This window comes from Leucopleurus acutus (genome assembly GCF_964270905.1).
Source record: "Leucopleurus acutus genome assembly, chromosome: 10".
Classification (NCBI taxonomy): domain Eukaryota; kingdom Metazoa; phylum Chordata; class Mammalia; order Artiodactyla; family Delphinidae; genus Leucopleurus; species Leucopleurus acutus.
The window spans coordinates 2,431,452-2,502,116 of record NC_139153.1 but is presented as its reverse complement, the minus strand read 5'-3'; the positions used below and the strand labels follow the sequence as shown (position 1 = coordinate 2,502,116).

General features: G+C 49.1%; 2 protein-coding genes across 2 annotated transcripts; both read left to right on the top strand.

Annotated features, from left to right (window-relative positions):
• The first annotated feature begins 28,493 nt into the window (after window positions 1-28,493).
• Window positions 28,494-53,052, top strand: COPG1 (COPI coat complex subunit gamma 1). Its single transcript, XM_082847515.1, has 24 exons — window positions 28,494-28,581; window positions 29,475-29,527; window positions 30,199-30,279; window positions 30,519-30,590; window positions 30,719-30,798; window positions 32,190-32,265; window positions 32,476-32,568; window positions 32,991-33,077; window positions 34,217-34,374; window positions 34,469-34,602; window positions 36,224-36,291; window positions 36,477-36,665; window positions 38,578-38,673; window positions 40,873-41,116; window positions 41,910-41,985; window positions 43,277-43,380; window positions 43,764-43,889; window positions 44,214-44,282; window positions 46,831-46,973; window positions 47,259-47,430; window positions 48,038-48,135; window positions 50,241-50,379; window positions 50,611-50,709; window positions 52,590-53,052. The coding sequence occupies exons 1-24, from the start codon at window positions 28,545-28,547 to the stop codon at window positions 52,718-52,720; spliced, it is 2,625 nt and encodes an 874-aa protein (XP_082703641.1). The 5' UTR covers window positions 28,494-28,544; the 3' UTR covers window positions 52,721-53,052.
• Window positions 53,053-54,043: 991 nt separating this feature from the next.
• HMCES (5-hydroxymethylcytosine binding, ES cell specific) lies at window positions 54,044-69,926 on the top strand (the record flags this gene model as incomplete). The annotated part of the gene is made up of 7 exons (XM_082848936.1): window positions 54,044-54,089; window positions 54,514-54,721; window positions 61,328-61,471; window positions 62,258-62,383; window positions 64,918-65,099; window positions 68,023-68,215; window positions 69,693-69,926. Exons 2-7 carry the CDS (start codon window positions 54,539-54,541, stop codon window positions 69,924-69,926), a joined length of 1,062 nt encoding a protein of 353 aa, XP_082705062.1. The 5' UTR covers window positions 54,044-54,089; window positions 54,514-54,538.
• Between the last annotated feature and the right edge of the window lie 739 nt (window positions 69,927-70,665).

The following is a 70,665-nucleotide window of genomic DNA, read 5'->3' as shown; positions in this document are numbered from 1 at the left end:
AATCTAAAAATAAACATGAAGTAAATAAGAGCAGAGGAAGTACACAAATGTGAAGAGTCAAAAGGATAGGTGGATGTGACAAAAGGGAGTCACGGCTGTGCCAGTGGAGCCAGTGTGGAAACCTAGTGAGATCCAAAGGACCCGTCTATCGGCGGAGGAGGAGAGGAAAGTACCCAGGGCAGCATCTTCAGAGCCTGTCGCCTGGCCTGGGGTCTGCTTTTGGGCTCTGATGGGCCTTCAGGGCCCGCTGTCAGAGTAATCTGTGTGATAATCAGGGTGGAAGAAAAGAGCCTCAAGAAATACACTACTGCCATTAAACGTAAAACCCAAGATTTTCTTGAATATGGCAAGAAAGCTGTTGAAGAATCAACACAATGGTCAGCTATCCTGGAGGATTGACAATGTTTTAAATTGAGGGGAAAATAAGAGGACAGAACCAAGTTCCTGCCGCTTCCATCTTCTGTGTGCAGAGTCTTCAGACAGAAGAAGCTGGAGCAGGGCTGGCGCTGGGGCACTCGAATGTCTGCAGACGCACAGGTCCACCAGCTTTTCCTGCTGCCTTGCTCTTAGGGGCAGCTGTCTGCAGGGCTGTTGGGTGGGGGTGGGGAGGGGGTGAAGTGTTAGCAGAAGGGACTTTGGATGTCGTGTATGTCTAAAAATCCAGTGTGGGTGGTAGGTGGAAGGTCTTTTTAGCCATAGGCGGCATCTCAAGTGCGCCTATGGAGAAATACACTCTGTGTGTGTCTGTCTGCGTGCTCACACACACACTCCTGCATGCAGCACCTTACACACCCTTCATGATTGGAAGATTGGAAGAAAAACACAGACGGTAAAACCCCCTCTCAAGATAAACAACCCCAAATGTGTTGACTGGGCCTCAGGGGGATCTAAGACCCCACTGGAGGTGAAAGTTGTCTTTGATTTCTGGTTTTTATTTCCTCATCACTCCCTTTCCCCTTCCTTACTATTATCTTTCCAGTGCCCTTAGGTAGTGGCCCCAGCTGAATAGAGCCAATAAATCACTTTCTCCAGAGAGGTTAGGGGACATTAGCCAACAGTCTTAGCTTTTCCAGGGTTTCATCCATGGGTCCTTCTTGGAGACCCCATTAAAGCCTTTGTGGTAGATTTCACGGAGAGGCTAGCAAATACAATCTCCTCAAGGCTGTTCACATCATAACCACAGACCCTTACCTACTTTCTTCTCCTACCATCTTTTAAGACCTTTATACATTCTTCTATAAATGACAGAACTTTGGGTTATTATATAGGGACATAAACAATAAAACTGTAGTTTAAGATCTGCAATAGGGAAAAGAAGAGAATTCCGAAAAGTCAAATCATAGGAAATTTTGGAAAACACACGGCTTAGTTTCATTACATGATTCTAAACTGTAGACCCTCCAAGGTCAAGGGGAGGCAAGACGTGACTAAGGTTTACAGTAGCAGCTCCTAGCAGAGGCCTACAGGGGATCGTTACGGAGTGCACGAGGACTGTCCTCGCCCACACCACTCCTGAGACTGCCCAAACCGCCCGTGATCCTCAGAGCCAGCATTTCTCAGATCTCACTAGAAAGTTGCTAAGACAAGGCATCTTCCACAGGCTTTTCTTGTTTCCTAAGTACCTCCCAATACCATTCCGGTGACAACGTCACTGGCATGGGTTTTATGCTGCCTTTGCAATGATACAGCAGACAATGTGGAATCTCCAGAATCGATATTAATACAAATAGTTTTTAAATGGAACCACCACACAAAGGGAAGGCTGACACTTACCTCACCAGAGAGGGTTGTGAGTTTAGAATAATTTATGTCAGAAGCGCTTTTTACACTGTAAAGTGCTATCCATTTATTAGTTATTACTGGAATATCAGAAAACAACCCACAGGACCTTACAAAGAGTCATTATTCCAGGTCATTTTTACTCTCTATAACAAAGCACTGATTCTCCAACATTTGTGGTCAGTTTATCATTTTGGCAAAAATACCTCAAGACTTGCCATCTCGTTCACTCTCACCATCCAATCCAAGACTTCTATGAGAATAAGTGGGAAGAATAGAGCTATTTTTAATATCCAGATATGCTATAAAAGTCACCCTTTTAGGTCTTCCCTGGTGGTGCAGTGGTTAAGAATCTGCCTGCCAATGCAGGGGACACAGGTTCAATCCCTGGCCTGGGAAGATCCCACATGCCGTGGAGCAACTAAGCCCGTGCACCACAACTACTGAGCCCGCACGCCTATAGCCCATGCTCCACAACAAGAGAAGCCCCACCGCAGTGAGAAGCCCATGCACCTCAATGAAGAGTAGGCCCCGCTCGCCACAACTAGAGAAAGCCTGTGCACAGCAACGAAGAGCCAATGCAGCCAAATATAAATAAATAAAATAAAATTTTTTAAAAAGTCACCCTTTTATAGTGTACAGTTCACTGGGTTTCAGTACTTTCACAAAGCCATGCAACCATTACCTAATTCCAGACATTTTTTTTTAGGGTAGCTTTAGGTTCAGAGCAAAATTGAGTGGAGAGTACAGAGCTCCCACATCCCTGCTCCAGAAATACTGGCAGCCACCACTCATCTCACCATCTCCCTGGTTCTGCCTTTTCCGGCATGTCCGAGAGTTGGAATCATACAGTTTGTAGCCTTTTCAGATGGGCTTCTTTCACTTAGTCATATGCATTTCCATTTTCTCCACAGATTTTCATGGTTTGATAGCTCCTTCCTTTTTACTGCCAAATAATATTCCGTTGTCTGAATGTACCACAGTTTATGTATCCATTCATTTACTGAAGGATGTCTTGGTTGCTTCCAAGTTTTGGCAATTATAAAGAAATCTGCTATAAACGCCTGTGTGCAGGTTTTTCTGTTGACATAAATTTTCACCTCCTTTGGGTAAATACCAAGGAGTATGATTGCTGGATCATACAGTAAGGGTATGTTTAGTTTTCTACGAGTCTGCCAAACTGTCTTACAAAGTGACTGTACCATTTTGCCTTCCCACCAGCAATGAGTGAGAATTCATGCTCCAGGTCCTCGCCAGTGTTGTCAGTCTTTGGTTTTTGGCCCTCTGACAGGCGTGTAGTGATATCTCATCACCGTTTTTAATCTGCAGTTCCCTGATGACGTATGACGGTAAGCATCTCTTCACATGTATACTTGCCATCTCTACATCTTCTTTGGTGAGGTGCTTGTTCAGCTGCTTTGCTCTTTTTTTTTTCGGTACGCGGGCCTCTCACTGTTGTGGCCTCTCCCATTGCGGATCACAGGCTCCGGACACGCAGGCTCAGCGGCCATGGCTCACGGGCCCAGCCGCTCCGCGGCATGTGGGATCTTCCCGGACCGGGGCACAAACCCATGTCCCCTGCAACGGCAGGTGGACTCTCAACCACTGCACCACCAGGGAAGCCCTCATTTTTAAATTGAGTTGTTCCTTTTCTTATCGTTGAGTTTTAAGAGTTCTTTGTATATTCACAATATTTAAAAGTTTCTCTGAGATTTCTTCTTTAACCCACATGTTATTTCGAAGTGTGTTGTTTAATCTCCAAGTATCTGGGGGGGGGGCTTTCCAGATCTCTCTTTGTTACTCATCCCTATTCTAATCCCACATGGTCTGGGAGTAGGCTGGCATCACGTGGCCACCCCGTGTTACAGGGCAGAGTCATGGCCCTGAGTACTGACATCACTAAATCTGCAGCATCTGAGCTGAGTCTGACTATAACCTTAATCTGGAAGGATTAATCATCTAAAAAAAAAAAGTCCAAATCTCCACCTCTCTATGTTTTAAACTGATTTATACAATTGAAAATAAAAGGCTCAGTGTTCAGTAAAGGAAAACTAAGCAGATTTCTGTTTAACAAACCATGGCCTAAATGTACCAAGCCACGCGGATTGGCGGTAGACTCTCCTTCTGAATTTTTTTATTGTGGTGAAATAGACTTAACATACAATTTACCTTCTCAACCATTTTTAAGCGTACAGTTCAGTGGCATTAAGTACACTCACGCTGTTGTGCATCCATCGCCACCATCCAGCTCCACAACTTGCTCATTTTCCCAAACTGACACTCTGTCCCCACTGAACACTAACCCCCCCTCCCCCTCCCCCAGCCCGTGACACACACACACCCCCATCCTCCTTTCTGTCTCTATGGATTTGACTGCTCTAGGGACCTCATGCAAGTGAATCATACAGCATTTGTCTTTTTGTGACTGGCAGACTTTCCTTTCTTTTTAAGTCTCCATCTGAATTTTTATTTCTCCATTTTGTTTCAAATTAAAACTACAACAGTACAAATCAGTCCTGATTTGGCAAATGAACGTGCTGTGTGCAGCTGACCTAAAGACAGGGTAACCACCGTCTCCAGAGGCTGCTGCCTTTGCAAGGATGGTCATTTGCACAAGGAGCTCAAACCTCTCTATTGACCGTGGCTGAGAAGCAGCAGAGCATTATTTAGTTTTCTTTGCCAAAAGAGAATCTAAATTGCGCTGAATCAGGGCAACTATAAACATTGCTTGCTTTTAGATATTTCACTTTATCAGGCAGGCTTGGAGATAATCAGCCTGTGTCCTGGAACTGTGCTTCTGAGAAACAGATACAAATGAGTTGGCAGAGTCCATAAGCAAAATATTTCAGGCCCTCCTAATCTAGGACAAGCCAACTAACATAAACTGTGGTTTGTATTATACAAATCTTTATAAAAGGCGAGCATTAACTGGTGCAAGGAAATGTCCAGTCTATAGAAAACGGCAACATATAAAGCAGTTAATGATTTATTCTTGTACTTTAATATTTTACTATATATACTTTTTCATATAATATTTTCTAAGTACCATAATTTTATCACCTCTTCCTATTGTAAATTTATCAAACTGAAAAGTCAAAGCAATAAATGCTGGTGCATCTAGAAAAAAATCCAACTGCTTTCTTACATTGTATCACCATAAAAAATGCGGTTATAGTCTGTATGTGTAAGTATATATGTTGCATATTTATATTATTATGAAGAGTGTAAATATATATTTATGTATGTGTATATATGTAAAATTGCATGGTATTTACTGGTTTTGACCAAATTTAAAAGATGGCCTCCAGGCTTCCCTGGTGGCGCAGTGGTTGAGAGTCCGCCTGCCGATGCAGGGGACACAGGTTTGTGCCCCGGTCCGGGAAGATCCCACGTGCCGCGGAGCGGCTGGGCCCGTGAGCCATGGCCGCTGAGCCTGAGCGTCCGGAGCCTGTGCCCCGCAATGGGAGAGGCCACAACAGTGAGAGGCCCACGTACCACAAAAAAAAAAAAAAAAAAAAAAAGGTGGGGGGGATGGGGGAATTGAGTTCTGACACATTCTATAACATGGGCAAATCTTTAAAACACTTGTAAGTGAAATAAGCTGGACACAGAAGGACAAATACTATACGATTCCACTTATATGAAATACCTATCGTGAGAAAATTCATAGAGGCACAAAGTGGACGAGAGGTTACCAAGGGTTGGAAGCAAGGGGGAGTGGGGAGCTATTACTTCATGGGGACAGAGTTCCTGTTTGGGGTGATGGAAACGTTTTGGAAATAGATAGTGCTGATGGCTGCACAACACTGTAATTAATGCCACTGAATGGCACACTTGAAAATGGCGAGTTATATATATTTTCCCCCACCAAAACAAACAAATAACCAAAATCAAATGAGCAAAAAACCTTCAGTGGCTCCACAGCTTTTTAGAACTCAAAGTGCATGCATCCTGGCTGGTGGGCAGGGCCCTTCTCTGCCTTTTCAGGCTCCTCAGCTGGTCCTGGCCGACACCCAGTCCTTCTGGCCCAGCTCAACTGGGCCTTCTCCAATTCCCGGTCTGAGTGTCTCACCCAGTCCAGTGAGTAACTGGCCAATCCTGAACCACCTACTGCCCCACCCTGCCCCCTCCTAGGCCTCAACTCTGAGTCATCTGGGCTCGCACAGGGGCTGTCTGCTCAGTAATCTTAAGGACCCAGAGAGGAAGGAGAGCGAGCAAAGGTAGGGGCTGGCCAAGGTCATGGCTTAGGACACAGTGTGTGCTCCAGGAGAAAGGCCACAGGACTTGGCATCCGAAGACAGAGGTTCCAGGTCCCCTCTGCCACCAGCTAATAGGGTGATGGTGGACCACCCACTGCCCCTCTCTGGACTTGCTTTCTCTTCTGTAAAATGAGAGGGTTGGACTGGGATCTCCCAGAGTGCTTTCAGTTCCAGGCTTTGGGGAATAAACTTGGGCACAGAGTACAGCAAGATAAAAGCAACCCTTTTTCTTTTTTAATTTGGCTGCGCCGGATCTTAGTTGCGGCATGCGGGCTCTAGTTCCCTGAGCAGGGATTGAACCCGGGCCCACTGCATTGGAAGCGTGGAGTCTTAGCTGCTGGACCACCAGGGAAGTACCAGAAGCAACCTTCTTCAAAGGAGAAAGTTTTCCTGAAATTTTCAGTTGATGATTTTCTTCTCATCAGAGCACCTGGGGCAGCCTTTAAGGTTTCTTGAGAGAGAAATGAAAAAAATTTAATGTGTCCAAGAGTTTTGAGGCTGTTACACAATAATTTCAGTTATGCAATAATTTCAGTCCATTACAATATTAGGATTTTCATAAAAGAAATTTTCCAGAGGAAATAGCAGTTATTCTTTCTACTCTTAGCCTACAAATGTAACCCTAAGATGTTGAGTAGAATCTGGATATTAGTAATGCATCATTGAAGGTAGAAGCAACTAAGAGGAGGCAGTAAAACAGGTGTGGCAGTGGAATACTATACAGCGGTGATTCAGAACTCAGCACAACTTCCTACCACAAGACAGATGAGTCTCCCAATCATAGACGCTGTACCACTCCCCTCTGTGAAGCGTTCAGAAATGGGTGAAATTAATTGACCATGCTTTTCCTGATTCCACAGCATTCCAGCATGAGTTAACTTTGGTTTTAAAAATAAAATATGGAACAACTGGAAAAATATTTAAGATAAGATTTTATTTAACTCATCAATTTCACTTCTGGGTATTTATCCTAATGAAATATTCAGTGATGTGTACAACTATTAGCTATATGCATATTCACTGAAGGATTGTTGTTACAGACTGAATGTTTATGTCCCCCCAAAATCTGTATTGAAACTCTAATCCTCAGTGTGATAGTATTGGGAGGTGGGACCTTTGGAAGGTAATTAGCTCATAAGGGTGGATACCTCATGAGGGGGATTAGTGCCCTTCTAAGAAGAGGTCAGAGAGTGAGCATGCTCCTTTTCTGCCATGTGAGGATACAATGAGGGGACAGCTGTCTGCAAACCAGGAAGCGGACCCTCACTAGATACCAGCTCTGCCAACACCTTGATCTTAGACTTCCCAGCCTCCAGAACTGTGAGAAATAAATGTCTGCTGTTTAAGCCAGCCAGATAATTTGTTATAGTAGCCCAGATAAGACTAAGATAATTGTTTATAATACCAAAAAAGAAACAACCTAAATGTCTTAAGGAATTGGTTTTATATGTATAATACATATATGTATTGATATAATAGCATACATATAAACATATGGCAGTATATACATATGCCATTATATCAATATATCAATTCATATGCCAGAGATATATCACATATATAAGTAAATATAAATTACATGTAAATATAATTGTATTATATTGATATATATTTACTTAACAGATGTCAGTGTATCAATACAGTGGAATGCTATACAGCCATTTGAACTTTTGGAGAAGAATATTTAATCACTTAATAATAGTAACTAACATTTACTGGACTCCAATCAAGCATATATATTATCTCATTTAATCCTTACACTATAACTCACTGTGATAAAATACTTGTATTTATAGATGAGAATACTAACACATAGGGAGTGAAGTAACTTGCTCAAGAAAACCTAGTTAAAAAGTGACAAGCCCAGAAACATATCCACTAATTTCTGCTTAAGTAAAAAATCAGGTATGTAACAATATGTGCAGTATTATCCCATTTTTATTGCTGTAATTTTTTGTTTTAATTTTTTCAAAATATGTGTCTGTGCACATATGTAAGACATTAACAACATATACATACATACACAACACACACATAACCTCTACAAAATGCAGTGGTGGGATTATGAGAAATTATGCTTCTCCTCCTTTTGATTGACGTGTGTTGAGTGGGTCTGTCTATGAAATATGGTGCAGGGTCTTACCGATTACCAGCCCCTGGGGACTGCCCTATCTGAGGGTGAGTCAACATAACACAATACGCGGGGGTTGCTGTTTGCATGTTCCTAAGACCTACAGCAGGGCCAGAGGTGCACCTGTCATCCCTAGGACCAACGTGCCAGGGGTTGCTCATTTGCATGGAGCCTATCAGATCAGAGGGCCACACCCCACTCTGGAGTTCAGGATCCCTGAGCATGGTGGCATCTATACCCAGCACAGCAGGGTGGCATGCTGTCCTCCACACTCCAACTCTGGAAGTGGGGGGAGTCTCTGGCTGCAGGCTCTGGCCCTCCCTCCGGCGGGGGAGCCCTTGTCCTGGATCCAACCCACAGTGAGCAAAGGCCTAGACAGCTGCAAGGAGGGGCCACCCTAACATGATACCACCTAGAAGTTATGGTACCAGGTATGGCCTCTGACCCTACCTCACAGAAATCTGCCATGTGTGCTGTTGTTCAATAGGATGCTTGGGTAGATTAGATACTTGTATCAATATATTGGACAATTTTTGTTAGGTTGAATAATTTTACAATAAATACAAGTCATTTGAAAAGGCTGCCCAAGTTACCACATCACTCTATTAGAGCAAGTGGTGCGACTATAACTCAATTCACTAAATAGCTTTGACAACGTCTATTGTCTAAAGTTTCTTTAATGAAGCATTTTTTCATAAAAACATAATCTGGGGGGAGGGGCAACATAGGGATGGGGAAGTGGGAGGTACAAACTATTGGGTGTAAGATAGGCTCAAGGACGTATTGTACAACATCTTGTAATAACTATAAATACAAAGTAACCTTTAAAATTGTATTAAAAATTTTTTTAAATAAAAAAATTGCAAATATGTTTTAAACATTTTGGAAGCATTCATTCATTTAACAAATATTTGGGAGCTGGCCACAAGGAGAAGACACAAGATTCATAAGTTGTGCGTTTATGGTGTGCACATGGAATCCCATTTTCCTCTGCACCCCTGACAAGGAAGCCCCTAGATTCTCTGCGTCTGTGTCTCTGGGGTGCAGGTGCCCTGCCCTCCCTCTGGCTCTTCTCTGACTCACTCTTATGGCTGCTTGAGGCCAACGGGAGCACTCCCCTCCCTGGGCTAACTTGTAATATTCTGATACCCATGAAATCTTATATTTATTGGGTGCTCCGTGTGTGTCAAGCACTTTGCCTTCCTCAGCTCTTACCCCTCCCAACAGCACAGCGAGATGCTCTTCTCACTTTAATGCTGAAAGGCACTCATACACAGAGAGGTCGGGTATCACCCCAGGCAGACCGGCCCCAGAGCCTGCACCCAGTCTCAAGCCCTTAACTCGATGCCATGTCCACCCCCAAAGCATGTATACAGCCCACCCTGGCTGGCCTGGAAAGTTCTCAAGGGAGAAATCCATCTAGGCGTTCCCGAATAGCCCCAGACACTACAGTGGCCAAGACTTATTGTTTCAAAATCCAGTTTTTCTCTAGCGCTTTTGGTGAGAATGTAAATTGATACAGCCACTATGGAGAACAGTATGGAGGTTCCTTAAAAAACTAAAAATAGAACTACCATACGACCCAGCAATCTCACTACTGGGCATATACCCTGAGAAAACCATAATTCAAAAAGAGTCATGTACCAAAATGTTCACTGCAGCTCGATTTACAATAGCCAGGACATGGAAGCAACCTAAGTGTCCATCATCGGATGAGTGGATAAAGAAGATGTGGCACATATATACAATGGAATATTACTCAGCCATAAAAAGAAACAAAATTGAATTATCTGTAGTGAGGTGGATGGACCTAGAGTATGTCATACAGAGTGAAGTAAGTCAGAAAGAGAAAAACAGATACCGTATGCTAACACATATATATGGAATCTAAGAAAAAAAAAAGGTCATGAAGAACCTAGGGGTAAGATGGGAATAAAGACACAGACCTACTAGAAAATGGACTTGAAGATATGGGGAGGGGGAAGGGTAAGCTGTGACAAAGTGAGAGAGTGGCATGGACATATATACACTACCAAACGTAAAATAGATAGCTAGTGGGAAGCAGCCGCATAGCACAGGAGATCAGCTCGGTGCTTTGTGACCACCTAGAGGGATGGGATAGGGAGGGTGGGAGGGAGGGAGATGCAAGAGGGAAGAGATATGGGAACATATGTATATGTATAACTGATTCACTTTGTTATGAAGCAGAAACTAACACACCATTGTAAAGCAATTATACTCCAATAAAGATGTTAAAAAAAAAAAATCCAGGTTTTCTCTGCAATCCAGACCCTTCCTTTTCTTTCAGCCCAGCTGCCTCTGCTAGGCCCTCACTGTCACCAGCCTGCACACAACCACCACTCACTCAAGTGGAGTCATATTTAAGCCCCTCCACCGGCTCCATACTGACCCGGGGACAGAGTCCAGCCTGTTGTGTGGCAAGCAAGGTTCTCAGTGACCCAGCGCCAGCCAGCCTTCCCAGCTCCATCGCCCACCTCCATCCTGCCACCAAGCTGATCTCACCACGCTGGACCCCTCCTGAGGCTCCACCTGCAAAGGCACTTCCTGCCCTCCTCCAGAGAGACCCACGGGGCCAGAGGAGCCGGGCGTAGTCAGAGGGACTGCTGTAAAGGACAAACTAAAATACAGTGTGTAAATGGTAAGACCATCCCGAGAGAATGAGGGAAGACTGCTCGGAGGAGGAGATATTTCCCCTGTGTCTTGAAGAATGAGAAGGTATTCACTGGGCTGAGAAAAGCAGGGAGGGAATCCCGTAGTTAATGGCTGTGAAAGGGCCTTTGTAAAGTGTAACGAGATCTGTGCTCTACAAACATTACTTTATTCACGGACACAGCCCGAGGACCAGGCTTTGGAGTCAGTTCAGAGCTGGGATCCAGTCCTGGCTCTACCCACTCAGCTCCGAGCTTGTTTACGCAGCTGTAAAGAGGAGGTGGGAGCAGGGAGAGGGGAGAGACGGGACCCCTAAATGAGGTATGGGGATGCCTAGAGCAGGTAACATCGTTTCTGGTTTTTTTCTACCACAAACCAGACAGCAGAGGGTTCTAGGCACATATGGGGCTGCTGTGTCATCCCTTGACCCTCTAGGTCTATTATTAGCCCCGTTTTACACTCAAATATGAAATCATTAATGATGCTGTGCCAGTATTTCTCTAGATTACTGATATATTTTATAAAAGACATAATGGGTAATGCCTGGCAGTCCAGTGATTAGGACTCTGCACTTCCCCTGCCGAGGGCCTGGGTTCAATCCCTGATTGTGGAACTAGGATCCTGCAAGCCGCATGGCGCAACCCCCCCCCCAAAAAAACCAAAAAAAACCACATAATACATTCAAAACCTAGGGCGTTATTCTTGGGAATTTGTTGAAAGTAATTAAATTAATTACTAGAAAAAGGCATGTGCACAAAGATGTTTCACTAAAAAGTGAAAAATCGAGTATCCAAGAGAAGAATAATTTCCATTAACTTATGGGCTATCTCTGGATGCAATATTGTGCGGCCATTAACAATTATAATTTTGAAGACTGTAATGCATGAGAAATGCTTACGTCTTAAGTGAAGAAACAGAACACGAAAGTACATAGACATTATGCTTATCAGGGAACCCAGAAGCTAACAATTATAATTTTGAGGACTGTAATGTATGAGAAATGCTTACGTCTTAAGTGAAGAAACAGAACACGAAAGTACATAGACGTTATGCTTATCAGGGAACCCAGAAGCTATAAAAGCAAAGATTCTCATATTTGACTACTTGAAATTTTAAGTTTTATGACAAAAAAACACTTAAAAAGTTAGAAGACAAAGGAGAGATCAGGGAAAAAATGATAATATCTACAACAAAGGTTAACATCTTTAGTAAACAAAGAATTGCTAGAAATCAAAATCCAATAGAAAAATAGGTAAATGATCTGTACAGACAATTCATAAAAGAGGAAATCCAAGAAGCACAAGCTCGGCAGTCGGCGAAATGCAAACTCAGGCAATAATGAGATACTCATTTTCATTTGTGGAATTGGCAAAAACTGAAAAGAATGAGAACACCCAGTGCTTGCAAAGATTCAGGGAAAAAGACATTCCTGTTCATTGCTGGTAGGAATGTGGCCAGCTATGACCTCTTTGGAAAGTAACGGTTCTCTCAAAATTACACTCGGCAGCATAAAGGAAGAAACTTCCTAGATGAGCCACGAGGTGGATGAATGTCCAGGTTGTAGAGCCAAGTGAAAGAGCCAAACCCGGGCAGCTACACACTGAGTGATCCCAGGTACATGAAGTCCCAGGAAATGGGAAACTGCATGGGCAGTGGGGGAAAGGCTCTCCTGCGAAGGTGCAAGGACCTTGCGGGGTACAAAGTTGTGTATCTGGGTTGTGTTGGTGGTGATACTGGTGAATACGCTTGTCAAAACTCACTGACTCATACACTGAAACGCGGAGCATTTTGGGTTTCCCTGGTGGCGCAGTGGTTGAGAGTCCGCCTGCTGATACAGGGAACACGGGTTCGTGCCCCAGTTCGAGAGGATCCCGCATGCTGCGGAGTGGCTGGGCTCGTGCGCCATGGCCGTTGAGCCTGCGCGTCCGGAGCCTGTGCTCCGCAACGGGAGAGGCCACGGCAGTGAGAGGCTCGCGTACCGGGAAAAAAAAAAAAGGGGGGGAGCATTTTATTGCATGAACATGGTATCTGCAAAAAGTTGATTAAAAAATTTAAAAATACAAATAAATATGTTTTCTGACCTTGCAAATCCCATTTTGGAGAATCAGGCTCGCAGATATAAAAGTACCAGTATATCTTTTTTTTTTTGAAGTCTTTATTGAATTTATTAAAATATTGCTGCTGTTTTGATTTTTTGGCCGCAAGGCATGTGGGATCTTAGCTCCCCAACCAGGGATTGAACCGGCACCCCCTGCACTGGGAGGTGACATCTTAACCACTGGACCGCCAGGGAAGTCCCAATGTACCAGTATAGAAGAATATATGTAGATGGATGTTTTATTGCAGTACTGTTTTTAGAGGCAAAAAAACTGGAACTGATAGGAATGTTTATCATCAGGAAAATATAATATATTACAATAGATCCTTAATGTAAAATATTATAAACCCACTTCAAAGAATAAGTTAAATTAGTATCTATCGGCCTTGAGGAATATGCATGCTATGGTTAAAAAAAAAAAGCGAGGTGTCAAGAAATGTGCATAGTATTCCATTTTTGTAAAAAATAGTGTATATTTTTTGATATATCGTTTATATCTGAAAGATAGAGGAAAAAATATGGATTGAGCACTTCAGGCTGTTAATATTTATTTATTACTTCAGGGGATGGAATTAGAGTAGGGTGTGGGGTAGACATAATTTTTCTTTCACAAAATTTTGAATGATTTCAATTGTAAAAAATAAGCATGAATTACCTTTGTAATTCTTTCAAGTCTTAAAGAAAATTTCAGAAAAAAATGATAACGAGTATAAGGAATCATTAAATGTTTTATAATATAAAATAGGATAAAAATATTAAATTGAGTTCATGCTTTAATTACAACTGGAAAAATGAAATATGCATGTGGATAAGGACTGGTAAGGAGAACTCAAAACAGGTTTTTAGAGTTTTGTAGAGTGTAGGAGTAGGTATTCTTTTTTTTTAAACCTGTGAATGCTTCCGGGCAATAACCAAAATTGTTCTATTATGTAAAATATGCAAAATATGGACGCAGTGAACAAAGTATAGATAGAAAATGCAAAACCTGAAGTGGTTCAGTAAAGATGGCAGGCTTATGAATAATTGTTTTCCATTTCCCCAAACTTTATGTAATATTACAGCATCTTAGGATAAAAAGTAACTCCTCCCCTCTGAGAAGCTAGGTACTCTTTTCTGGAATCAGTGACATTAGGAGAAAAGAAGAAACAAATGTTATCAGCTTTGTCAACCCAAACCCCTATATGGACAAGGACTAGAAAGAAGAAGGCTTGGATGGTTGAGGTTTCTAATTTCTATTTCCTTTACTGTTATACTGCAAAAAATACAAATCAAGAGTAGGGGGGAAGCCATTCGCAGCAACGTGGATGGACCTAGAGATGATCATACACTAAGTGAAGTAAGCAGACAGAGAAAGACAAATAGCATATGATATCACCTATTTGTGGAACCTAAAAAATAATAATACAAAGGAACTTATATACAAAACAGAAATAGACCCACAGACATAGAAAACAAATTTTTGCTACCAAAGGGGAAAGGCTGGGAGAGGGATAAATTAGGAGTTTGGGATTAACATATACACACTACTATATATACATTAGATAACCAACAAAGACCTTCTGTACAGCACAGTGAACTCTACTCAATATTTTGTAATAACCTACAACGGAGAAGCTGAGAAAATAGATATATATGTATGTATAACTGAATCACTTTGCTGTATACCTGTATAGCTGTATATCAACTATACTTCAATAAAAATTAATTAATTAAAAAAAAGAGTAGAGGGAAAAACTTTTAATTTGTGTTTTCCCAGTTGCCAGAGGCTCTATGTTCTTTTTCCAATTATAGAAAGTCTCTGTTTTAAATTCTAGCTGATCGGGTCGTCCCTGAAACACATTACCTCAAGCTGCTGACCTTTGGAAAGCAAATCAGAGACCATGTGGAGATGTGATCTGGCTCCAGCTTCAGTGAGGGTGATTCACCCCCGGTTCCAGCCCCGCCCTGGGCAGGGGGGTGCTGGGTCCGACACATGGAGGGGACACTGGAGCAGGTCTGAAGCTGATGTTCCAGGAAGGAGGCCCGGGACTTCCCTGGCAATCTCCGCCAAGCTCGCGGAGGATGTTTGTGCCATGTCTAAACACGGACTGCAGATTGAACATGACCCAAGCAGGTCACTTTCCCTGCAGTTTTAAAAACAAACTCAATCCAAGACTTGATATGGTTCAAATCAGCTGGATCAGGGGGCCTCTTGGGTTGAGAGAGGCTCCAGCCACTTCTAATTTGGTTTTAGAATATGAAGAAATATCAAATTGGTATTCAAAATCGTGATATATTTTAAATATTTAGATAATTAACACTTTCAACACATTTGCATTTGTAATAGTGCTATCCTAAAGATGACTACAGAATTACATACACATATATATGGATGGATACATATATTTCCTTTTTGGAATGTATAGATATATTTTAAAGTCAGGAAAAAGGATAAGTTTATTTTATTTTTTTGCTTTTTGTTTTTGGCTGTGCCATGCAGCTTGCTTTAAAGCAATAGCTCCAATCGTTTATTTGAAAAAGTACAGTAAATACACAGGGAAATTTTTACACATATTGTGCAATAGTCTCTCACTATATATCTGCTCATGGTATACCACAGGTGCACTGATTTGATAAAGGAAGACAAATTCAGGGTAATACGATAAAACAAAATACATTTTTTTTAATCCTTCTTTTCACGAAGGTCCTTGTATGGAGATGGAGCTCTTGGAGAATGCGCAACCTGGACACCTGCCCAGGGCAGGCCCTGCTAGGAGACAGCAAGAGCTGCAGGGGGTGGAGCCTGTGACTCGGCATCAAAGGACTCAGGTTGGAATTGCAGCGCTGCTCTTTCTTGTGTGACTCTGAGCCTATATCCTCCACAGCGAGATGGAGATAGTTGTAAAGCCTGCACAGGCTTGTGGGGAAGGTAAACTGAGATCATGCGCAGAATGGCTTAGCACAAGATTTAGCACAGAAGTTGCTCAAATGTTTACTTCCTTGGACCATCTCTCTCTAGCTGGACGTGAGGATTACGTGGGATGATATATGTGAAAACAAATGTTGGTTATAATTAGAAATGGGCAACAGGGACCCGGAATCCGTGTCAAGGCAGCATGTCTGTGTGTAAGACGGTGGTGGCAGGAGATTTTGCACGGCCTCTCCACTTCCAGCACAGGGATGCTGGCCCTCAAATGCTAGGATATCTTTTTAGCTTCCTTCTGAGCTCCTCTGACCTTCTGGCAGTTCCCAGATCTAGCGAGCTTCTTAGAATGCTTCTGGAAATGCAGAGGAGCACAGGAAAGGGGCAGGCCTATGGGCAAGGAACTACAGGTCGCAGCTCCTGACGCTCAAGCAATACTTCTGGGCTGCACCCAGAGGCTCAGCAAGGCCTGGCCTGCGCCCTCTGACCTTCCCTCCCTTCTTTTATACTCCAGCCACCCTGGTCTTTCTTCTGTCAAGAAGAAACACGTCAAGCTGAGTCTTAGTTAAGGTGTATTCCTGCTCCTTCCTTTGCCCTTGGTTCCCTCCTCCTAGAACATTCTGACCCAGATCTCCACAAGCCTGGCTCCCCCTCATCATCTAAGTCTCAGCTAAGCTACCTGCTGCAAGGAAGGCCTCTCCTGACCCCCATAGCTAAAGCATCCACCCCTCAACCCCTGCTCACTGTCTGTCCTATCGTGCTATTTTATTTTCTTTACAGCACTTGTCATCATCTGAAATTGTCTTATCTGTGTATAGGTTATTTGATACCCCACAGAAGCAAGAGCTCACCTAATGTGTCCAAACTGAATCCCCAGCATCTGCACATTCAAGAAATACTTGTTAAATGAATGAACGAGTGAAATCCTTCATGGCATCTTCATAGCCGAATGGATAGCTTCCTCCTGGGTGATCCATGGCAGTTTATTTACTCCTGTATGCAGTACTCTTCCTGGTTGTGGTGGTTCAGTACATCAGTGGTCTCCAATGAACATCAGCCCCTTTGTGGTCCCTCAAGTGTAAATTCCGGGATTGGCCATGTGACTTGCTTTGGCCAATGGTACGGTAGCAAGTGTGCTGGGCACAGAGCCTTGGTAAGTACTTGAATGCTGGGGTCTGTCCTCTTGGAACACTGTCTCTTAAGGTCTTGAGTTACTCTGTAAAGAGGTCCAGCTACCATGATGAAGAGAAGAGACCACACAGAGGGACAAGTGAGCCCAGCCAGCCCCCTTTTCCAGCCATTCCAGCTGAAGCCCTAGAAATGTGAGAGAAGACGCTCTCTTCACTCACCTTCCACCACAGGAGATACCAGGTAGGGCGGAAGAACCACCCAGCTGAGCCCAGCCCAGAGGGCAGAGCCAGGAGAAATATGAAATCACTTTAAAAATAAGTTTGACTTGCTTACTTCAGCAGTAAGTGGCTGAAACACCAGTTTACCTTCCATTATGAACGGTCATGTGTGAGTCTATGACCCAGAGCCCAAGGCAAAGAGCTGCAACATAGTTCCCTTTGTCTTTCGCACTTTGCCCAGCATCCCACACAAATTAGAGTCAATAGTTCATTCAGAAGTTTATTGAACTTCTCTCCAAGCTAGTCTCTGTGCTACTTGTGTGTGTGATGGAGAGGGTGCCAGTCATTTTCTCCGTGATCTTTAAGGTCATCCCAGAGGTGTCAGTAGGGCCGTTTCCCGGCTTGTCCTTGGTCACAGAGCTTGTGAAGGTGTCCCCTGGGTGGGGACAGTTGGACTGAGGAAGGACATGAGGCTCAGGCAGGAGGAAATTCCTGGCTGTGTTAACTGAGTATGGAATGTGCTGGAGGGGCACCTCGCTTGTCCACCTCTGCCAGCTCAGGGGGGTGCCACAGGGGAGGCTTCCTGGCCTGGAAGGTTTTTGCAGAAGCCCTCTGTGCCTTGTCTGCAGCCCTATCTCCGTTCCTCCACCCCTCTGGCTCCATCTCCCTCACAGACTTGTTTTTCTTTATCTGAGTCCCTAAATGTCCTCATCCCTGTAACGCAGAGGCGATATCTGCTTGCAGGGCAGTTCTCGGGCAGGGCCACACAGGGTGGGGTGGGGTTGGGTGGGTGACCATGGCTGGCACATTGTCAGGCACCTTAGAACAGGCCCTAAGTAAATGGTGTCTGAGTCATTTCCTGGGGAACCCCCGCCTTGCTCACGGCTGAGTCCAGCCAATGGGAGATACCAGTGGGGGCTGGGCAGGCAGGAGGAGGGAGAAACCAGGGTTCTTCTCCCCTTCTCCCTGGCAGGGGGTGGGGTGGGAGCTGACCCTCCTCTGTCGTGCTGGCACCTGCCGACAGCTCTCCCTCTGTGCCCCAGTGCCCAGCAGGCAGCCCCACACCTGAGTCAGCCTCTGGGCTCAGGCAACACCACCCCTTGTCCTGGGGCAGCAGAGGTCTCCCCGTTGCTGCTGCTGGTTTCTGGGTTCCCTGCCTCCTGCATGGCTTCCCAGCTCTTCAATCACCTGGGAGACCAGGTATTGGTAACTCCTTGTATTAAATTCTGTCAGTTCGAAATACCTACAGTGGTTTCAGTTTTCCTGGCTGGACCCTGGCTGGTACACATGGTAAGTGTTCAGATCAAGTATGCAGTAAAGGGATAACTCAGCAGGCTTGGGTAGCCCAAACCCCGCACATTCCATGGAAAGCACTGCCCTTGACTGGCTCCTGGGAGCTAACCTATAGACTGTTGGAATATCCCACCTGGTAAGAGTGCCTTTGTGCACCTGGAGTCTGGGGCCACGCCAGACAGCTAATGCTAACAATGCGATTTATGGTGAATGCTTATTTTTATTTGCCTGGGACCTTGGGCCACACTGTTTTAGTTCGACGTGGTTGGGGGGTTGGTAGTGGAGACCGAATACCTGTGGTCAGTCATGGGGTTGCTCCCTGCCTACAAGACTGGCCCTCCAAAAAATCCCCGAACTCTGAGGCTCAGATGAGCTTCCCTGGTTGGCCACATTTTGTGCACATTGTCACACATGGTCGCTGGGAAACCTAAGTGCTGTCTGCAGGTCTCCTCTGGGTGAGGACAGCCAGACGCTCTCACTTGGTCACACCTGGACCCTGCTCTGTACATTTTTTCCTTTGCTGATTTTACAAATTTATTTATTTATTCCTGGCTGCATTGGGTCTTCGTCGCTGCGCGCGGGCTTTCTCTACTTGCGGCGAGTGGGGGTTACTTTTCATTGCGGTGCACAGGCTTCTTGCTGCAGTGGCTTCTCTTGCTGCAGAGCGTGGGCTCTAGGCGTGCTCCATACGTCAACAGGCATCTACTGAACTCTTCGACTAAGTGACCACTCGCTAGCCAGGGAGTGGCCAGAGTGGGTTCGTGTGGGTGAGGCCACTCTAGCTGCAGAGTGAGGGAGGACCAGGAGTGAAACAGGGCGACTGCAGAAGCCCAGAGAGACAGGCTGGCGTGTGGACCGGGGGGGCTCAATAGTTGCGGTGCACAGGCTTAGTTGCTCCGCCGCACATGGGATCTTCCTGGACCAGGGCTCGAACCCGTGTCCCCTGCATTGACAGGCGGATTCTTAACCACTACGGCGCCACTTCCAAAGTCCCTCCTTTGCTGATTTTAATCTCTATTCTTCTGCTATAATGAACTGTAACCACGAGTTTAACATTTTTTCTGAGTTGTATGAGTCCTCCTAGCAAATCACTGAAGCTGAGGGTGGTCCTGGAGACCCCCAACATGCTAATTAAACAGGAAACTTTGCTCTTCCCAGAGACAAAATGTCTAGGGTCCCCAGAACTTAAGTAACTTAACTGAACTGGATGCAGGTTCCACTAGACTCCAAAGGCCTGGACCCCGTCACCACACACCATGTACTGCCTCTGGCAAGGACGGAGCAGGGGGTGAGGAATGTGGAAGCAGGAAGGCCACCTGACTGAGGAGCTGAAATAGGGACGGCTGAGGCCCCTCCTGACTCCAACGACTCATAAATCCACACGCCAGTAGGCATCTGTTGAACTCTTCGACTAAGTGACAATTTGCTAGCCAGGGAGTGACTGGAGAAGGTTCGTGTAGGTGAGGCCACTGGAGCTGCAAAGTGAGGGAGGACCAGGAGGGAACCAGGGCGGAGGCGACTGCAGAAGCCCAGAGAGACAGGCTGGCGCGTGGACCAGGGGTGGCAGTGGGGAGAGAGAGGCAGGGTGGATTCTAGCCACCATGGGAAATGGCTGTTGGGCCTCTCCACTGGGAATCCCCCCACTTCCCCAAACCGGTGGCGTCCCGGCTTCAGCACTGCGGTAGGTGATACAGGATAATTAGAGTGAGAAACACAGCATCCTCTGGTCCCTTCCTTCCCCTTGCTTCACCCACACGCCAGCAAATCATATCACGTCTACTTCTGAAATCGATCTGCAAGGGCCTTCTTTTCTCTCTCTCCACCTCCACCACCAAAGTCCAGACTGGTGTCCCCTTTGCCTCTGCACCACCTGCTCCGTCCCGGGATGCCTGCCTGGCTACTTCCTTCTCATCCCTCTGGCTTCGTGCAAAATGTGGCTCCACAGAGAAGCTCTCCCTGCCCGCCCAGGGAGAGGAGGCCACGCTGTCCTCTCCTACAGCCTCCTCTTTTGTTCTCACTTCTTTTCTCGCTTTCTCCGACAATCACAGCTAGGACTTGTTGAGCATATACTGTGTGCCAGACACTGCTCGAAGCATATTACTTCAAGTTAGTTCACTTGGTCCTCATTTACCCAATTCCATTTTAAATTAACTTTACAACTAAGGAAACAAGTTTAAAACTACTGCCTCAACAAGCCTGCGGGCACGAGGAGGGCAGGGAGCCTGCCTGTCCAGGTTATTGCTGATCCAGAAGCTGGGAACACAGCCTGGTCCATAAGCAGGAACTCTGGATGTATTTGCTGGAGAGACAGAGAAGCATGCGGATGGACTGGATGTGGAGACGGGGGAAGGAAGGTGTTGAGGATGGATCTCGGTCTCTGGGTGAGGCAACTGGGTGGTACCGTTGACAGAGGTGCGGAGGTCTGCCGGGTGAGCCGCTGTGCAAACCCTGTGCAAAGCCCTCTCTGAACGTGGGCTGGACCTGATTACTTGATTCTACCAAGTAGGACATGACAAAAGTGATGTGATGTCACATCTGTAGTTAGATTACAAAAAATTCTGACTTCCATCTCACTAGTAGACTCGCTCTATTGCCCTCCTGGTTTGCACACTCTAAGGAAGTGAGCCGACATGTGGAGAGGACCGCATGGCAAGGGGCCGAGGGCAGCGTCTGGCCCAAGCCATTGAACGACAGAGGCCGTCGGGCCAGTGGCACACAAGGAACTGAATCCTGCCAGTGGCACACAAGGAACTGAATCCTGCCAATAGTCACGCAATTTTGGAAGACCTTTCCCCAGCCTTCAGATGAGACCCCAGCCCCTGTGCAGCCTCGTGAGAGAGCCTGAAGCAGAGGACCCGGCTGAGCTGGGCCCAGATTCCTAGCCGCACAAACTGTGAGATAAGAAATGGATGGTTTTTTATTTTTTATTGTGGTGAAAAGCACGTAGCATAAAATTTACCATCTTAGCCATTTGAAGTGTCCTGTTCTGTACTGTTAACTACATGCATGTTGCCCCAGGGCTGAACTTCCTGGGGGTTGCCAAGTCACGGGCCCTTTACAAGCTGCACCAGGGTCACCCTCCAGGGGAATGCCAGTACCAGGTCCCTGCACATGAAATGTGTCCCCGCCTTAGTCACACAGTGTGACTTGTGTACACGCCACGATACCGTGCGTGTGTCTTTTAGCTGTTCACGCAAAGGCAGACTTGCTCTGGGGCCTTTCCGACTACAAAATCCGCAGAACCACGTACAACCCAAGGCTGGTGGGCCCCGTGGGGTGGGTGTAGGGCTCCGAGGGCTCATCACAGGCACTCCCTGTTGGTTTATCGAGCTGTCACTATTCTGTCACTGTCCTCCAGTCTGCTGGCGGGTGGAGATGTGCTCAACCCTTTCTATTTACTGTCACCAGCTCCTGGTGAGTCACTAATAAACGATCCGGCCCTGCCACCCCTCCTGGAGGGTGAGAGCCTGCAGAGGACTGCTTCTCCTCCTACTTTGCAGCGACAGGAAAACTGTCTCTGGGGAACCTTGAAGCTTTGTGGCAGGCCTGTCAGGCTTACAGCCACACAGCCAGAGAAGAGCAGGATGGGTGTTAATTTTGTTGCTTGGGAACCGAGAAGCCACAAGAAGCTGAGCTGCCTGACACTCCCAGGCCGGGGCTCTTTCATCACACAAAAAGAACACCATGCATTTGCGTGCGGACACTGATCTGACTGCAGATGTTATGTTTTTCTCCTCAGTCAACCAGCAGTGATCAACATGAAGGAATGTCTCATTGCAGAAAACGAATAAACGTGGGATCGCTCAGAGCAGGGCTGGAGTCTGGGCTCTGTCATTCATTCATCCCACTGCTATTTACTGACCACTTATTATGTGCCAGATGTCAGGAATATGCCAGACAAGGAGCTGCCTTAGCAGCTGAAGGTGGAGAGATGACAGTAAACAAATGTGATGGTTAACTTTATGTGTCAACTTGACTGGGCCACGGGGCACCCAGATATCTGGTCAAACATTACCCTGGGTGTTTCTGTGAGGGTGTTTTTGGAAGAGATTATGTTTAAACCACTAGACTGAGTAAAGCCAACTGCCCTCCCCGACGTGGGTGGCCCTCACCCAAACAGCTGAGGGCCTGAGTAAAACAAACAAAAAAACTGAATGAGAGGGAACTAAACCTGCCTAACGGCCTTTCAAACAAGATATCAGCTTTTTTCCTGCCTTTGGACTCAAATTGAAACATCAGCTCTTCCTGAGTCTGAAGGCTGCCAGTCCTCAGACAGAAACCACTACTCAGCTCTCCTACTCTTCAGCCCTTTGGACTCGGACCACAACTTAATCATTGGCTCTCCTGGGGTGAGTCTGCTGACTCACCCTGCAGGTCTCGGGACCTGCCCACTCCCATAACTGCATGAGCCAATTCCTTACAGCAAATCTCAACCTCTCTGTCTCTCTGCCTCTATATATACACACACACAAACATACACATCCCATTATTTCTGTCTTTTTGGAGAATCTTGACTAATACGACAGGCCAACAAATGATCAATTCGGACAGTGATAAACTGCCATGAAGAAAGTAAAACAAGACCGTGGAAAAGAGAAAGGGTGGTACTTTAGCCACAGAAGTCAGGAACGCCTCTCTGAGCAGGTGGCCTTTCAGCTGACCACAGCAGGAGAGCAACAGGCACATAAAAGCTGTAGGGGACTGGCTGGGCAGAGGCCTTGCCCACAGGGCAGGGTCACAGAGAGCTGGAGGAACAGGAAGAATCCCAGAGAGGCTGGAGGGGACTATGGCAGGAGAGGGAGGCAGGATGCAGGGTGTTAGGGCCTCACAGGCCACGGGGAGGAGTCTAGATTTTATTCCCAGTGTGAGGGGAATCCTCTGGAAGCTTTTCTACTTTTTTGGGGGGGAGGACCGCACCTCACAGCATGCAGGATCTTAGTTCCCTGACCAGGGATTGAACCCATGCCCCCCGCAGTGGAAGCACGGAGTCTTAACCATCGGACCACCAGGGAAGTCCTGAAAGCTTTTAAGAAGTTGTTAACCCTCTGGCTGCTTTGTGTCCCTAGCTTGCTGTGTCATCTTGAGCAAATGAATGTACCTCTCTGAGCTTCAGTTTCCTGGTGGTGTTGTGACGATCAAATGAGATAACGTAAGAGAATGAGTTAGCGTCCCATGTGGCGCAAAGAAGCGGCTGTGGAAATGTCAGTTTCTTTTGCTGGTTGTTCAACAGGGGCACTGATTGGTAAATGCTGACACTAGAACTAGCTGGGGAAGTAAAAGTGACATGAACTTTCTGGAAACAGGGGCAAAATGTATACCAGAGATGTTTATCACAATGTCGTGGAGAAACTGGAAACAGCTAAATGCCTGAGAGGAAGACGCTTTGGTGCATTAAAGCTAGAGGCATGGGGACTTCCCTAGTGGTCCAGTGGTAAAGAATCCACCTTGCAATGCAGGAGACACAGGGTTGATCCCTGGTCAGGGAACTAAGATCCCACGTGCCGCAGGGCAACTAAGCCCGTGCGCCACAACTACTGAGCTCGGGTGCCTCAACGAGAGAGCCTGCGTGCCACAAACTACAGAGCCCACGCGTTCTGGAACCCCTGCACCACAACTACAGAGCCCACGCACCCTGAAGCCTGCACGCCACAACTAGAGAGGAGAAAACCTGCACGTCACAACTAGAGAGAAGCCCACGCACCACAACTAAGACCCGATGCAGCCAAAAATAAATAAAATTTAAAAATAATAAATACATCTTAAAAAAAAAAAACTTGTAGTCAGACAGACTTGGGTTCAAACTTTGGCTCTTCCGCTGCCTCCCCCGGTCAACTTTTGTCAAATCATCAAATTCTGTCAGCTTCAGTGAACTTGGAAAATGGAGACTGTGAGAATTAAATTAGAGAGCTTGTGCAGCCCATAAACACAGTACCTGGCACCTGTCAGAGACACTGGGGGAAATGCAAGTACCAAGGTTACCTTTATTTTTTTAATTTATTTATTTTTTATTTTATTTATTTTTGGCTGTGTTGGGTCTTCGTTGCTGTGCGCGGGCTTTCTCTAGTTGCGGTGAGGGGGGGCTACTCCTCGTTGCAGTGTGTGGGCTTCTCATTGCAGCGGCTTCTCTTGCTGTGGAGCACGGGCTCAAGGCGCACAGGCTTCAGTAGTTGTGGCATGCGGGCTCAGTAGTTGTGGCTCGCGGGCTCAGTAGCTGTGGCGCATGGGCTTAGTTGTTCCACAGCACGTGGGATCTTCCCGGACCAGGGCTCGAACCCGTGTCCCCTGCATTGGCAGGTGGATTCTTAACCACTGCGCCACCAGAAAAGCCTGATTTAATTCAATTCTAATTAAAATCCCATGGTTTGTCTATGGAACAAGCAGAGGCAAGACATGCTCTGAGAATAAGATGGAAGGACTCGCCTTCCTAGATACTAACATCAATGCTTATCCTGACTATGATGATTAACGCAGTACGGAATTGACACAGGGATAGACAGACTGACAATGATACAGAATAGGAAGCCCAGAAACAGACCCACAGAGATGGCCCTTGATAGATAACATACAAACAGCATATAAATGGAAGTCTGATTGGGGGCAAAAATGGCATTGCAAATCAGTGTGGAAAGAAAGGATTATTCAATAAAATGTGTTAGGCAATTGATTATCCAAATGGAAAAAAAATGAAATTGACGCCTTACCTCACACCACACACACAAAAAAAATTATGATGAAGTCAGAACTTAAATGTGAAAGGCAAATTTAAAATCTTTGGAAGATAACATAAAACTGTGCTGTTCGATACAGCTCAATATAAAAAAACCAAACAACTCAATCAAAATATGGGCAGAAGACCTAAATAGACATTTCTACAAAGAAGATACCCAGATGGCCAACAGGCACATGAAAAGATGTTCAACATTGCTAATCGTTAGAGAAATGCAAATCAAAACCACAGTGAGGTATCACCTCACACCAGTCAGAATGGCCATCATCAAAAAGTTTACAAATAATAAATGCTGCAGAGGATGTGGAGAAAAAGGAAGTCTCCTACAGTGTGGGTGGGAATGTAAATTGGTGCAGCCACTGTAGAGAACAGTATGCAGGTTCCTTTAAAAAAAAAAAAACTAAAAATAGAACTACCATATGATCTAGCAATACCCCTCCTGAGGGGTATATCAGGAAAAGACGAAAACTCTAATTCAAAAAGATACTTGTGGGTCTTCCCTGGTGGCGCAATGGTTAAGAATCCGCCTGACAATGCAGGGGACACGGGTTCAAGCCCTGGTCCAGGAAGATCCCACATGCAGAGCAACTAAGCCCGTTCACCACAACTAGTGAGCCTGCGCTCTACAGCCCGAGAGCCACAACTACTGAGCCCACACATCGCGACTACTGAAGCCCACACGCCTACAGCCCGTGCTCCGCAGCAAGAGAAGCCACTGCAATGAGAAGCCCACTAGAATGGCTATAATCAAAAAGTCAATAAATGTTACTGAGGATGTGGAGAAATTGGAAACTTTAATACACTGCTAGTGGGAAAATAAAGTGGGGCAGATGCTTTGGAAACCAGGCAGTTTTGCAAAAAGTTAAACAGAGTTATCATATGACCAGCATTTCTACTCTTATATGCTCCAGAGAAATGAAAACATGTGTCACACAGAAGCTTGTACACAAGTATTCACAGCAGCATTATTCACAAGAGTCAAAAAGTGGAAACAGCCCAAGTGTTCATTAACTGATGAATGTTAAATAAACAAAATATGTGTGTGTGTATATATATATATTCATAAATGCAATATAATTCAGCAATAAAAGAGAATGAAATACTGATTGATGCTGTGACATGAACCTTGAAAACACTATGCTAAGTGAAAGAAGCAGACACACAAAAGGCCACATTGTATGACTCTATTTACATGAAATACCCAGAACAGGCAAATCCACAGAGACAGAAAGTAGATCAATGGCTGGGGCGGGGAGTGAGGGATGGTGAATGACTAGTAATGGAGACAGATTTCTTTGGGGTAATGAGAATGTTCTGGAAGTAGTGGTGATGCACGCTCAACTGTTTGAATATACTAAGAACCACTGAAGTGTACACTTATAAAAGGGTGAATTTTAAGATATGTGGATTATATCTCAATTTTTCAAAACGAGTAATGTTAACAAAAAAATACCACAAGCAGGTTATTAATATTGGTACAACCTACTAATCTTATTCAGATTCCCTAATTTCTCCTGTACTTTCAGTATCCTGTGTTTCTACAAAGGACTCAGCAATTATCATGAAGAATGTATATTAAAGGGACTTCCCTGGTGGTCCAGTGGATAAGACTCCACACTCCCAGGGCAGGGGACCCCGGTTCCAAAATAAATAAATAATAACTACAATTTTTTTTAAAAAAGGAATGAAGTACTGATACATGCTGTAATATGGATGAACCTTGCAAATATTTTTTAAAAAAAGAATGTATATTACAGTTTAAAAATAATAAAAACCCTACAGTTACGTATTAGCTTATACAGAAAGCTGGACTTACAACCCACAATTCTCATTATAAAAATGAGGTATTATAAAAATTGCCCTTGGTATATAGTTCTATAGAATTAATATCATAATATAAAAGGATATTTATCTCAACACACTTTATCTGTACTTCACGGTCTTAACACAACAACGAAAATCTCTGGGGTTCTTTTCTGGCTTTTAACCATGAGGCATACTTATTTCACCTTAATTATGAACACTTTTACACCCTGCTTTTCCCCTTTAACGTCTCATTTTGTTTAAGAAGTTTGGACACTGCCTCCCAAGTCCTCAGAAATATCCCTTTAGAAGGATGTGGAATGTTTCATCCGATGGATGCACCACAATCCCCTTAATCATCCCTTTACTGCTGGGCATTTAGGGTGTTTCCAATTATCTTGCTCCAAACTGCTGCAGTGAGCAACTTGATTTTCTTCCTTTGGATCATTTCCTCCGGATAAGGAAGGGGTGGGGTTACTGGTTAAAGATTTTGCACATCTTTCCGGCTCTTGACAATTTCACGTTGGCGCAAGACCCCCGCCCCCCCTCCCCCGCGGCCCCCGGGCCCCAGCTTCTGCAAAGCAGGACTGCAGAGGCGGGCGCCTGTGCGTCCGGGGTCCCGGCGCGTTGCGGTCCACGCCCCCCGCACCTTGGGCACCGCCTGCGCCCCGGCTCACCTGGACTCCTCCCCTCGGGCCAGGGGACTCCGTCTCGGTGTCGCGCAAGTCCTCACCTTGGCCTCGGGGTGTCTTCCCAGGTCCGTGGAGGTAACCCTGGGCGACGTCCGTCTCTCCTTCGCGTCCTTTCCCTCCCCCAGCGCCAGGCGGCGCATCCAGTAGGTGCTCGATAAATACCCACAGATTTCAAGAGCAAGTTGACGTTGCCGCGCCGACCTTTCACTCTAGTCAGATCCCTGGAAGTTAGCCAAGTACCAAGCAGTTCGCACCGGGAGCGGAGGTGAGGGGGGTGGGCAGAGTTGAACTGTAGAAGCCCATTCATGCAACAATTGTCTGAGCACCTACTGTATGTCAACATCCTCCACCGCAGGGAATAAAAGACAGTCAAAGCGGTAAAGTAAGAATGTAGTTAGTGTGTCAGACGGCGATTCGAGGTAGGCAGAGAAATCCGGCAGGGGAGGGGCTGAAGTGAGGCGAGGCTGGCGGGCCTCCGGGAGGAGGTGACCAGAAGAGGTAGCACCTCGGAGGTGGGCGGCTGCTCGGGCCAGCGTGCTAGGGCCTCGCCTCCGAAAGCACATTTAAACTCCCGCCACAGGCATGAGGCGGGAACGAATGCACCGAGAGGAGAGCGTAAGGCCCCGAATTAAGCCCCGGCCCCTCCCGGCAGGGACGGGGTTACGCCTGACGGGGTGAAGCGTCCCGGATGTGCGCATGCGCGGAGCGCGGAGTGCGCCTGCGCACAGCGCCGGGCGACGTGGCCGGCCGGAAGTGGCCCGTGCGGAACCTCCGGAGGACCACCGTAGTCAGTCGGTCAGTCCCGTGCCAGGTGCTGGTTCGCGCCCCCGCCGGCACCACCATGCTGAAGAAATTTGACAAGAAGGACGAGGAATCGGGTGAGGGGGGCGAGGCCTGGGGGAGGCCGGACCTATGCCCAGGCTCTCGGCGGCCTCCCCGGCGGCCTCTGTCCGGACCCGAGGCCCCGGGAGGGACGGGGGCTTGTGCGAGGGGCTGCCGCCGGTCAGTGGCAAGCCCTGGAGAGCCCGAGCAGGCTCCACTGCCCCACACTCGTAAGCTCGGACCGCGATTCGCTGGGTGACCTTGGGCGGGTCGCACGCCTCTCTGGGCCTCAGTTTCCCCATCTGTTAGGGGAGGGCGCCGCGCGCGATGCTCTTGTGGGGATTCGCTGGGGCTGCGTCGGTGCTGACCGGACTGGGGAGCACAGTGTCCCGTGGCTGAGAACCCTGACTCTCATGCATTTACCCAGTAAACATATATTGAGCGCTTACTGCATGCCAGGCTGTACTGTGCCCTGACATTGCAGTAGAACAAGTGAGACGCTCAGTGCTCGAGCCCGGAATATTAGAACGGTCGCGACGTAGTGGAGGAAATAGACCTCAGTCAGATACTGAGGTGTGTAACTAATTACACGTGTGATATCTGCCAAGCACAGACTCTAGTCGCTGGAAGTGGTGGTCCCGCACGTAGTAGGAACTCAGTTAAGTACCAGTTGCATAAATGAATGCAAGATGTGACACTCTGAGAAGCACACAAGGACTGTACCAGGGCTGCTGGGTGACTGTGAGTCAGTGGCTTGGGATGGAGGGAGCTCCCCTTGCAGGAGGATGGCTGGATCTACTGGCAGTTTGTAGAGCTTTGGTTGCCACTCAGAGGAGTTGGAACTTGACTAGGTTGGGCACTGGGACATGTTTCCCTTGGCTACGTCTGAGAGAGTTCTGAAATTCAGGGTCGCAGCCTGTGCTCAGTCCTGCCTGTGCTCTGACTGTAGGTGGAGGCTCCAACCCGTTCCAGCACCTTGAGAAGAGCGCAGTGCTCCAGGAGGCAAGTGTCATTTGCTCCCGTCTCTTCCGTCACGAGTGTTCCTAGTCGGCGTGCGGGCGCGTTCAGAGTGCTGGTTTAAAGGACAGCAGGGGAGAGACCTGCTCCTGGAAAGACGGGGGCACTTTGTTCCCGGGGAGGGTTCATTAGGCCTGTCTTTTTCTTTGTCTTCGTTTCTCCTTCTAGTTAATTAACAAGCGTTGCCAGGCTTCCCTGGTGGCGCAGTGGTTGAGAGTCCGCCTGCCGATGCAGGGGATGCGGGTTCGTGCCCTGGTCTGGGAAGATCCCACATGCCGTGGAGTGGCTGGGCCCGTGAGCCATGGCCGCTGAGCCTGTGCGTCTAGAGCCTGTGCTCCGCAACGGGAGAGGCCACAACAGTGAGAGGCCCACGTACCGCAAAAAATAAATAAATAAATAAATAAAAATAAGCGTTGTCTGACTATCCATTAGTTACTAAGTCAGCACATCCTCAGCTAATATTTAGGGAAAATTTCAGGAGTTGTTAATAGGTAAAGTAAGAAAAAAGCAAAATAAGACTCTTTCCTTATGAAAATAAGGTTGGGCAAGTGTATTTATTTACGCTGGGCCTTCTCAGACCTCAACGTGCTTGAGGGCAGTCAGGGAAGGGAAATAAACTCAGCCAGAAGGTAATATCCTTGGTCGCTTCTTCCTAGGCCCGCGTGTTTAACGAAACTCCCATCAATCCTCGGAAATGTGCCCACATCCTCACCAAGATCCTCTACCTCATAAACCAGGTAACAGGGTGAGGCTTGGGGGTGGGGAAGATGGTACTGGGGTGTGTTGGGGGCAGGGGCACAGCCCCTGTGTAGTTGTAGCCAGCGGCCCAGCTCTGGGTCCCCTCAGTGTCCCACTCTGATGTGTCGCCCTTGACGGAGCCTCTGCAGGGTCCGAGGGTCTGGCCTGGGCTGATCCGGCAGGAAGAGCATTCTAGCCCGTTTGTCCCAAGCTGAGACTTCTTTCTTGATTAAAACAGGGGGAGCACCTGGGGACCACAGAAGCAACCGAGGCCTTCTTTGCCATGACCAAACTCTTTCAGTCCAACGATGTAAGTGTCCCCACCCCAGCCCTCCTCCAGAGGGGGCAGCTCTGACAGGGTGGTGGGAGGGCCTCCTGTCAGCAAGGCTGCCTCATGCTGTGCCAGGGGTCAGAGGGCTTTTCGCATCTCTTGCGCAGCCCACCCTCCGTCGGATGTGCTACTTGACCATCAAGGAGATGTCCTGCATCGCAGAGGATGTCATCATCGTGACCAGCAGGCGAGTCTTGGTCTCTGAATGATCCACCGACACAGAGCCCATCTTCTCACGAGTACCAGGCGCTCAGACTTTGGCTTACGCGTTGCCTGCGCCCTTTTTTTTTTTTTTTTAAATTTTTAACTCAGTTCTTCCTTCCTTCCTTCTTTTCTTTCATTTTTGGCTGTGTTTGGGTCTTTGTTTCTGTGTGAGGGCTTTCTCTAGTTGCGGCAAGCGGGGGCCACTTTTCATCAAGGTGTGCGGGCCTCTCACTGTCGCGGCCTCTCTTGTTGCGGAGCACAGGCTACAGACGCGCAGGCTCAGTAGCTGTGGCTCACGGGCCTAGTTGCTCCGCGGCATGTGGGATCTTCCCGGACCAGGGCTCGAACCCGTGTCCCCTGCACAGGCAGGCAGATTCTCAACCACTGCGCCACCAGGGAAGCCCGCCCGTGCCCTTTTCTCCTTTGTTCTCCTGTCTCCCTCGTCCTTCAGTTACCCTGCCCACCAGTGGCGGCCTCCAGGGTGGGTGGTTTCCCTTTTAATTCTCTGGCCTGAACTTAGGCACAGAGCCTTCCTTCCCTTGATTCCTCTCAGTCAACTGAGGCAGCCGGAAGTTTCACAAAGACTCTAGCAAGTACCAAGAGAAAGCCCAGGGAGGATACACGTAGGGGTATATATACACGGGGAGCACAGGCAGACTCACTCACTAAGGATTGCTTTGCTCACTAAGTGTTAGGCTGAGGGATTCAGGGGACAGAGTGGACTGAAATATAATCCCTGGGCTCAGTTCTTTTATTGCTTCTTGCCACAGTTTCGGGGGGGACGTTCTACATTCGTGTGTAGGTTCATTTAGACAATATTTATCGTCTGTCAGCCCCCGTGTAACTCTGGGAATAGAGCAGCAAACACGACAGGCATGGCCTCTGCAGCCCCAGAATTTACCGAGAAGTAACCTAGCAGACAGGCATTAGGGAAGTGTGACGGCTCTGAGAGCAGATCAGGAGGACAGCCAACTTGAATTTGGGTCAGGAAAGGCCTCCTGGAACTGTCTGAGTGGCGTCCTGAGGGCTGAGTGAGAAGTAGCAGGACAGAGGTGGAGATGAGGGGGGCAGTGCACCCGGCTGAGGGGACGCAGGTGCCAGGGCCTGGGGTGGAGAGCATGGCCTGTTTGGGGATGTCTCTGTGAGGGGCTGATGGGGATGGCAGCAGGAAGCCTCTGGAAGGTTTCAGTCAGAGCAGGGGAGTGACCCGGTCGGTTTTCAGTTTTATGAAAAACCCTCTGGCTGCTGTGTGGTGTTTGGTGGGGAAGGGTTAAGAGCACAGGGAGGACGCCCGTTAGGAGACCTGGGGTGGGCAGGGCGGGGCCGGGGGGGCAGGCCCGGCCCCTGCGTGAGGCCATCGCCTTGTCCCTGCAGCTTGACGAAGGACATGACTGGGAAGGAAGACAGCTACCGGGGCCCGGCCGTGCGCGCCCTCTGCCAGATCACTGACGTGAGTCCCCCTTGGCCAGCTTGGTCGCCGCGGGGTCTCACCCTTCACGTGCTCTAGCTCGTCCCCCGGCTCCTGGGAGGGGTGCGGGGACGCAGGACATGAGCCTGCTTCCTCCCTCCTGGCCGTCCCTCCTCCACACCCTGTCTCCTGCACTCCTGAGGGCGGCAGGGACTGACCGGGCCCCCTCCCACCCACCCCTTGTCCCCGCAGAGCACCATGCTACAGGCTATCGAGCGCTACATGAAGCAGGCCATCGTGGACAAGGTGCCCAGCGTCTCCAGCTCTGCTCTGGTGTCTTCCCTGGTGTGTAGCCTCAGCAGGGGCTGGGGGCGGGCGCTGGATTGGGAGACTGAAGAAACATCAAAGTTGCTTTCCAAAAGAAAAGAAAAGCTTCGTATCCCCAGATCTGAGAGTCCCACCCCCTTCTCAGTGAAGAGCTCCTGGGGAACTCTGGGTTAATTGAGGGGCCAGTTGGACAGCCTTGACCCATCCTTTGGGGTGACAGATTTTTGGAATTTGAGCCTGGCAGGAAGTCTGCCAGGGCAGGGAGAGTGAGGGTGGGAGCTGTCCCGAGTGTGTGCACTTCTCAGAGCACCCGGACGACAGAGGGGCCCTGGGCTGTGTCTGAGGGAAGACCCAGAGCCAGCTGAACTGTGGCCAGACCGGGAGGTGTGATGGCAGAGCATTCTGCCTGCCCACCCCTCAATGCGCCCTGTGCCCCACAGCACCTGCTCAAGTGCAGCTTCGACGTGGTCAAGCGCTGGGTGAACGAGGCCCAGGAGGCGGCATCCAGTGATAACATCATGGTCCAGGTGAGCAAAGCAGTGATATTGAAGATACTTAGGCTGGTGGCACTGTCCTGGCCAGACAGCGTGGACTCTTACCACAGAGATCCTGGCGGCCCCTGGCTGGAGCAGGCTTTAATCGTTTTGTCGTTGTGGGGAGACTTGGGGGGTTTGGGGAAAGAATCCAGGGCACCACTTGCAGGGGGAGTTGGGTTGGAGACGTTACTAGCTGGTACTGAAGTATCGAGTGTTTTGATAACCAGGGTGTTGTTTTGGGGTATGCGACGCAGCTGACCTGGCCCAGCTGGCTTTGTAGTGATGCACGGAAACATTCTGGTGGGGCTTTCGTGTGCTGATCTCTTCCTCAGTGACTTCAGCCAGGAACCCCTTTATTTCCATGAGTCTCAGTTTCCTTGTCTGTAAAACAGGAAAGAAAGTCTTCGCCTCACAAAGCTGTGAGGATCAAATGAGAGCCTCTGTAGCCTCTGCCCATCTGCCTACCTGCAGCCTCCCTGTGTGGGCATCTGTTCCCTCCCTCTGTGCCCTTTGTGCTGGGTCTCATCTCCAGGAACAGCTGTGGCCCCTCAAACCCTTCCCAGGGTCAGAGAAGCTTCCCACATAGAAGGCCCTTGAGTGTCACCCTGGTAAGGAATTAGGAAAGAGCAGAGGGGACAGGAGGTAACTCCGTGTGCCTTCCCTCTGCAGACCTAGCCTTGCCGGCAGCAGCCACAAGTCCTTGGGCAGGGCAGTGGGGGCAGAAGTACCTGTCACACGGTGTCACACATAAGGTCTGACGCTGTGAGGGCTCACGTCTGCACAGCACCTTACAACACGTGTCCCCCTCGAGGCCTGGCTCCCGCTTTCTCTATCTGGTCAGAGACACCTGGTCTCCTCCTGGTCTTCCATCTGTGGCACCTGTTGTCCTCTCCACACCTGCACTCACGCTGCCTGTCGAGGCCCTTGCTGAAATTGGGGGCAGATGAGGACCGCAGACACCCAGGTGGCTTGTTGGGCACGGTCGTACCCAGGCTCTGGAGGAAGCGACCACGATGCCCATCCCAGAGATGAGGAGGCCAGAGCCCAGAGGGACCGTGACCTTCAGAGCCCCATGGCCAGGGAGCCCGGCCTCACAAGCCCGTGCTCTGCTGCCCTTTCCCGCTCTCTAGTACCACGCGCTGGGGCTCCTGTACCACGTGCGGAAGAACGACCGCCTGGCCGTCAGCAAGATGATCAGCAAGTTCACGCGGCACGGCCTCAAGTCCCCCTTCGCCTACTGCATGATGATCCGCGTGGCCAGCCGGCAGCTGGAGGAGGAGGACGGCAGGTAGTGGCACTGTGTCCCCCCTCATGCCAAGTGAGGCCTTGCCCGTCTCCTGGACGGGGCCCCCAGCGTCCTCTTGCCGCCTGTTGTCCTGCAGCCGCGACAGCCCGCTGTTCGACTTCATCGAGAGCTGCTTGCGCAACAAGCACGAGATGGTGGTGTATGAAGCCGCCTCTGCCATCGTCAACCTGCCGGGCTGCAGTGCCAAGGAGCTGGCCCCGGCCGTGTCAGGTGACCAGGCGCTCCCCACCCAAGCCCCGCACGCCTGTGCCTGCCAGAAGCTAGGCCCTGGGCCAGGGGGGCACGGGAAAGAAAGGAAATGCCCTCAGGCGGGCCGCAGGCTATGGTTAAGAGAGGGCATCAGTCCCCAGGCAGCACCTGCTCCCTGCCGGGCCAGGGCCTCTCACCTGGGCTCTGGCGGGTGGCGGAGGCGAGGTTCAGAGACGCTCTGCCGCCTGCGGGTGGCTGCTGTGGCAGGAGGGCCCGGCGGAGGAAGCCCGCATTTATGAAGCCAGGGCCCGGGCCGTCTCGGGGAGGAGAAAGAGGGCTTGGTCAGAGTCTGGACAGGAGCGTGGGTTGCAGTCCTGGCTCTGTGGCAGGGCAGCTGGGCGAGCCTGGGCGAGCCAGCTGTCCTCTCTGCGGGAAGGATAGCAATCGTGCCGTTACACTGGCAGCCTGATGCACGCGGCACCTGCGCTCTGGGCGGTCGTGCAGCAGAATCCGCTGGGCTCCCGCTGCTGTCGGGCCAGCTGCTGAGTGATCAGTGCCTTGATCGTGCAGGCCCCTGTGCTGAGCGTTGAGATCTCACTACATGTCGGGGTAGCAGGCACGTGACGGTGGGCTAAGTGTTCGGTCCTGGAAGGCGGGTGCATTGAGAAGTGGGACTTGGAGCAGGAGGGAAGGGGCAAGCGTCCCAGGGGACAGGCCTAGTAATGGAAGCCATGATGTTCTGCCAGAGAGTTCCAGCTGCAGAGGCTGAGGAATGGTTGGCCCTCCTGCTTTTCTCATGTTCTCCAGAATAAGGTTGCAAGACTGTCAGGCGGAGAGATGGGGTTCACATTTGCAGAGAGAAGTCTCTCCTCCTCCTTGGCGACAGAAGCAAAAGAACTAAATGAATTCATTCTCTGGTTCGAATGTTTGTTCTTTCTTGTTATATTACTCATGTTCCAGAATAACGAAAGTCAAACAGAGAGAGCTTTTAAAATAAGGGTTGTTTAAGAAAACCGTAAATAAGTGCTGAAAAAGTATAAGAGAATGGAAGCCAAGTTATGAGGAGAGGAGCGTAGACACTGCAGAAAACAGCAGTCATGTTCTCCGCTCCAGCGAGTGCACCCGGAGCCTGAGCTTCCTGAGGCCAAGGCATGGGCTGGGGCGGCCGATGCTCTGCCGGGACCCCGGGTAGGGCAATGGCCTGGGCCCCGGGGCAGGCAGCCCTGGATGTCAGTCCTGGATCTGCCACTTCCTGGCTGCTGGCCTCGTTCCTTCAGTCGCTCTGCCCCTTTGTGCCTTGGCCTCTGTGTCTTTGAAATGGAGAGATACGGGAGCTGCTTTGCAGGCGTGTGGGGACTCGCGGGGACACGGCAGGCAGTGCTCAGCCCTCTGCCCAGCACTCTAGGCTCCCACGTGTGAACCGCTGGGCGGTTGCAAGTGTGCCCACGGGTCCATGCGAGGCTCAGGTGCCCACGCGGAGGACGGCTGTCTCCTTGGTTGGGGTGGTGGCACCAGCAGGAAGACAGCTGGACGCAGCCTCAGAGCCCTTGCATGTGTGCCCCGCCGCTGTGCCCGGTCCCTGCCCCTCGTGGGGGCCCCTGGGCTTCCCGGCAGCCCAGCACCCTTATTTGTCTCCCCGCAGTGCTCCAGCTCTTCTGCAGCTCTCCCAAGGCTGCGCTCCGTTATGCCGCCGTCCGCACCCTCAACAAGGTGAGTTCGGAGTGGGCGGAGTGGGGCTGGGGGAGTCTCCCGGCTCCCGCCCTGCAGGAGGTGCAGCCCTGGCCCGCCTCTGTCCTCCGGCAGTGACCTGAGCTCACCCGAAGGACCAGCGGAACGGTGGGGGACCTGCTGTACCCCGTCCCTGTCCTCATGTCTTTCCTCCCGAATCAAAACAGGTGGCCATGAAGCATCCATCTGCGGTGACAGCTTGTAACCTGGATCTGGAGAACCTGGTTACAGACTCGAACCGCAGCATCGCCACGCTGGCCATCACCACTCTCCTCAAGACAGGCAGCGAGGGCAGCATCGACCGCCTCATGAAGCAGATCTCCTCCTTCATGTCAGAGATCTCGGATGAGTTCAAGGTCCATAGCCCCCGCCTGCCGCGTCCCCGCTCCGAGCCGGGGCGGAGGTTCTGGGGGGCTGGTGGGGCGGAGGGCTGGCAGAGGTGAGCGCGATGCTGCTTCCGGCTTTTGTCCAGCGAGGCCAGGAGCCTCCAGGCCAGCTTGTTAAGTTCTTCAGTGTTTCTTGTGCGCTTGCCATGTGCTGGGCAGAGTTTGGAGAAAGGGGAACAGAGCAGTGGACAGACCTGTCCTGCTCTCGTGGAGCTTGCTTGCTGAGGAGGGGAGGGGGACAGTCAACGAGGTGGGACACGGTAATTTCACACACTAGTGCAGGGAGGAAACCCCACAGGGTAGAGGTTCCCAGGAGGAGCTGCCCCGGGGAGGTACCTGGGAAGACATGGGAGAAAAGGCAGAAGCAAGTGTGTTGGGAACAAGAGGAAGGGGCTGAAGTGCCAGGTTGGGGGCTTCGCGGCCAGTGGAGGCCATGAACTCGGAGCAGGTGGTGGCGAGACTGTGTGAGGCCCGGGGGCTCGTGGTAAAGAGCTGTGGCTTTAAGGAGGCTGCTACAGCGTTCTCTGCAGTGTTCTCTAAACTTTTATTTTCACACAATTCACAGAAGGTTGTAAAGAAATATACTGAGAATTCCCGTGCTCCCCTCCCCCAGCTGCCTCGTCCTCCAGCACCCGCAGGGCCACAGGACAGTGTCACAGCACAGGCACAGGCCGCAGTTTGCTCACCAGTTACACGTGTGTGTGTGTGTGTGTGTGTGTGTGTGTGTGTGTGTGTGTGTGTGTGTGAGAAACTGCGTAAGATACTGGATGCTCAACTGCACCACCACCAGGAGACTCCCTGCCGTTTCCTGCATAGCTGCACCCATCCCCTCCTCCCCTCCCTACACGCTGTTCTCAACTTCTGTAACAATGTTATTTCACAACAGTTAACATAAACGTTAGTGTGTTGTTGGAGAGCTTTAATTAGGGCAGGAGGCAGACAGACAGGCAATGTGAATGACTGTGATAGAGCATGGTGAGTTCTGTAGCAGGAATGATACAAAGTAGGCGGAATAAACTCTGCCTGTGGGTCGTAGGAATACTTTGTAGACTGTGGAATGACACAGCGAGACTTGCATGTAGAGAGATCCTTCCCAAGCTGCTGGAGGGTGAACTGGACTGAGGCTTGGTTGGGGGAGCTGGGCAGAGAGGCGAAGGCACCCGCAGGCCTGGGAAGCGGGAGGGGGGCTGGTCTCAGAGCCCCTGGGGAACAGGGCGCCATGTGACAGCTGAGGGCGTGAATGTCCTCAGAGGTGAGTCCGTGTTCTAGTTGGGGTTCACGGTGCTGTGGATGCGTTTGGGGAAGGAGGGAGATGGTCAGGGCTGAGAGGAGGGAAGCGGGGGTAATGGTGGTGATTGCGGCCAAGTTTGAGGTGCCCATGGGCACCAGGTGCAGTTGTGTGGTAGACATTTGGAAGCACTGCTCTTGAACTCAGACCAGAGACAGAGATTTGGGCGTTGGGGGCATAGAAGAGGTGGTTAAAACCACGGGAGGAGATGAGATTGCCAAAGAGACTGAGAAGAGTAGAGGGCTGGGGCCAGAGCACCCCAAGGGGCAGCCTGAGCTGGAAGGCTCAGGGCTGGGAATGGTGGGGGAGGGGAGAAGCAGGACAGGCGGGATGGAGGGGCTGGCGGACTTTGCTTGAAGTCTGAGTAGAGGGACCCAGAGTCTGGATCTGGGCCTCGGGACTTCTGTGCATGCCTCCCTGTCTGGGGGGCTCGGGGCTGTGGGCCCCCCGAGGGTGGAGGTGGGGCTCCCCTCGCGTCTTGGCCTGTTGCTCCCAGGGCCCGGCCCTGCCTGAGGAAGGACTCTGCTGGCACTGGGTGCATGAAGTAACCACCAGGTGGCAGGGCTGCCGCTAACGCATGTCTGTTTGGCCCAGGTGGTGGTGGTCCAGGCCATCAGCGCACTGTGTCAGAAGTACCCTCGCAAGCACGCTGTGCTCATGAGCTTCCTGTTCTCCATGCTGCGTGAGGAGGTAAGAGCAGGGCGCTCGGGCGCCAGGTCTCCTGTGCGGGTGGTGGCCTGGCCGCTGGCTCCACACCCAACTAGTTCTCGGGTGTACCCAGTCCACCTGCTGGCCGCTGCTTTCCCGGTGCCCGCGGCCCTTGAAACTGGGCTGGCAGTGTAAACATGCACCAGTCACTGTGATCACACTGATAACCCTAATGGCACGCTACCCGGGCTCTAAAGACCCAGCAGATGCCCCAAGGTGATGCTTGTGTAGACGATGGGAAACTGAGTTCTGTCTGGTGTCATCTCGCGTAGAAATATTCCAGCCGTTCCAGGAGCTCCAGGGTGGTTTCTTGGGAAACTGAGGCTAATAACGTGACATTGGTTCTCTTTTTGTTCCTGACGTGAATTAGTGTTTCACGTGGGCCACCTTTTTTGGTTGTTTTAACAAAACTGGTCCGTTCAGAGGAGCAGAAGCAGAGTGTTCATGCAGTAGATTTGGTCCCCAGATATTTGGTGGCCCTTTGCCCCAGCCTCAGATGGGCCCTTGGACCAAGGCAGTAGAGGAACCATTGCCTTGGGTGCCTTTGGGGTTCCCAGGAATATGAGAAGGGAGCAGGGCTTAGGGTGCCTTCAGCTGACGGCCCAGCACAGTGGAGACACCACACAGCATAAACCATCTTGTGATCCTCATAACAGGCCTTGTCGTAGACGTTATTTTCTCCCTTTAAAAATCAGGGATCTGAGGGCTTCCCTGGTGGCGCAGTGGTTGAGAGTACACCTGCCGATGCAGGGGACACGGGTTTGTGCCCCGGTCCGGGAAGATCCCACATGCCGCGGAGCGGCTGGGCCCGTGAGCCATGGCTGCTGAGCCTGCACGTCTGGCGCCTGTGCTCTGCAACCGGAGAGGCCACAACAGTGAGAGGCCCGCATACCGCAAAAAAAAAAAAAAAAAAAAAATCAGGAATCTGAGACCACCTGCCTGTGGCCACCTGGTCAGTAAGTGTCTGGCTCCAGAGCCTGTGGTTTTCTCCCGGACCTCCCTGCCTCCCAGGACAACGTGTGGCTCCACGGAAGACAGCGTGAGAGCTTCACTCATTAGAACACAGCACTCAGACACCGAGACCCTGTCTGCTAGAAAAGGGTCTGTCCCTCAGCCCAGGGTGTGTCAGCCATGAACCGCTGCAGGCAAAGCCCTGCAGTTACTCTGAACCTGTCAGTGCCCAGTCGGCGGGCGGGCTGCAGAACAGGTATAGCGAGGGCACCTGCTGACCGAACAGCCTTATTGAAATGTAAGGCGCGTGTGTAATTCACAGAGCGTATTTATTCTTCACAATAACCCATGAGGTCAGTACACTAATGGTCCTTGTTATGAAGGTACCTGAGGCTCAGACAAAGAGAGTGACTTATCACGGCCGTAAAACAAACTAATCTGAGAACAGGGGCCAGGTTTGACCCACAGACAAGTTCTACTTCGGTTGTGCAGAGTTTTACACATTTTGAATTAGTAGCCGTTATTTAAAAATCAGGAAAACCACCTCGATAGATTTCCAGTTTCTCTTTAAAAACTTCTAAGACCTGGCAACGCTAGGCTGCGTGGTGATTTCGCTCTTTAGATGGGATGGGCACTATGCATGCGCCAGCATCCCATCCCGTGTGCTGCGCATTGCCGGGTTACGGCCGGGCGCCTAGCGGGTATCTCACTTGCCACTTCTGTTATTAAAGTCTGTAAGTGGCAGAGCGTAGATTTGACCCGGGATCTTTTGTCTCTCTACTGCCCTATTCTGCCTTTTTTTAAACTGTCATAAAATACCCACGACATAGAATTCTATTATCTGTCTTTAAGTGTAGAGTTCAGTATTGTGAAGTACATTCCCACTGGCGTGCAGTTAACCTCCAGAACGTTTTCATACTGTAAAACTGAACTCTGTTCCCATTAAACACTAACACCCCACTCCTCCAGCATCCACATCACCCATTCTGCCTTTATCTCAAACTTGGAAAGAAAATGAAGTCCCAAATATTTCTCTCAAGCCATCTACTCTTAGAACCGGCAGGGCCCCAGCGAGCATTCAGCCCGAGCCTTTTGTTTTACACAAAAGGGAGGTCGAGGCCGGGAGAGCCGGGCCCTCGTCACCGGGTTCAGTGCCTGGACTGCTGTGCCGGGTCCCGTTAGGCTCTGGAGAGAGCAGCCTCGGCACTCAGCTCGCCCCTTGTGCTGCAGGGCGGCTTTGAGTACAAGCGGGCCATTGTGGACTGCATCATCAGCATCATCGAGGAGAACTCGGAGAGCAAGGAGACGGGGCTGTCGCACCTGTGCGAGTTCATCGAGGACTGCGAGTTCACTGTGCTGGCCACGCGCATCCTGCACCTCCTGGGCCAGGAGGGGCCCAAGACCAACAACCCCTCCAAGTACATCCGCTTCATCTACAACCGAGTGGTCCTGGAGCATGAGGAGGTCCGGGCAGGTGGGTCAGCAGGGCTGCCCCTGGGCCCCGGGCTTGCCCTGCAGTAGACCCCCCAGCAAAGGGCCCTGAGCCCCCGGGGGGACACGGGCACCTGCCTCACGAGCTCGGTGTTTTATAATCTTGTAGCAAGGACCTTAGATGTTTGGGCGTCATCTAGGTGAATGGTTCTTAACCTCTAATTCAGCTTAGTGATTTTTTTGTTTTTAAGTGTCACTATATGTCGTCGTTTAACTTTCTTTCTCTCTTTCTCGCTCCCTTTTTCCTTTCTTTCCTCCGTTCTTTCTTTCTTTCTTCTTGGTGTTTAGTTTTTTATTTTTAGTAATAGCTTTGTTGAGATATAATTCACATACGATAAAACTCACTCTTTTAAATGAGTGTGCAATTCAATGTGCAACCATCATATTCTTAATTTTACTTCTAATTTATTGCTCTTTTCTTCTCAAGCCCTCTCTGGACAGATGTTCCTCTTTCAGCAGTTGTTACTCATTAAGTAGTAGTTTGTTCTCTTGTTTATGGTCGTGTACTGCTTCACTGTGAGCTGAGGCCATTTGGATACAGAAGTTGAGAGCAGCTCTCGTGGCCTCTTCTTAGTTAATACTGAAAAGGACTCCTGGGACCCAAGAACAGGGCTGCCTTCCCCGTGAGAGGCGAGGAGTTGAGGCCGGGTGGTGCCCACGTGACCGAGGCTCCTTGTTTCATGGTGTCGGGTTGGGCCTGCTGGGTCGGGGCTGCTTGGCTCTGGATGGCCCGTTCCGAGCCCTGGCAGTAAATCGTATTTGCTTCGTAAACACAGGCGCTGTCAGTGCTCTGGCCAAGTTCGGAGCGCAGAACGAAGAGATGCTGCCCAGTATCTTGGTGTTGCTGAAGAGGTGAGTCCAGGCCACGGGCCTGGTGGACAAGTGTTCCCTTGGGCCCAGGCCGCTGTCCTTTGTATCTTTTTAATTGAAAAAGGGGAGAAAAGATACACAACTATTGATTATAGGAAAAAATGGAAACACAGAAAAGTATGGGACTTCCCTGGGGGTCCAGTGGGTAAGACTCTGCCCTCCCAATGCAAGGGGCCCAGGTTCTATCCCAGGTCGGGGAACTACATCCTGCATGCCGCAACTAAGACCTGAACAGCCTAAATTAATTAATTAAAAAAAAAAGAAAAGCATGAAAAATAATGTCATGCAAAAATCCCTCCACCTAGGCGTTAATTTGAGGTGTTTTCTATTTTTAAAAAACAGCTTTATTGAGATATAATTCGAGACCCATACGATGTACCCATTTAAAATGTATAATACGATGGTTTTAGTATATTCAGAGTTGCATAACGATTGCCACAGTCTAAGTTGAAAACGTTTTTTTTTTTTTTTGGCCATGTCGCATGGCTTGTGGGATCTTAGTTCCCGACCAGGGATGGAACCTGTGCCCCCTGCAGTGGAAGTGCAGAGTCCTAACCACTGGACCACTGGGGAAGCCCCGACAACATTTTTAGCACCCCCAAAAGAAACAGTGTACCGATGAATAGTCATCACAATTCCCCCCAGCCCCCCAGCCCTAGTCAGCCACTCGCTTTCCTTCTGGCTCTGGATTTGCCCGTTCCGGACACCTCATACAAACTCAGGCATACGATGTGTCGCCTTTCATGTGTCTGGCTTCTTCATGATGTTTTCAGGGTTCATCCGTGTTGTAGCATGTGCCAGAACTTCATTCCTTCTTATGGGCAGATAATATTCCATTGCATGAATAGACCAGATTTTGTTTGTCGGTACATCCGTTGATAGGCATCTGGGTTGTTTCCACTTCGTGGCTGTTGTGACTAGTGCTGCTGTGAACAGTTGTGTGCGACTTTTTGTATGACATGTTTTCAGTTCTCTTGTGTGTATACCCAGGAGTGGAATTGTTGGGTCATGTTAAATTCTTTTGTGATGTATGCTGTGGATATAGGAGATGGCCTCCCTCACTGGGTGGGCTCTGGGGAGAGGGTCCAGGGAGTATGAATACGGCCACCTCCTAGTTAATTAGAGTCCCGCGGGCCCTTCTGGCATTTGATGCCTGGGTCCACATCCGAGGACTGAGCTTTAAGAGACCTGCTTCCTCTCACTGACCTCTGCTGAAGCCCTGCAGCATCCCTCCTGCCACCCTGGTCAGGAGGACCTTGTGTTCTGGCCACAGGTGTGTGATGGACGATGACAATGAAGTAAGGGACCGGGCCACCTTCTATCTCAGTGTCCTGGAACAGAAGCAGAAGGCCCTCAATGCAGGCTATATCCTAAACGGTGAGTCTTTTCCTGGCTGACCCTGACGCAGCCCCGTAACGGAGCTGCAGTCTCGCCAGGCAGGGGGATTCGGAGGCAAGACGCTCTCGGCTGGGCTTTCATGGCAACTGCACAGCATCACTGTGATCTCAGGAGACCCAGGGCCCTGCGTTCACAGCCCTGTGGGTAGAAACAGCCCAGTGAATTGAAACACTAGTTAGTCATAAGAGCCTCCATTTGCAGAGTGCTTTACCCTTTATAAGTCCCTCTCCTATGTCCGTTTACTCCCCACATCAGTCCTGCAAAGGACGATGTCATGAGAAAGTGGGACCTCAGAGGCCTAAGTGGTTTCCCAAGGTCCTACAACCTCGACCCCAGGACCTCAGTCTCCCACTGGCCTCTAGGTCTGACCGTGTCCATCCCTGGTCTGGAGAGGGCTCTGCAGCAGTACACTCTAGAACCATCGGAAAAGCCTTTTGACCTCAAGTCTGTGCCCCTGGCCACCACACCCATGGCAGAGCAGAGAACAGGTAAGTAACACCTGCACTCCTTTCATAGGCCCTCCGGTCCAGGCCTCCACTGGAGGGTCTGCGTTGCCTGCAAAGTCACTAAACCTGCCCAGGATGGATGGGGCTGTACTGCCCAGGATGGATGGGGGCGGAGGGAGTTATCCCATCTGCCTCTGGCTGCAGGAAATGAAGACGTAGGCACAGACACCTGCTCTCTTCCTCACGTGCTCTGTACTTCACACTCTCCGGGGTGGAAGTTATAATCCCTGAGTAACAGCACCGTGGTCAACACTACCCTGGCCCGTTCCTGGAGTTGTGGGTCACCATGCATGTTTGTTCCTGCAGAAAGCACCCCCATCACAGCAGCCAAGCAGCCTGAGAAGGTGGCAGCCACCCGGCAGGAGATCTTCCAAGGTGAGTAGTGGTGCTTGGCGGGGCTTCCCGGGGCCGCGGCTAGGGTGGCGGTTCTTCTCCAGGGAATTAAGAGTAGGAACTGTCATGGGTTGAGTCTCTCCTGAGTGCTGGGCTCTGAGAGTGTTTAGACAGCATGTTTGACCCTCAGGTGGAGGTTATTGGGTCCATTTGATATTGGAAGATTCGGACGTTCAGAGAGAGACAGTGATCTGCCCAAGTTTGCACAGCAAGAAGGGGAGGTGCGGGGGTGGCGGTGGAATTAAGATCCAGCTCCAACTGGCTCAGAGCTGCCTCGGCCCTGGTTCTGAGGCTCAGTTCCCTGAGGCCCAGGCCAGTTCCGGATGTCTGATGCCATGTAGCTGACTCAAGGGACACGGTCCTTTGTCTTGGGTTCCAGACGTGTTCCGTCCACGTTGTCTTGCAGGGTTTTGTTTAGGTTTTCATCTGTCCCTCTGCCTTTTTTAAGGGGAGAGGCTGCGTGTCCAGTTGCCAGACCACGTTATCCACTAGATTCCTACCTTTGAGGCCTAGCACGTGTCCCTCGCCCTTGGTGATGCCCTCCCCGAGCTCCTCTCTTCTCCTCCGTGGTCCTGTGCAGTTCTCCACGTTCTGTCGTCTATATTCTCTGTCATTGCACTTGGTGCCTTCCTTCCTCACAGTAGGCTCCCGATTATCGTTGAGTTAAACAAAATCCCACCTTTTCCATTCCCTTCCCGAACCCTGTCTTCCATCAACATACTCTCTCAGAGTCAGCAAAACTAGGATCCTGAGCTGAGTGGGATCACTGTAATCCGAAACTTTTCCTGTGTGTTAGTTCTCTCTTGCTGCTGTCACAAGTTACCGTGAAGTTAGTGGCTTAACGTAACACAAATGTATTACCTTGTTCTGAGGACAGAAATCCAAAATGGGTTCCGCCATGTTGGTGCCAAGCTCCCTCTGGAGGCTCTGAGGGGTTCGTCTTTGGCGGCCGCCTACGTTTGCTGCCTAGAGCCCCCGTCCTCTGTCTTCAAAGCCAGAAGTACAGCCACAGTCACATCTCTCTGCCTCTGACCCTCCTGCCTCCCTCTCACCAGGACCTTGTGGTCACTTTGGGCTCACTCAGATAATTCAGGAGACGCTCCGCAGCTCAAGATGCAATGTAATCTCTGCAAAGTGAGGGAACGTACTCACAGGTTCTGGGAATTAGCTCGTGCACATCTTGGGGGCCGTTGTTCTGCCACGCCCTCCAGGGAAGGCTCCTTTGAAGCCTCTTCCAGGGACTCAAGCCCATTTGTAAACAACCTTCCAGAGCCTAATATTTATTGATCACGTGTTAAGTTCCAGGTTCTTTGCTAGATCTTGACCTTTATTGCCTCTTCTATCTTCACAACAACCCTGTGGACAAGATTATTGTATCTATTTTATTGATGAAGAGTCTGAAACTCAGGGGCGGTAGTTTATAGCTACTAGCAGAGTCCCCCAGGCAGTAAGGGGCAGCGTGTCCGCAAACTTGATGCCCAATGAAATCAGTTCCCATAGAAAAGCACTCTGGCGGCTGATGCCCACAGAGAGCCTGAATGTGCCTCCTAATACGTAAGCTGGCTCTCTCTGGGCTTCTTATCGCCTGCACGTTCAGACGGCTGAAGCAGGCACACAGGCTGCCTCCTTGTGGGGGGAGAAGGACAAATAATAATATGCCTTCTTTCTCTCCCTGTCCCTGAAATGTGAATCGAGTACCTGCTCAGGCAGAATATCAAATCCCTGGCCTCAGGCACAGTTCTTTTCCACATGGAGTTCAATTTAACTGGGAAGACAAGTTAAAAATCTTGAGTAGTGGTCTTCAGATATCAGTACACATCAGAGTCATCTGAGGAAACTTGTTAGAAATGCAGATTGGTGGATCCCAAACCCAGAAATTTTGAGAGTCGATCTGGGATGGGTCCAGGAATCTGCGTTGTTAACAAGCCCTCACCCCCAGGTAATTCTGACACAGGTGATTCATGACCACTCTGTGGGGAATTCTGCCCCTGCCGTAGAATAGGGGCAGCTGCCAGACGCCTTGTTCACCTGGACTCACCAGGGCTGGAACCTGGCTGTGGGCCGCAGGGAGAGGCCTTACCAGACGCCCACCGTCCACACCAAGTTGGGTTTTCTGCAACACTCTGAATCTGCAGCCTCTCCTTTTGGGCCACCGTCTTAACTGCCCCATGTCGAAGACCAGTTTGTTCTTTCACCTGGTTCCGTGGCCATCACAGCATTCAGCTCCTCGTAGCCTTTTCCCAGTCTCCCTCTTTTAAGAATCCTTGCTGAGCTTCTAAGGTTGAGGGAGTCTCCAAATGGCTTAGGCCTGGGACGTTGGGCCTGATGTCCATTGGTTGCTCTGGCGTCTTGTGTGGGACAGCGGGGCGGGGTGTTTCATGTGGGTGGCACAAGCTGAGCAGTGAGGGAGGTGAGGAAACGCTCGGGTTTGTTCGGGAAGTCGGGAGTGACCACTGCAGTGGGTGGGAGAGCTTGAGGACCAGGCCTGAGGATTGAGCAGCTGAGTGAGCGTGTGGCCTGGGGGTTTCAGAGCAGCTGGCGGCAGTGCCCGAGTTCCAGGGGCTGGGGCCCCTCTTCAAGTCCTCGCCTGAGCCCGTGGCCCTCACTGAGTCGGAGACAGAGTACGTGATCCGCTGCACCAAACACACCTTCCCTGAGCACATGGTCTTCCAGGTGAGCCGGGGGGAGGCCCTCCCGCAGGGCCCTGGCACCCCACACCGGTGCTTGGAGCCCAGCCCGATGCCAGATCCACGACCAGCTGCTGTGTCCCTCGAGTCCTTGGTGCAGGGCCTCTGTGGCTCCTGAGTGTCCACGTGCAGACACGGGGCCTGGGACAGGGGCCTGGGATGGGCGTCGGTGTGGCCCTGGGGTGAGAGGCAGGACCTCCTGGCTGCTCCTGTGCAGCAGGCTTGGGTCCAGGGCAGTGTCTCAGCGCCCACCTCCCTCTCCCTGGTCCAGTTTGACTGCACGAACACGCTCAACGACCAGACTCTGGAGAACGTCACAGTGCAGATGGAGCCCACGGAGGCCTACGAGGTGCTGTGTTACGTGCCCGCCCGGAGCCTCCCCTACAATCAGCCCGGCACCTGCTACACGCTGGTGGCCCTGCCCAAGGAAGACCCCACGGCGGGTGAGCCCCTCTGCAGATGCCCCCCTGGCCTTGTGGGAGCCCCTGGGGGTGGGGGGGGTGGCTTCTGCGCCAGCTGTTTGTTTCCTGTCAGAGCTTCAGCTCCTTGAGGTCAGTCCCGAGAAGAAGAGAAGGACGGCTAAGTCCTGGGGCTTCTCACGCATCCGCTCACTTCCTCCTCATAGACCCCTGGGGAGCAGGGAAGTAAGACTCAGGTCAAATGGCTTGTCTGAGTTCACGTGGCTGGTAGGACGCCTGGTCCTCAAACTAGGACTCTCTCATTGTACCAGGAGAGAGCACAGAGGAAGGCCCAGAGACAGGCACAAACATGGACTGTCCCAGGTCCACTCCAACCAAAGAAACCAGGTGCTTTTTCCAGGAGCCACCCTGCAGCATCTCTGCATTCCTCTGTCTTCCTTCCCTGTGAGGGCAACTCCTGGGGGCTGCAACCTGGCTCTCCTGCCTTCTACAAGCCGGTGCCCTCTGTCCAGATTTGTGGGGCCGGGTGGCATGTGCCGCTAGTGCAGATGCAGCTGAGGTCTAAAGGGCAGGCTGTCGCCGCGCGCCCACAGAGGACCTCGCCTGACTGCCCGGCCTTCCCTCCCCGCAGTGGGCTGCACGTTCAGCTGCATGATGAAGTTCACTGTCAAGGACTGCGATCCCACCACCGGGGAGACCGACGACGAAGGCTATGAGGATGAGTATGTGGTAAGAAGCTGGGGCAAGGAGGCTTCAGGAGCTGACAGCCAGTCTTGAAGCATTTTCTTGCTGGTTTTGGTTTTGAAAGAATTTTTTTTTAAACTTAAAAAATATATACATGTTTGTGTGTAAAAAGAAAACTTGGGAAATACAAAAAGTATACAGAAACAGGAAAACATTACCCATAGTCCTTGGGAATGACTGGGGGGGGGCGGGGGCAGCTGTATCATTGCGGTTATTCTGTACATTACAGATCTTGCTGTGCTCACTTAGAACCAGAGTGTATTTTCCTGCCATTACAAATACTTCATAAACACAATTTTTAATGACTTTAAGATACTCCGTTATCTTAATATATCCTAACTCACTTGACCTCGTATTCCTTAAACGCTTGGCATTTGTGATTCCAAATTTTCACTTTAAAAAAAAATTTTTTTTGGCCGCACTGCACGGCTTGTGGGATCTTAGTACCCCAACCAGGCATTGAACCTGGACCCTTAGCAGTGGAAGCGTGGAGTCCTAACCTCTAGACTGCCAGGGAATTCCCAAATTTTCACTTTTTAAATGCTACATTAAGCATCCCTTTGGGTACAAATTTTTATCTGCATTCCAAGTTATCTTCTTAGGACAGATTCCTAGAAGTAGAATAATTAGGTCAAAGGCTAAGTCTGATTTTAAGACTTTTTTGAGGGACTTCCCTGGTGGCGCAGTGGTTAAGAATCCGCCTGCCAATGCAGGGGACACGGGTTCAAGCCCTGCTCCAGGATGATCCCACATGCCGTGGAGGAACTAAGCCTGTGCGCCACAACTACGGAGCCTTTGCTCTAGAGCCCGTGTGCTCTAGAGCCCATGCTCCGCAACAAGAGAAGCCACCGCAATGAGAAGCCCGTGCACCACAATGAAGAGTAGCCCTCGCTCGCCACAACTAGAGAAACCTCGTGCACAGCAGTGAAGACCCAACACAGCCAAAAAAAAAAAAAAAAGGACTTTGATTCATACTGTCAAATTGCTTTCTAGAGAAATTGGATCAGTTTGCATCTGCTGGGCAGTCCTTTCATGCACTGAAACGTCCCTTCCAGTTCCAGCTCTCAGAGCTTGCATGGAACTGAGTGCAGGGTTGTTCTGGGGTTTGCCCCGGTCACAGTGGCTCAGTGCCATCTGAGTGCAGACCCTGATACTAAACCTGGCATGGAGATTATCAGAGCCCTCATGTCCAGAGGGGCAGTCACCGAGTAACAGCTGATGGTCACTTGTGTCCTCCCAGGTCCATTGTTGAGGATGGGCCTTCCCTGAGCCAGCAATGACCTAAGGGCGGGAACTGCCCCAGGACAGGAGGGCTGGGTCTGAGGCATAGCTTCTACCGTAGGACCTGAGTCCTGCTTGTGAACACCTTACACGTGCACAGGGGTAGGGGCTCAGTGAAGAGCTGTTGGGTGAATGAATGGGGAACCTTTATGTAGTTAGTTCAAGGTGGGGGGCAGTACAACGTGTCGGCCCCAGGGAGGACACGGCTGAGTCACAGGATGCAGGCCTCGCTGCCGTCCAGTCTGGCACTTACTCTAGGCTTCAGAGTGATGTGTTCTCATAGCTGCCACCCGAGGATGAGGACAGTGGGCCCTCCACATCTGTTGGTTCTGCCTCCATGTGTTCAACCAACAGATAGAAAATATTCAGATTCGGGGTGGGGGGTGTTCCAGAAAATTTCAAAAAGCAAAACTTGAGTTTTCCACATGAGGCAACTATTTCCATAGTGTTTGCATTGTACTTACAACTATTTACATAACATTTACATTGTATCAGGTATTGTAAGTAACCTAGAGGTGATTCAAAGTATAAGGGAGGATGTGTGTGGGTTAAATGCAAATACTGCAGCATTTTATATAAAGGCCTTGAGAATCTGCGATTTTGGTATCCGAGGGGGTCCTGGAACCAGTCCCCACAGATACTGAGGGATGGCTGTAAACGGGTGAGGGTTTTCCGCTGAGGGGCCACCACTTGGCTGTGAGCACCTGTGGCTGCGTGGTGGGAAGGGGCGGGTGGCCAGAGTGGAGCAGAGGCTCGGAGGTGTCTCTCCCCTAGAGCTGTGTGCCTAACGCGCCCCTGCATCTCCCCAGCTGGAAGATCTGGAAGTCACGATAGCTGATCACATCCAAAAGGTCATGAAGCTGAACTTTGAAGCAGCCTGGGATGAGGTAGGGGATGAATTTGAGAAGGAGGAAACATTCACCTTGTCCACCATCAAGACACTTGAAGGTAAATCCTGGGGATGCCATTTCCGGCTTGCTTGCCTTACAAGATCCTTGGCTACTGTTGAAGAGCTCCCCCCATCCCCTGCCCCCAAGTCCCCAAGGATCCAGGGCCATGTCTAGAGCACGTACTTCAGATGCCACTTCATTAAAAACTGCAGAGTGGGGTCAGGGGATGGGGGAGTGGTGGCACCAGGGGGAGATCGGGGGTTAATAACACCGGGATTTCTCCCCACAGAGGCTGTGGGCAATATTGTGAAGTTCTTAGGAATGCACCCTTGTGAGAGGTCAGACAAAGTGCCAGATAACAAGAACACGCACACGCTGCTCCTGGCAGGTAAGCGGCATTTCTGGTGGGAAGGGCCTTGATGCTACCGCATCCTGGGCTGAGGGCGCCCCCTGGGAACCTGGGAATTCAGAATTCACAGCGTTGAATGTTCACAGGGCATAAAGAGACCTGCAGCGAAATGTCTCCCTCCCAACACTTGCTGCCAGCCATTCAGTTTCCCTTCCACCAGGCAACAAGTGTTATATTATAAAGCACGCTATATATCCTTCCTGTGATCATAGGGGTGTAAAAGCAAATGTGTACGCATTTCCCTTTTCAAACTCAAATGTTTACATACAGGTGGTGTATATGTTGTTCTGCACTTGGTTTTTCACTTGACGGTGCATCTTGGAGAACTTCCTTATCGATACTCAGAGCTTCCTCCTGTTTTTTTTTTTAGCATAACATGAAATTTACCATTTTAACCATATTTAGGTGTACAGTTCAGTGGCATTAAGTACATTCACATTGTTGTGCAACTATCGCACCATCCAACTCCAGAACTTTTTCATCATCCCAAACTGTGTGCTCAGTCTTTTTTGTAGTTGATTACTATTCCATTCTATGGATGGACCATATTTTGTGGAACCAGTTCATGTATTGATGAACATTTAGATTGTCCTAGTCTTTTTGTTTTTAATAAATTTATTTATTTATTTTTGGCTGTGTTGGGTCTTCGCTGCTGCACGCAGTCTTTCTCTAGTTGCGGCGAGCGGGGGCTACTCTTCGTTGCAGTGCGTGGGCTTCTCATTGCGGTGGCTTCTTATTGTGGAGCACGGGCTCTAGGCATGCGGGCTTCAGTAGTTGTGGCTCACGGGCTCAGTAGTTGTGGCTGGCAGGCTCTAGAGCACAGGCTCAGTAGTTGTGGCACACGGGCTTAGTTGCTCCGCGGCATGTGGGATCTTCCCGGACCAGGGCTCGAACCCGTGTTCCCTAGCGTTGTCAGGCGGAGTCTTAACCACTGCACCACCAGGGAAACCCTCCGCATAGTTTTACTTTACATTTCTTGTATATTGAAGGAAGTTAAGTATCTTCTCAAATGCAAAGTGCCATTTGTATTTCCTTTTCTGGGAATTGTTTTCAGATCCTTTGTCTAATTTTCTATTGGGTTGGTTGGTCTTTTCTAATAGGAGTGGGATTTTAAGCACTTACGGAAATTTTCAAAGTTACACAAAAATGGGACCCCCCAAGTACTCATCCTCCATCTGCAACAACAGATAGTGTCTCTACCTATACTCATTCTCCACCCCCAGATTATTTTAGAGCAAACTCCACATATAGACATTTCATATGTAAATGTTTCTGATCTGTATGCTTCTCTAAAAGCTAATGACCCTTTGTCATTAGCAGTACACTTATCACACCTAAAACAATGAACGAAAGGAAATTTTTTTTCTGAGTGTTTATAAACAGGGTTAGGAAGTAGTTCTGCTTCAGTGCCCTGCTCACAGCTGACAGCCCCCAAGCCCATCATTTCTGACCACAGTGAAGCAACCCAGTCCCCCGGGTTTTGCAGACACCTGCGCTGTGGTTTTGTCATGGTGGGGCTGTCCCTTCGTCTGTGCTCTTAGATTCCATTAGCGTGTGTGAGCGCCCCTGTGATGTCAGACACAAGCCATATGTGTCCACTAATTCATTTTAGCTTGGCCGAAGCGTGAAATACGGCTAGTAGAGTGATCTCTACTGAGATCATTGATGATGCTGCAGCTCAAGAGGTAAAGTGACGTGCCCAGGGCCTCAGGCAGGGATTTCAGCCAGTGCTCCTGGTTGCGGGCCCCTCCCATCTCAAGCCCCAGAGCTGCCTTCGCCAGTTGTTGCAGGTGGCCCTCTCAGCCCAGCTCTCAGCCCCCTTCTGCCTTACACACCTGTCCTTTTCTCTTCTTTTCCAGGCGTCTTCCGGGGGGGTCATGACATCCTGGTGCGCTCCCGGCTGCTGCTTTTGGACACAGTAACAATGCAGGTGACAGCCAGAAGTTCGGAGGAGCTGCCAGTGGACATCGTCTTGGCATCTGTGGGCTAAGAGGCCAGCCTGCATAGGACCAAGTCCTACCCTTTCCCCCCAACACTGTGCAGAAGTCAGGCCTTCCTTATGAACCCAGTGGAAAGTCCTTTCCAAGCCAATTGTATTCAAAAACAATTAGGAATCAATGAGGGGTTTTTTTTTTTTTTTTAATTTAACCCCTGCCCCAAAACTCCCTGCTGAGGGTAACTTTTGAAAGAGGGGGATGGTTTTAGCTTGTCCTAGAACTTGCTGCCTGGCCTGCCAGGGAAGGGACGTCTCAGATGAATAAAGTGCGTGCACCGCCTCTTGAATTGATCCCCTAAGGAACCATCTTATCCCTATAAATAAAATCAGCATGTATTTATTGAATGACTGCTACTTCTGAAGACTCGTGCTTAGGGCTCCGGCGTCCCTACCGCCAAGGACACCTCTGCGTCCCGTTTGCACCTGCAGCCCTTTGCCACTGTACTTAGCATGAGGCAGGACCCTCTCACTGGCCCCCGCCCGAGCCCCATGCCCAGGGGCAGGAGCGTTGCAGGTTTGCTGAGGGAATGACAGCAGCTGGCAGGCGTTGAGTCTTTGCCCTTAAACCACCCTCCTTTTGTAGGAGATCAGTGAGGCCGGAGGGTCTGGGTGGATTACCCGGCTGTTGCCTAGTGCCAGGTCTGAGGTGGCCGTTGCACTTCTGCCGGAGGAACAGCCCTTACAGAGCAGAAGTCCCTGGTTTCCTCTGCTGGGCTTTTAAACACAAGCCAGGTGTTTTGCCAATTTTGTGGCTGAAATACACCTGTAAAGCCTAGTTTTAAAAAACATAGGCCTCAACCTATGGGGGTGGGGGAAAGGTGGGGCCTTGGAAAGTGTTCTGGTGCCCACCGAAGTTTCAGAGCGACTTGCGTGATCCATGGCAGTTTTCCTGATGGTTTTTCAATTTTTGCCCGAAACTTTGGGCCGTTAGTAGGGCTGCGAAGTAAAGAAAATTTCCCGATTTTACCCCTACGAGAACCCGGTGCCCTGGAGTCGTGGTTCCCGCTGTACGGAGAAGGGGCTGTAGGCCTCCGGGTCGCATCTAGGGTCTCTGCCAGCCTGCACCCTCGGGACCCTTCCCGGCCCATTCCCGAGGTTCGCCCTGGGAGGGAGTTAACCCCGCAGGGGAACGGCCCACACCGAGGACGAGTCCCCGAGACAATCAGGGGCTCGTGCTCGGGCTCCTTCAGGAGAGTCTGGTTCCGCAGTCCCAACCCTCTGCGAGATGCGGGAGGGGAAGACGCCCCAGCGCTAGGCGGAACCGCCGGCCGCTGGGGGGCGGGGCCGGCCTGCTGGGGGCGGGGCCTGGTGCGGGGAGCGCGGTGGCGCGGAGAGCGACGCGGCCGCTGGGTCTGAGGTGGAGGTGAGGTGGGGAAAGGCGGACGGGCAGGCGGGCCTGAGGGGGAGGCGAAGTGGGACGGACGGGGGCTGAGCGGGGGTGAGCGGAGCCGAGGCGGGATGGGAGGGCGGCGGGCCTGAGGGGGAAGTGAGACCGGACGGGCGGCGGGGGTGGGGGTGGGGGTGGGGCGCGGTCCTCAGGGTCAGCGGTTCCGGAGGGAGCGGGGTGGAGCTGGGGAGGCCGGGGCCGGCTAGGCAGGGGGAGCCCCCGGCTGAGAAGCTTCCTTTCCTCGCCCGGCCGGGCCGCGGGGCGGCAGGTGGCCCTGTGAGCCCGGCGCGCGGGCCTGGGGTGGGGGTAGGGTGGGGCGGGGCGGGGCGCGGAGGGAGACCCTGGGGGCGGAGGCCCGAGGCCCGCGTGTGAGGCGCTCGAACCCCGTCCTCGCGCCCAGGGCCGCGGTGATCGCAGCGCCGAGGATGTGCGGGCGGACGTCCTGCCACCTGTCGAAGGAGGTCCTCGCCCGGGCCTGCGCCTACCGGGACCGGCAGGGCCAGCGGCGGCTCCCAGAGTGGAGGGACCCGGACCGGTACTGCCCGTCGTACAACAAGAGCCCGCAGTCCAGCAGCCCGGTGCTCCTGTCCCGGCTGCACGTGGAGAAGGTGAGCGCTGACCTGCCCTGCGCCCGTCGCTGCGCCTGTGCTGAGGCCTCCGGGACGGGTCACTGTTCCTGGGGCCCCAGCTGAGTGCTGCTCTGCAAGAGGCGCGCCAGCCCTGGTGCCTGCCCGGTTCATATGCATTTGAAAACACTTTAAGGTAGCGTCTTTCACACCTCACTGATCATCAGGGACTTTTCAATATCTTTAAAAAAAAAAAAAAAAGGATTTCCATGCCCCTTATGAGTCCATAAGCGAAGTCAGAATCTCTGGGCTTAGGGCAGGATTAAGACTAGCTAGTCTAAAAACACCTCTGACGTTTCTTGAACGTTTAAGTTTCTATTCTTTCTGATTGCGTCTTCAGTCTTTTTATAAAGTTTGTCTTTTACTGAAGCTAGGAACAGAGGTATTTGGTTTGGTGTTCTGAAGTTTAATTGCATTCTTTATCTTTGTGGAATCTACTTCTGTAGTGTTGGAGTGGCCAATAACTTATAATCATGTTTTGGTTCTTGGCTTTATCTCCTGAAAGGGAGGGAGTATGTGCCCGTATGCATGCATACCTGCAGTGTAATAAAAATGCTTCATTCCAGGACTTCCCTGGTGGCGCAGTGGTTGAGAGTCCGCCTGCCGATGCAGGGGACACGGGTTCGTGCCCCGGTCCGGGAAGATCCCACATGCCGCGGAGCGGCTGGGCCCGTGAGCCATGGCCGCTGAGCCTGCGCGTCCGGAGCCTGTGCTCGGCAACGGGAGAGGCCACAACAGTGAGAGGCCGGCGTACCACAAAAAAAAAAAAAAAAAAAAAGCTTCATTCCAGAAATCAGTAGTTTTTCCATGTCTTAAATATGTTAAATATCCTTGATATGTTTTTTAAAATCCTGATTGTTTCCATCCTGGATTTTTATTCTGTCTGATCCATAATGCTTAAGTCACTTGATACAATTGATTATACTACCCTGCTAAATACTCTTCAGAACTGTTGTGATAATATGGTAGTAAAAAAAGATTCATTTTTCCGTTATGGGGATCAGATTATTTTGAAAAAAAAAAAAAACCAGACGCCTTTGATCTTTTTGGTTGAATGAAGCCATTTACATGAAATAGTTTATTCTTGAGCCATTTTTAGTGGATGCATACTTGTTGAAACTAAAAGAACTTTTTTTAATGAGAGGCAAATCAAAGTAAAAACAATATCATGGGGAACCTTGACTGGAAAAGGAAAAAATAAAACGTTTCAGAGGGAGGAATAATTTGAAGAGAAAGAAGGATTAACTGTTGGAGGTTTCTTATTTTTTTAGCCTCGGTTCTCTTTGTACCACGTCATTAAAATTATAGAATGAATGTTAGCTGGAAGAAAACTTTAACAGATGTAAAGACAGAAGTGTAGGAAGATGGTGGGTGGTCCTGGGTTACCCAGTCAGTGAGGGAAGAGCTGGTACCGAGGTCCAGTCCACTGTTCCCACTCCAGTGGATACTTCCTGGAACTAGGAACGGGGAAGGTGGAGCCCCTAAGCACAGCATAGCCCTCCTCTTCTGTCAGTGGTGTCAGTTTGCTGATGGAATGTTTTGACTCCACATCTCTAATAAATTTTATAAAGATTGCTAGGGGTTTCCTAATTTTGATAAATATTTGAGGTTTCATTTATCTGAAAATGAAAATAGTAAATTGTAAAGCGAAAATAGAACTATTTCAGATCACTAATCCGTATCATCAATGTCAGCGCATGTGTATAGATTGTAACATTTGCATTTGAAGCCACTGACTTGCAAATTACTTCCTCTTTCATTTATCTACCCCCAGTGCTACCAGCTGTTCAGGTTACAAGTCCAAGAGGGTAGAGGAAAAGATGACTAATATTGAGCAATATTTTCAGTATTTTGGCTTAGAAACCGCTTTCTATTCATTGCTCCCAGTATGGGGCAGCCCTGTATTTGGGTTTGGTTTACAATTGTCCATTGAACACACTCAGGTTAAAGGTGATCAGTGGAATTTTTACGAGCATGATTTCTCAGTCTTGGCACTGTTGACATTTTAAGTGGGATAATTGTTGTGGGAAGCTGACCTGTGAGTTGTAGAATGTTTAGCTGCGTCACTGGCCTCTACCCAGTAGATGCCAGTTTTCCCTAGGTCATCATAACCAAAAATGTCTCCTGACATTGCCAAATACCCATTCGATATACCCACTGGATGCCAGTGGGCCAGCCCTCACCCCCGGGCTTGGTGAAGTGAAGGTGGTGGGGGCGGGCAGTGTCAGAATTGCCCCATGTCCAGAACCTCAGATTTAGAGCTTTGTCTTGTAAATTTCTGATGCGAGATTGTTTAGTTGGCTGTGAGATAATGTTATCTCTTATTTTCATTTATGGTTTGTACAGGGGGCCCTTCTGCTTGGAAGGCACATTTGACACATTTGATTCCGGAAGGGAAAGAGGATTTACAGAAGTTCTGTGTTTTCACACATTCTTTCTCTTCCTTCATTCTCTACCCTACCATTTCTTCCAGGGCCACCTTTTCCTTAGTTATCCTGCGAGCTCATTTATTGGTTTTAAAGGCTGCTTCTGTCTTTAAGGAGAAGGAAACACATATATGTATATATGTATATATACATACAATTGACCCTCATTCTTCGTAGATTCTGTTGGTAAATTTGCCTACTTGCCTACTTTGTAACCCCCAAAATAATACTCATGATGCTTTTGTAGCCATTCGTGGACATACAGAGTGGTGAAATATTCAAGTTACCCAAATACGTATTCCTGAGATCAAGTAAGATGAAGTTCTACTTTCTTGTTCCACTTTTTATACTATAAACAAGTGTCTTTTTTGAGATCTGTTTATTGCCATGTTTTTTGCATTTCTATGCTTTTTGTTGGTGATCTTAGTGTTGAAAATTGTCCCCAAGCACAGTGGTAAAGTGCAGGCTAGAATTCGTAAATGCAAGAAGGGCGTAATATGCCTTACAGAGAAAATACATGTGTTAGAGATGCTTCATTCAGGCTTGAGTTACTGTGGCTGCTGGTCATGAATTCAACATTAATGAACCAACAATATATGTTAAATAAAGTTTAACATATAATAATAAATATGTTAAACAAAAACACACAGAAGACAAGGTTGTATATTGATCAGTTGATGAAGATGTTCTCACTATAGGTTCCTGGAAACCTAACGGTGTTTCCCCTAAGAGCTGCAGTTCAGTGTTCCCTACTTCAGTGTCATGGCAACTTTGTACAACCTACCTGCCGTGTATAACAAGAATGGTTCTGTGTTTTGTGTGTGTGTGTGTGTGTGTGTGTGTGTGTGTGTGTGTGTGTGTGTGTTTGTATGGCAAGGGGATTAACTAATACAGGCAAGATTTTGAAAGAAGTGGGACAGGATCCTGTGAAGAGCACAGTGGAGGAATTAGCTTTAAACAAAAGGGAAGCCCGGGACTTTCTTGGTGATCCAGTGGTTAAGACTCCGCGATCCCAGTGCAAGGGTCCTGGGTTCGATCCCTGGTCAGGGAACTAGATCCCGCATGCTGCAACTAAAGATCCCACGTGCTGCAACTAAGACCCGGTGCAGCCAAATAAATTTAAGAGAAAAAAAAAGGGAAGCCCTTCTAAGACGCTACTACTGACGATTCCCCTCTTGGAATTCCATCCTTTCAACTTTTTTCATTCTGCTTTTATCTCTCTAGGAGCTTTTTGTTGGACTGCACTTTTTCCTCATTTCTCCTTTTTTTGTTTTTGTACCCCCAGGTTTGATCCTGTGATTGATTTGCTCTCTAAGAAACTTTATCCTAATGGCTTTACCAGTCACCTTTGTATAGAAGATTTTGCTGTTTCTTTTTCATCATAACCTCAAAAAATATTAAACTACAATTAGTGTGCCTATTCCATGCCACACATCTAACCTCATAAGTAGCGGAGAAGGGACTTTTGAACCAGGGTCTTCTTACAAAGGCCATGTTCTTTCCTTTATACCAGAGGTTGGCAAACCATGGTCCTCAGACCAAATTTGGCTCACTGCCTGTTTTTATAAATAAAGTTTTATTAGAATACAGCCATGCTCACTTGTTCTTTGGCTGCTTTCACACTACCAACGGTGGCAGAGTTGAGTTGCAGCAGAGACTGTGTGGACTCAGAAAGCCAAAAATATTTACTGTCTGGTCCATTACAGAAAAAGTTTGCTGACCCATTCTCTATACCATGCTGCCTCTCTCCTAAGCTTTAATTCCACATGCTTGTTGGACATAGTAAACCTCTGTCTGTGGATTTTATTCTAGAACTAACTCAGAACAACCTTTATATTATGTTCACCAGTGAGGAATTAGGACAGGGCATTGCAGGTATAGTTTGTCTCTTCCCTGGAGTCTGGGGCCTCAGCTGAGAAGGCATTGGGGCTAGAATCATCTAGAGCAGGAGGCAGAAAACTAGGGCCCTCTGATCATTTTTGTAAATGAAATTTTATGGGACAGAGCAACATCCATTTATCTATTGTCTATGGCTGCTCTGTCCCTATAATAGCGTTTATAACAAAGACTGTCAAGTCTACAGTACTTAATATTTAGCCTTTTAGAGAAAAGTTTACCAACATCTGATCTAGAGGCATCTTCACTGTCTTATCTGGCAGTTGATGTTGGCTCTGAACTGGGGCTTTTGACCAAAGCCCCTACATGTGGCCTCTCCACAAAGCCTGGGCTTTTTCACCAAGGTAGCTGGATTTCTTATATGGCAGCTCAGGGCAGCAAAGGCAGTGTCTCAGCAAACAAGGAGGAAGCTGAAAAACCTCTTCTGACTTAGCCTTAGAAATCATGCAGTGTCACTCGTGCCACATTCTGTTGGATAGAAGCAGGTCACAGGCCCGTCCAGATTCAAGAAAAGGGCACATAGGTCCCCCACACAGCTCTTGATGGGAGAAGCGTCGAAGACTTCGGGACCGTTTTTCCAAGCTGCCACAGACTTCCCGCTGTTATCTGAAATTCAGTGTGTGATATTCCCCCACATCAAACCTCTTTTCGGACTTTTCTCTTTTGTTCAATAGCACCATCATTATTTCAGGCTTCTGGGCCTGAAACCTTAATCATCCCTGTTTTCTTTGTCCATTTGACACCACAATTTCTTTTTTTTTTTTCTTTCTATCTTTTGAATGTCTTTTATTCTCACTACTGTCACCAGACCTACTGTACCACCCTAGTAGAACCTAAAATGCACTGTCTGCTCACTGGTGTCTTCCAGCTCAGTGTAGTACACCGTGAGAATAGTGTGTGTGTGTGTGTGTGTGTGCGCGCGCGCGCGCGCATTTTAATCTGTAGATTTCTTCAAATTCTCAAGGGGCCAGTTAACCCAAAAGAGTTTAACAACTATGTGTTGAGGGTGAGGCCCCAAGACTACCCCCACATTTGGAGATGCGTTGGAAGGACTCAGCATATGACGTGGCTAAGGTTTATTACAGTGAAAGCATACACAATAGAATCAGCAAGGGAAAAGAAACAAGTAGAAATCTGCAGAAATTTATGCACAAGCTTCCTTATAGTCTCTCCTTCCTGTGAGGGGACACACCAAGCATGTTTTCTCTCCAGCAGTGAAAAGTGTGCTAGCTTTGTGCACTGTTTCTGCCCAGGGAAACCCATTAGAAACTTAGGCCCAAGGTTTTTGTTGGGGGCTGGTCAGGTAGGCACTCTCTGCCTAGCAAGTACCAAAATGCTAGACTCCTAGAGGAAAGCAGGTGCTCGGCATAAACCTCATTTTTTGCACAAAGTAGGCATAGTGTACCATCCTTATCAGTTAGGGGAAGGTGGAAACACTCACAATCCAAGTTCTCACGTCCTAACTGAGGGCCAGTCCTGTAAGCAGGCCTTCCTAAAAATAGCATCCTCAGGCTTGCTATAACTTGGCTGCACAAAACCACTTCCTGCACATTCTTGACACGGCCCCTAATTTCATATCTGGTCTCTCCTCCCATCTCTTCTCTGTCTGATTCCTGTACCTCCTGTGGGAGCCAATCCAAGATCCACCTCACCCTATTCCCTCCCCTTCTGCCCCTCCCAAGGAGCTGATAATACTTCTCCATTCCATCTCTCACAGAGCACTCTCCACTGAACTTTTTTAACACTCCTTGTACCACTTATATGGCCCTTAGCCTACAGTATCTTAGTACTTCATATTTTTAATGTCTGTGCGGCCTCACAAGTTATAGTGCAAGCCCTTTGAGGTTAAGCACCTTTCATGTGCCCCCGTACTACCCTATGTATCCCTTAATCATAGCATGTACCGTTTTACATGATGGTTGCCTGTAACGTGTGCTTCTTGAGAGCTGGGGCCATGTGAAGTGCAGGGCCTAGTACTATGTCCCTCCTGCAGTAGGCACTAATTAAAAGTTTACAGAAATTAAACCTCTTTGTATCCCCCATCCTACCCAAGCAGAATGTCATACATTCTGATAAATATGATTGCTAGAGAACTCAAATTACTCACATCATGATACATCATTAAAATTGTTTTCAAGTAGAATATTTCCCTATTAATAATCCTCTTTGTATTTTGAGACTCGTAGTAATGTAATGCATGTACTGAATTAGGTTTTCTAAATTTCATTATGATCTCCTCACTGGATCTTAACCTTTCTCGTGGCAGGGCGCAGACTCATCTGAGCGTGTCATTGCTCCCATGCGGTGGGGCTTGGTCCCATCTTGGTTTAAAGAAGCTGATCCTTCCAAGCTGCAGTTCAACACTAGCAACTGCCGTAGTGATACCATAATGGAGAAACGGTCCTTTAAGGTAGGTAGCTGGTCTAGGGAAAAGGCACATATTCGTTATTTTATCTAACAGAACTATTAGTGCCTTATATACCTGAGAAATAGTTCCAAAGTGTGTTCCCAGTTATTAATGTAGAGTGTTGTTCTGTTCATTACTGTGTGACAAAGCATGCCAAGACAGCAGTTTATTATTTCTCATAATAAACCATGGGCTGCCTGGGCTCAACTAGACAGTTTTTACTCAACCAGAGATTCTCATGTAGTTCTAATCAGATGACAGCTGCATGTCCCAGGTGGCTTCGTAACCCACATGTGTGACACCTCAGCTGGGATGAGTAGAACAACTGGAGACCTTTCCATGTGCCTGCTAGGGGGTGTCAAGGTGGTCAGGCATCTCGCATGGCATCTGGCTTACCCAGAGTTCACCATCCAAGAGAGCAGGGCAGGAGCCGCAGGGCTTTGTGACCTTGCCTTGGAAATCATAACAGCGTCACTTCTGCTGCGTTCTATTGGTCATACAGAGCCAGCCTGACATCACTGAGGGAGGGGACTACATGGCATGTGAATATTGGTAGGCGTGGTTCTCTGTGGGGCCAGCTTTGGAGACTAGCTACCACAGTGCCTGTTTCCTGCTATGTACATTATTTAATCTTTTCAACATCTGTGTAAGTGTGACTTTATACGTAAGAAATGTGACATACAGAGGAATTAACTGCTCTGAGGTCACACATTGGCAGACCTGAGATTTTTAAGTCTGTGAAACATGTTTCTGTCACTAAGACCGTATCTTGCTCATGTTTTCCCTCAGGTGCCTCTGGGAAAGGGAAGGCGCTGTGTTGTTTTAGCAGATGGTTTCTATGAGTGGCAGCGATGTCAGGGAACAAACAAGACGCAGCCCTACTTCATCTACTTCCCCCAAATCAAAACAGAAAAGGTATCATCAGCAGTGTGTATCTGTGTCTATGTCTTTGTGTGTTTGGTATGTTCTCTGAGCTTCTTGGATTTTTGGTTTGATGTCTTTCCTGTTTTTTTGAAAATTCTCAGCCATTATCTATTCAACTATTTCTTCTGCCCCATTTTCTCTTCTCTTTCTGACATTCTATTTATATATGTGTTAGTTTGATATTGTCCCATAGTTTTTGGATGTTCTTTTCTGTATATTTCATTCTTTTTTCTCTGTGTTTCAGTTTGAGTGATTATTGACTTGTTTTTAAGTTCAGTCTTATTTCACTGAAATTGCTTATCTGCCTGTTCATGCATGTTGTCTACCTTTTCTATAAGAGCTATTATATATGTATATATGTAATACATAGCCTATATATATATATATATATAGTAATTACACTTAAATTCCTGTCTGATAGTTCAGCATTTGGGAAATGTAATCTCTTGAGTCTGGTCCTGTTGATTTGTATATATCTTGGCAGTTCATTTTTGGCTTTTTGTATGTCTTATAATTTTCTTATTGATTGCCAGACATAGTAGGACAGAGACTGAGATCAATAATATTTATGTCTGGAAATGGATATGTTTATTCTTTTTTTTTTTTTTTTTTGGCTGTATTGAGTCTTTGTTGCTGCGCACGGGCTTTCTCTAGTTGTGGCGAGCGGGGGCTACTCTTCCTTGCGGTGCGTGGGCTTCTCATCGCGGTGGCTTCTCGTTGCGGAGCATGGGCTCTAGGCGCGTGGGCTTCAGTAGTTGTGGCACGCGGGCTCAGTAGTTGTGGCTCAGTAGTTGTGGTGCACGGGCTTAGTTGGTCTGCTGTATGTGGGATCTTCCTAGACCAGGGATCGAACCCATGTTGCCTGCAATGGCAGGCAGATTGTTAAACTGCGCCAGCAGGGACGCCCCTGTTTATTCTTTTATTAGGCCATTAATGTCCGAGGTTGAGTTGATCTTGTCCGGAGCTGAACTGGGTTTGGTTTTGTTGTGCATCACAGGCTTTAAATATTTCTCTGCTGTCACCGTGTGTTCAGGGTAAGGGTTGGTTTTCCAGAGGGTTTTTCTCAATAGCCCTGCTCCCTGCAGCTCTTGTTACTTCCCTTTGAGCCTGTGCCTTCGAGAGGATCTCTCCATGCTCTTGCCCCTCCCCCAGAAGCAGACTGCTGTTGCTTGTCATCTGGTGTACAGGGAGGTGGAGAGAGCTCTCCGTGGCCTTGGTTCAGTCTCAGGCTGAAGCAGAACTGTGTCCCCGGCTCTCAGGCTCAGGCTTTCTCAGTGATCCTGCTTCTCCAGGGGCGTAGAGGGTTTTTTCTTTTGCCCTTTTCCAGCCTCAGGGGGTCTTTACCTGTATCTTAGGAGCATAGGATTTATCACTTTTACCCTGGTCCCTTAAGCTTTTTGTTCCTTAGAGGAGAAGTGACCAGGTAAGGCTTCTCACCATCCCCGAGGCAAAAGAGCTCCCCGTGTCTAGCACGCATTGGCGAAGAAGCTTTCTCCAGTCTCCTGCGCCCAGTCTCTCTCGTGAGCACCTGTGGAGGGTGGTCTGCAAGCTGAGGCAAACTTCTCTGATGTCTGCAGCCCCCAGGGGTTCTGTGCCCTCAGGCTAGCGCACACTCTGCATCGAGCAATTTGTTGATAATTTTATCTGAATTCTTACCTGCTGTATGAAGGAGGCCTTGTTTTCCTTCTGTTACCACTGGGAAGCCAGGACTGGTGTCTCATCTCCTCTTGGATGACCCTGTCTTTCCATAAAGTTCAGGCTAATTGGTTGCCCTGTGACCTCAGTTCTCTGATGAGTTTAAGTTACGGTTATTTAGATTTTCTACCTTTTTTTTTTTTTTGCGGTACGCGGGCCTCTCACTGTTGTGTCCTCTCCCGTTGCGGAGCACAGGCTCAGCGGCCATGGCTCACAGGCCCAGCCGCTCCGCAGCATGTGGGATCCTCCCGGACCGGGGCACGAACCCATGTCCCCTGCATCGGCAGGCGGACTCTCAACCACTGCGCCACCAGGGAAGCCCTCTACCTTTTTTTTTGTTAGGGTGGAGGTGACACTTTCCAGCTTTCTGTATTCTAGGCCTTGAACTGAATCTTAAATGGCAAGTAGGAGTTGGCATGATGAAAAAGGGAAGGAAAGACCTTTGGGGCAGAGGAAAGTTGCTTCTGCGAGATACAGGGGCATGAAATTGCATGAGAGCATCATCATTTAGAAATAGCTGGGCTTAATTCAAGTTAACATTGTAATTGAAAGCCGGAATCATGACCCAGGTCATGGAAGGCTGGAATATCCACTGAAGGTGTTAAACTGTATTGTGAAAGCGTTGAGGAGCCATAAATCTATTGCCTCAGTGAGTATCTGCCACCAAGCCTCTTTCCTTCCGCGACGGTGGATCAAGAGGACCCATGCTAAAGGCACGGGCTGAATTCCTTCTAAAATGATTGCCGTGCTCTCGAGTCTGTAATAGTACCCAACCTGCAGCGGGGAGGGCGGCTGCTGAGTATCTAATCTACCATGGATTTTGCTTCCAGTCAGAGAGCATCGGTGCTGCAGACAGCCCTGAGGACTGGGAGAAAGTCTGGGACAACTGGAGGCCGCTGACGATGGCCGGGCTCTTTGACTGCTGGGAGCCCCCGGAGGGAGGAGACTGCCTGTATTCTTACACCATCATCACAGTGGATTCCTGCAAAGGCTTGAATGACATCCACCACCGGCAAGTCACACTTCTCATGCCTGGGTCCAAAAGGATTCAGGGCAGGGTTTGTCCTCTTTGCTTTTAGATAGGCAGCTTCTGTACGCACAGAAGGCAGCTTCTGTACGCACAGATTTAGAGATTCCTAAAAATCACCACACTATGCAGAATTGCACTATGAGAACCATAGGACTTACGGGAAATGTGGGACTAAGGGGACTACACTTAAAAATTTTGTCAGTGACACAGTAAAACAAAAAGAAAATAGGAATCTAGTAAAAACAGTACTATCGTTCCATGCATTAAGTGGTTAAGAAGTACATAGATACTACAATAAATATGGCATTTTACCTTAGAAAGACCTGAAACTGACTTGTGGAAGTGAGCGTCGGAAGAGTTGCAGCTTGTGTTGTGCAGTGGTAGAAGGAAGATTCCGCAAAATTATTATCTTTTGCAGTCTTAAATCCTGGGGCATGTTCTTCTGCCTTTGAAACGTTGTTCCTTCGAGGCGTGCCTTTATAATAGATACGTATTTAATCAAAACTGAACATTTTGGTGCAATGTATGGCCTCCTCCAATTAACTTCAGTATCACTAGTGGAAATTCCTTAGCAGCATCTTCATCTGTGCTCATGTCTTCTCCCAACAGCTGAGAGCTCTGGAAATTGCAGCAGTGTTTGGGGCCACCAAAACAGCCATTACTAGCGCTAAGAGGAGCCACCTCTGTGGTGTTTTTGTGGTCTTTGTGTTTAGAGAGGGCATTCTCTTTGTGAGAAAGCTTCCAGTTTTTTAGTGTTTTTACTGTTCGGCTTTCGGTCCATATACTAAATCTTGCCATTGCTTCTATTCCTTCAGACCTGGCTGGTATTGACTTTATAACACTTCTTGCAATTGTTCCAGCCGTGGATGTTCCTTTTTTCCCAGCCCTGTTACTGTTGTGGATCCTTTATGTCTATTGCTCAGGAGATGTCACATGTTCTCTTCTTGCTTTCAAGACGCTTTATTATTATTTCAAGCTTCTGGTCAAGACTTACAAGTTTTCTGTTTGCATGCACTGCTTAGCGTGTTTGAGCCAGGAAGCTTAGACGTGTTTCAGATGTTGAACGAATAGTTTTTTTAATATAGAGAAAAGTTTACAAATGCAAAGTAAGAGCAGAGCACTTCGGAGGATAATATGCAGTGAGCCAAGGTAGCCGTCAGTGTTTGAGATGTGTGCATTTTGTGTACTCTTACAAGGCTCAGTTCAGCAGGGTGCAGTTTTCTGTGGTCACTTTGTGTTTCTCACAGACAAAACCGTATATAAGCAAAGGCAAAATTTGCATTATGTTCTAAAAAAATATAGATCAATCACATTGGAACAGATTTTCATTTTAAAAACAAGCGTTATGGGACCTCACTGGTGGTCCAGTGGCTAAGACTCTGTGCTCCCAATGCAGGGGGTCTGGGTTCGATACCTGGTCAGGGAACTAGGTCCCACATGCATGCCGCAACTAAGAGTTCACATGCTTCAGCGAAGATCCCGCACAAGGCAACAAAGATCCTGTGTGCTGCAACTAAGACACAACGCAGCCAAATAAATAAATATTTTAAAAGATATTTAATAAAGTAAAAAACGTTAGCAGAACTGACTAGTGTAACATTTTCACAGTTTTTGCCAGATCTGAGTGTCCTCAGAAGTAATTTTGTGATTTTTTGCTGAAAAGAATGCAGTGCTGCACAAACTGGATTACCTGTTTTAGCCCTCTTGTCCTAAGCGTTCTGTCTGAAATGATGCTTTCATGGGATATAATAGTTCTAGTTTTTGCTAATTCACCTTAAAATAAATTCCTATTTCATCTAATCTAAGATTTTGTACCACTATTTTATACATTGTTAAGAAAAATAAAGTGCTGCCAATTATTGCCAATTAAACTGTGATAGTGCAGAGATGCCATTCATCATAAAATGCATCTGGATTTAAAAGATCTTAAAATACCCGTTTTTTTAATATTTATTGATTTATTTAAATTTATTTGGTTGCCCCAGGTCTTAGTTGTGGCAGGCGGGCTCCACAGTTGCAGCATGTGTGTGAGATCTAGTTCCCTGAGCAGGGATGGAACCTGGGCCCCTTGCATTGGGAGCTTGGAGTCCCAACCACTGCACCACCAGGGAAGTCCCTTAAAATACTTTTTAAAAGTACATGTTTGGAGGAATTCCCTGGCGATCCAGTGGTTAGGACTCCGTGCTTCCACTGCTGAGGGCCTGGATTCGATCTCTGGTCGGGGAACTAAGAATCCCATAAGCCATGCAGCGCGGCCAAAAAAATAAATTAAATTAAAATAAAATAAAATGTTTGACTTGTTGAAGTAATAATAATTATTAAAATAGATGTTAACGCATTTATCTCCTATCTGTACCACCCACCAATGAAGTGTGTACATTCTTTGCATTGGCCTAGAACATAAAATTGGGGGCTAAACAAGGGATCTTTTCCTAACATCTGCTGGGTACCAGGAGTCATCTGAGGCAGGCTCTTTGCTTTTCTGAGCCATAGTTTCCTTTTGTTCACAATTATATAAATAGCTCTTTCTTAGATAAATCTTCCATGGGTGATAATGGCTGGAGAGTATTGTTGATAGACAAGTTTTCCAGGGTTTATTTTCCCTTTAAGTCTAGGCTGGAGTGTCGTAAAGGTCACCAGTTTGCTAGCGTGTACACTGGAGTGGATCCACTCATAGCACGGGGCACTGTCTTTGCCATCTGACTCTGTTAAGCTGGGTCTCCTGGTGTTGAGTTTTGTGCCCTGTGGGTGGGGGGGACACCGGGCAGCAACTGGCACGTGAGGCGCAGAGAGAGGGTGAGCTGCTGCTTGGGGCAGTTTGCGCTTCAACTGACCGGGCCTTTCTCCCCACCCCCCCCCCACCCCACCCGCGGCTCCCAACCACTGTCTTCACCTCGCGGGCTAGGATGCCTGCCATATTAGATGGAGAGGAGGCAGTCTCTAAGTGGCTGGACTTTGGGGAGGTCTCAGCTCAAGAAGCTCTGAAGTTAATTCACCCCACAGAGAACATCACCTTCCATGCAGTCTCTTCCGTGGTGAACAACTCCCGAAACAACACTCCTGAGTGTCTGCTTCCTGTTGACTCGCTGGTCAAAAAGGTAGGGCCTATGACTACGATAGTCCTTTCTGAGCTTTCTGTCTTCTGTCAGTGTGACCTGTTAATTTTATGCCATGACCTTTCACAATCAGAGATTGAATACAAACCACCCCAAATTCACCCTCCTCGTGCATGGCAAGGTGGACCAGAGCAGTGACTCTCAAAGCTGGCTGCGACCCAGGAGTCCTCAGGAGACCTGTTTCAAAATGTAAATGCCAGCCTCTGTCTAGACCTACTGCTTCAGTATTCAGGGCTGGGCTTGGGCTTCTGTATCTTTAAGAAGCTGCCTTGGTGGGTCTGATAATAACCCAAGTTTGAGGATTCCTAATCTAGAGGGTGATTGTGAGAAGGACAAGGAGCCCTCGACCATAACTGTATCCCTCGCCAACCAGATGTGTGATTTATGTCTGTTTTCTGCACCTCTTTTCCCAGCTACAAGATGGAGGAATTCCAATCGTCGTTCTCCTTCAGGGGGATCTGAGAACATTCCTGCCGTGAACTTTAACTTCTTAGAATTGGCAGGGATCCAGATGATGTATTTTGAAGGGAAGGTGAACAGGCAAGAGGCCTCAGTGAGAAGGAAGTTCCAGAGTAGAAGCTGGCCCCTGCTGATACCCGGGGTGAAGATTTAGGAGTAGCAACTGTTTGTAGGTGGCATAGAGGGACCTGAAGTAAGACATGGATCTGAGTGTTCCAAAGTAGGCGTCTTAGGGTGCCTGAGAAGTGTGAAGGACAGTGATGGCTAGAACAGCTGCCCCCTTCCCCACTTTTCTAAGTTTATTAAGTTTTCATACTCACTGTCAGTGTCATCTTTTTTCTCTCAGTTCTGTCGAACTCCTGCACCCCTGACACTTTTTTTCATTACCCGTCTCTAAAAATGTCATTGTATGCATTCCTTTTGCACTAGACACTGCCCCATTTCTGCCATGGTCTTTCCTCCAGAAGAATTCAAAAAAAAAAAAAAAAGAATTCACATTCTGGAGAGGTGGCATCATGTGAACTCAGAAGCTTCAGTCTGGGGTTGGCGAAGGTGTAGAGAAAGCGGAGGGAGCGGGGCTGGTGGGGGGCTGTGCGGAGGGCGGTGCCGCGGGAGAGAGCTGTGCTCCGGCCCTCGGCTGACTCCCGCCCTGCGACTCTCCTCCCCACACCACACTGCCTGGTCCTGCTGAAGCACACACTTTTCCCTGACACTGCTTCATTGTCTGCCCATGTTTGGAGTGCCCAGCAGCTCTCTTCTCTGGCTGGTCCCACACACCTCCGGGAAGCCTCCTCTGAGAGCTGCTCCCTACTCCTTGCAGCCCTTGGAACGCACTCTGCTCCTCTTATCCCACTCCTGATTAGGGGCCCCATCTGGCCCTTGGTGACATTTTCCAAGCCTAGGTCAATACCTAATGCCTCTTCCCCTCTTTCTTCCCTTGGAGTTGGCCTGTTTCCACAAGCTTGAGCTGGTGGTTTGAGCTTTTCCTTCTTTCTTCTAGGAGCCCAAGGCAAGTGGCAGCAGCCAGAGGATGTTGCAGTGGCTGGCCACAAAGTCGCCCAAAAAGGAAGACACCAAAGCACCCCAAAAGGCAGAGTCAGATGTGCCCCCGTGGTCCAGCCAGTTCTTGAAGAAGAACCCGCTCTCCCACAGGAGAGGCGCTGACCTCCTGGAGCGATGGCTGAAGCGGGAGAAGGAGGAGGAGCCTGTGGCCAAGCGGCCTCACACCCAGTAGCGCAGGACTTACAGAGGCCAAGGCCAAGGCGTGCTGCACTGAATACCATGGTGATGACAGGTTGGGGGGGGGGGTGTTCCTTGGAGGAGGTAGCACGGTGTTAACAGTTGTGGCTTCTTGGGGGAGGGGGTGTCCTGACTGTGACCGGGGAACCCCAGTGGGGTGGGTGGGCAGCCTGGGAAAAGGGAGAGGTACCACCATCAACTCATGATGGGGGGCAGGGGGGCCTTGTGCCCACAGCTGTCTCCTGGTGTCTGACCCTGCTGGCGGTTCTCAGCGTGACCTGGTAGTGCTTAGCAGAGGCTGTTTTCTGTTTAGCTTCGGGCTCTTTCAGTGCTTTGGAATTAAGTTCTTAAAACATTGTATTTTTTTCTGAATAAAGTGTTTGATAAACTGTTTACATTTCAGAAAATGCTGCTGGTGGGAGGAACTTGGGATCTCACTGTTTTCTCCTGGCATAGTCCTAGGGAATGGTTTTGTCACAATGTGGGGCACTGGGGTTGTGGACAAAACTGCCTTTCTGGAAACAAAAAGACTTGGTGGGGCACTCTTTATTGAGTTTCTGTTCACTCTTAACACTTGGAAGTTGCCCGAATCTTTTAGCTTAAAACCAGCCAGAGTGCCTGCCAAACACGAGGGGTTGCAGAGGCCAAGACCCCTGCATGGGGAGTGCAGGATCTGGGTGCGAACCCTGCCCAGATTCGCGGCCCCTGGGTGGAGCAGGGCACGGAGGGTGACA

Bases quoted from the DNA above. Each gene is read 5' to 3' on its own strand.
- COPG1 (XM_082847515.1), top strand. From the start codon at position 28,545: ATGCTGAAGAAATTTGACAAGAAGGACGAGGAATCGG. The intron at 30,591-30,718 runs GTAAGTGTCCCC...TCTCTTGCGCAG, and splicing joins AACTCTTTCAGTCCAACGAT to CCCACCCTCCGTCGGATGTG. The intron at 48,136-50,240 runs GTAAGAAGCTGG...GCATCTCCCCAG, and splicing joins GCTATGAGGATGAGTATGTG to CTGGAAGATCTGGAAGTCAC.